This window comes from Zosterops lateralis, assembly GCF_965231275.1.
Source record: "Zosterops lateralis genome assembly, contig: HAP1_HAP1_SCAFFOLD_52, whole genome shotgun sequence".
NCBI lineage: Eukaryota > Metazoa > Chordata > Aves > Passeriformes > Zosteropidae > Zosterops > Zosterops lateralis.
The window spans coordinates 147,695-219,312 of record NW_028154612.1 but is presented as its reverse complement, the minus strand read 5'-3'; the positions used below and the strand labels follow the sequence as shown (position 1 = coordinate 219,312).

At 45.3% G+C, this 71,618-nt stretch overlaps 2 protein-coding genes and 1 pseudogene across 3 annotated transcripts; 2 read left to right on the top strand and 1 right to left on the bottom strand.

The window, feature by feature from the left end:
- Window positions 1-19,726: 19,726 nt before the first annotated feature.
- Window positions 19,727-36,865, bottom strand: LOC310923409 (uncharacterized protein; the record flags this gene model as incomplete). The annotated part of the gene is given in 17 exon segments (XM_083885426.1): window positions 19,727-19,780; window positions 20,125-20,322; window positions 20,641-21,534; window positions 22,687-22,798; window positions 24,753-24,847; window positions 25,169-25,292; window positions 27,173-27,348; window positions 27,708-27,869; window positions 28,853-29,137; window positions 29,309-29,389; window positions 29,391-29,616; window positions 30,232-30,417; window positions 31,089-31,223; window positions 33,041-33,159; window positions 34,584-34,648; window positions 34,760-34,865; window positions 36,779-36,865. Coding segments are annotated over 17 exon segments (3,105 nt in total).
- A 306-nt stretch (window positions 36,866-37,171) lies between these two features.
- Window positions 37,172-41,628, top strand: LOC310923432 (beta-sarcoglycan-like; annotated as a pseudogene). The gene is made up of 6 exons: window positions 37,172-37,204; window positions 38,431-38,640; window positions 39,421-39,606; window positions 39,708-39,870; window positions 40,383-40,514; window positions 41,354-41,628. The product of its transcript is annotated as a beta-sarcoglycan-like (transcript).
- A 2,788-nt stretch (window positions 41,629-44,416) lies between these two features.
- On the top strand, window positions 44,417-53,019 carry LOC310923408 (uncharacterized protein). Its single transcript, XM_083885425.1, has 5 exons — window positions 44,417-45,090; window positions 47,406-47,575; window positions 48,103-48,430; window positions 49,503-50,180; window positions 50,224-53,019. Exons 1-5 carry the CDS (start codon window positions 44,595-44,597, stop codon window positions 51,996-51,998), a joined length of 3,447 nt encoding a protein of 1,148 aa, XP_083741551.1. The 5' UTR covers window positions 44,417-44,594; the 3' UTR covers window positions 51,999-53,019.
- The last annotated feature ends 18,599 nt before the right edge of the window (window positions 53,020-71,618 follow it).

The window sequence follows — 71,618 nt, the reverse complement described above, 5'->3', positions numbered from 1 at the left end:
CACTGTGTTGAAATGCTGCCACCTCTCAGTACTGGTCAGCATTTATAGCTGTGGTCCAAAGGCATGGCAAGGACACCAGGATGCTGGCAATGTCTTCTCTGCAGCAAAGAGCAGCACCCAGCAGATGTCCTGTCCCTCAAGCATGTTGCACCTGTTTGCTACTTTTCTTAGGAGAAACCATTTTTGCTTGTCTCAGAAGAATACAGAATACGTGGGAATGAAAGGAGGAAAGACTTCATGGCCTCTAAGGTCAAGTTAGCAGCTGAGAGCTGTCAGGGAACAGCTCTCAATAACATTTCTTTCCTGTATTTTGTGGAGAACAAGATTCAGTGCTCAGGATGACCACCACCAAGTCTAGAAGCCAAAAGAAGAAATGAAAGAAGCACCTCTCCTTTGTAGCTGAGGTGGCAAAAGCCAAAGCTTCAGGGGAATGCCCAGTGCCAATGCACTCCAGAGGAAAAGGCAGCATTCTGCCTGATGGCAGGCGCCTCGTGGATCCTGTGGGGTTTAGGCCTTTCCTGCAAAGAATCCCCCAAGTGATTCCCTTTTAAAAGCCAGCACTGCTGACTGTAAATGGGATTTATTTGCAACATTTCCTCTGCGAGGAGCCAAACGTACAAGAACCCAGTGGAAAAGTAGAGTCCTTCCTGTGTCTGGTGCCCCGAAGAGAAGCAGCTGCCAACGGCTCTGGATCCAGAAGGCAGCTGTCTAAGGATCCTCTGGTTTGAGTCCTTCTCCATTTGTGTGTGCAACAACAGAAGCCTTTGCCTGCTCTGGCTGTGGCTGCAGCTGTGGCTGGAGACTACTTTCCTTGCCAGCTGGAGAAAGGATCTGTGTCCTGAGGCTTTCAGAAAGAGAAAACAGAGAAAGGAGCCGGACCAGAATGTGTTGTGTTCCATTTGCTGTTTACCCCAGGACTTTTTTTCCCCTTGCACCCCGGTGTCTTGCACTTGCAGGGTCTAAAGAACTCCTTTCTCTGCTGCTGTTTTGTTTCCAGGGGTTTCGGCACAGTGTGCCTGGCAGTGGAGACTGCCACGGGAGAAGAGGTAAGTGTCGAGCAATGCTGCAGCTTCTGCAGCTCTCGAGAGCCCTCCCCTCTGCTGTGAGCTGTGGCTGAGCTTTGGGTCGACAGTAGAGCTTTCCTGCAAAGGCAAATGAAGTGCAGAGCAGTGTCTGCCTGCCAAATGCAGTGGGGACAGATTTGATCCTTCTCAACTGGCCCAAGGAATGCAAGGAGGCCAAGCGGTGTGTTTCAGAGGAGCACACACTAGCTGGGTCTTAGTGGTGTCTTAGAGCCAAGGTGGTGTCTTAGAGCACGGCCCTGCTCTTTGGGGCTGCGGCTCAGGCTTCCTGAGTTCTCGTTTCTGGCCGTTAGCAAATACATGGGAATGGTGCTGGTAGTGCCTTAGTCACCTGCAGTGCTGCCCTTGGGAGCTGTGCTTAGAGAGAGACATCTGTGAGGAGTCTCTCAAGGGCCTGAGCCCTGCTCAGAGCCTGGCGTGTATCGCTAGAGGATCAAGGTGTGGGTTATTTCTTTTTACAGTCAGGCAGTAATTGCCAGCGTCAATGGTGTGAAGGAAAAGTGTTTTAGCGGAGCAAAATGAAAATTCCTGAAGTGAGGAAGTGCTAGGATAGTGTTTTTTGGAGGTGTTCTTAATGATGTTTTCATCATCACGGCAGTTTTTCCATAATGTATGTACTTGTAGGGGTAACCCTCAGGATGTTTTTAGGATGCCATTTTATCCTTCATGTCTGTACGTTTGCTTTGTTGTTGTGCAATGGAGAATGCCAGCGGCTGCTGGAGTAATGATGAGACCCCCTAGAATTCCAGTGCCAAAGGTTTCCCAGCAGTTTTGCTCCATTTTCCCTGGCACAAGATGGCTTCCTGCTTGCAAGAAGTGTGTGAATGAAAATGGGCATGATGAAATAAAGCCCTGGGGAAAGACCGGGGGCACAGCGAGTGTTGTTTGAGCTTTGAGGTGGAGAGTTTAGACTGTGTTTCTCCAAGATTTACAAGGCAGAGGATCTCTGGCTCCGTGTCCTGGGACTGGCGCCCAAGCAAGTGGTGTAAGAGGCTCTTGCAAGCTCAGCTTTTGAGTTCCTCTGATGTCCAGTCACAAGGCAGTTTAGCCCAGCCCAGCTCTGTCATCCCAAAATCACTGTCTCCATGTTCCCCTTGCGGTCTTGTGCCACAGACTTCTTTGGTTCATGGCTTTCCATGTTGTTTTAGGTGGCCATGAAGAAAATTAGTCTCCTGCAAGAGAGCAGCGACGAAGCGTGCCTGAATGAAATCCAGGTCATGCGCAACATCCAGAACGCCAACCTTGTGAGCTATGTCGACAGGTGAGTGGTCCTGCTGCTCTGCTGGGAAGGGCCATTCACATCCTGCAAGCCACAGGTTCAATCACTGCTTTGGCCACTGGCAGAGGATGGAGCTGTTCACTCCTGTTTCTGGACTGATCTACAGCATCTTGGGAGGAGATTGCATTGGGACTGCATTCATCTTTCCTGGCGTACCTAGTTTGAAGTGCATTTGCAAAGACCTGCATTTGCCCCTGTCTTACTGAGCCAACAGCCTCCAAGTCCCTGCCCTCTCTCCTTGTTGTTTTGTTGGGTTTAGGGTTTGATTTTTTCCCATGGGTCTTTTGTGCTGACAAAGCACTGTAGATCATATTTCCCTTGGCCTGTTCCCAGGGTTTTGCATTGGTGTGGATAGCAAGCAGTCTTTTAGACTGCACAAAGTTCAAGGCCTGTAGAGCCCAGTGAGGGACTCTTCACTTCCTCCTGTCTTCCTCTGAGATAGACACGGAAAGAAGAATCCATCAGGTCATGGAAATGCGGGCGTTCATCTCCACGCTGTTGTTTGCTCCTTTCAGCTACCTGGTGGATGACAAAGTCTGGCTGGTGATGGAATACATGGACGGAGGTTCTCTATACGATGTCATCAGGGAGATTCGTATGATGGAAGGAGAGATAGCAGCTGTCTCTAGGGAGGTGAGGGATGGCGCTTGTGCTTCCCGTGGCTTTTATGGGATGGTCCTTCCCAACGGGTAGCCAGGAGAGGAGTGATTTCAGCTTCTGAGCTTCCTTTCTGCCTTTCTCTTATGACCGGCACTAGCAAGAGCATCTGAATTGCCTGCCAGTGTGCCTGCCCTTCTTCTAGTGGGTTTGTTTGTGTTGGCCTCTCTAAAGGCTTGCCTGAAGCCTGTGTGTGCTGCATTCCTTCCCCATAAGAGCAAAGGCACTGGTGGCAGATTCTGAAACTGGTGGCAAAGACAAAGAGATACTCGTGGGACTCTCACAGAGCTCAGCCTCAAAGGAGAGCCTTGCACCCCAAATGCAAAAGCATCTGCTGTCATCCGGCTGGAGAGAGCACAGCCACTGCAGCAGTGCTCCTTCAGTCTGTGTTTGCAGGGCACTGGCCAGAGGAACAGCAGCCCTTTCTCTTTCAAAAGTGAATACACCCTCGCTTAGGAAGGCACTGCTGTCCTCATGTTGGAGCAGCAAGCTCCTGCCCCTGCCAGCAGCCTGTCCTGCCATGGCTCACCATCCCCCAGCAAGGCAGTCGTGCAGATGGGCCACTTCCCTGCTTGTGGGATGAAATCAGACGAGGAACTCTTAGGCTGCTGTTTCTTTTTCCTCTCTCAGTGTCTGCAAGGCCTGTATTTCCTTCACTCCAAGCAAGTGATCCACCGAGACATCAAAAGCCACAACATTCTCCTGGGCTTGGACGGATCTGTCAAGTTGGGTGGGTGTTGTCAGCCAGGCCCAGCCGGGGCAGGCTGCGGTGTGGGGCTGCCTTTGGGTGACTGCCAGTTCCCCGAGAGTGGTGCCTGTGGCAGAGCACATCTGCCAGGTGCAGGGGGGTGTGGCTGGGAAGAAGGTCTCAGGAGTGGCTTTGGGTTGTGTGTGTCCCTTCCCAAGAAAGGCACTTCCGGTCTAAAGCTTCAGGGACTAAAAGGCACTGTCTGAAAGTGGGGGCTTTTGGCAAGTGGCCCATTCCGTAGTTCCTTGGCTGTAGGCCTGAGTGATGCCTGCATGGGTGCTTTTGCAGCTGGATTCCACACTGCCTTCTTGGACATTGGTACGGTGGGGAATTCTTTGTTTTGCTTTCCTAATTCACGCTGGCTTGATCCCAGTAGTTTTTTCTCCTCAGCTGATTTTGGCCTTGCTGCTCAGCTCACTGCTGAGCAGAGCAAACGGAGATCAGCTGTAGGAACGACTTACTGGATGGCGCCAGAAATTTTCACCAGGAAGCCCTATGGTCCCAAAGTTGACATCTGGTCGCTTGGCATCGTGGGGATCGAGATGGTGGAAGGAGAGCCTCCTCACCTGATGAAATCTTCCCGCACGGTACGCTGCAACTGCTCTCAGATCCTACTGTCACTCTAACAAAACCTGCCCCCATTCTTCTGCCCAGGAAGCTTGTTAACACCTGAAGATGATGCGTTCCAGGCTGGGTAGTCTCTCGTGCTCCTTGTCTATTTCCTCATGAACAACATGAAAATATTGTCGTGCTTTTTGCTAGATGGAAGCTTTGCTTAAGGGAGCAGTGAGCAGTGCCAAGCTGCATTTTATGGAATAATCTTTGGGAATAGTAGAGGTAGACTGAAGTCCCTCTTCCAAATCGCCGTGGAGCTGGTGTCAGTCGTCAGAGAAGCAAAGTGTGCTTTTGCTGATGGAGCTGCTCCTCATTTCATCAGCCAGTGAAATCAGGGGTCAAAGCAAGAGCCCGTGCACATTGGAGTGGCTGTGGCTGTCTGAGGGTTTGGGTTCTTTTGGCTGGGGTAGGAATGTCCCACCCTCTGGCAGGGAGGCAAGTGCCGCTGGAGAATGGAGCTTGTCCAGTGGGTGTGCGTGAGCAGTTTGGGGTGCGAGGAGCCAGGTAGAGTGCGGCGTTTCCTTCTTCTCTAGGTCCAACAGCTGATCAGCACCGGGGGCACCCCGAAGCTGCAGAATCCCAGGCAGCAGTCGGCTTGGTTGCGAGACTTTCTGCACTGCTGCCTGGAGACGGACGAGGACAGGCGCTGGTCTGCCCAGGAACTTCTGCAGGTAAAAGGCAAAGCGGCTGCAGCGTGCGCCTGCTGCTGCCCACTGCCAGGGGCTCCTTGTCTGCTCCCGTGCAAGGCATCAGATGGGCCCCTCTCCTAATAATCTCCAGGGTGGGCAGTTCTCCAAGGAAAATGGGGGAGAATCCTGGCCTGGGATGGGTTGGTTGAAAGGAGCCTTTCAAGGTCACCTAGACTAAATCTCCTTGAGCCGAAGACATCTGGATTAGTGGGCTTGTGGGATTGTAGGCATGTTTGCCTCACATAGCAAGGAGATAGAGGTGCACAGAGCACCCTCATTTCTGCATCTTTCTGGTAGCCAGAGAAAGCCTCTTTCAGACTGTGAGGAAAGTAGAAGTTCATTTCTTCTTTTTCTCTCTGGCAGCATCCGTTTGTGACCTTGGCCAAGCCGACCTCCAGCCTCACGCCTCTGATCATGGCAGCGCAGCAGTTCATGGCCGACAGGAGATACTAGCCCTGGAGAGAGGCCATCGTTGTTTTTCGTAGTTTGTAGTTTCTAGTGGATAGTTTGTAGTTTGTAGTTGTTTAGATTGATAGTCAAAATAAATACTGTGTTGGAAGCTTCCCTTTGTTCTCACCCTGTGAATAAGCTCTAAATTTGCTTTGGAATGGTGAGTCGAGTGTTTCTAAAGCATGGCAAGACCCATGGATGGGGTTTGTGGCATGGCTGGGAAGTGGGCAAAGGTCTTCTTCCTGCACTGTCTCTTGGCCACCACCTGTTGTGGAGCTAGAGGCTTGCAGCTGTGAATAGAGGAGCAGAGTAGAGCAAAACAGAGCAGAGCAGTGGTGTCACTGCTGGGAAGGCTGCCGTGGCCACGCTTGTGTTGCAGTTCCTGGGAAAGGTTGGGAGTGCCTGTGTTACTCTGGGCAGAGGGGGAGGGAGCCGGGCTTCTCCACAGGCTCAGGCGCAGGCAAGTGTCCAGCAGGAAGGTGAGTTCTGCCACAGGAACTAAGGCCAATGTGAGGGAGTGAAAACTTGTGCAGTTTGGATCTTCATGAGCCACGGCCTCTCTCAGCTCAGCACCCACCATGACTGAGGCAACTGCCCAGAGACTGAGCTGCATGAGAGGCTGGGAGGAGACACAGCCAGGACAGGTGACCCGAACTGGCCAAAGGAATATTTCAGACCATGCATCATCCTGCTCGGTATTTCAAGGTGTGTGTAAGAAGGAGGCAGGAGGGGACATTTGGAGTGATGGCATTTGTCTTGCCAAGTCACTGTGAGGCGTCAGGGGGTCCTGCTGTCCTGGAGATGGGAAACACCTGCCTGCCTGTGGGAAATGGTGAATGAGTGCTTTGGGGTTTTCTGCTTGTGTGTGTGTGTCTTCTGCATTCCGTGTGCAACTGAATTGTTCTCCATCTGTGAGTTTTCCAGCTTTCCAGTTGTCTGCCCAGCCCATCCTGCTGATGGGACAGTGGGCAAGAATGGCTGTGTGTAAGTGCTTGATTGCTGGCTGGAGTTAAACCTCACCTGAGAAATAGAGAAAAAGTGGTTTAAAAGTGAGAGGCAGAGGAATGAAGCTTCCAAACTTTGGAATGGTGGTGGTTTTTCTGTTTTCCTAAGGCTGCCTTCCTGTAGCCTGTCCAGCACCTGACCTATTTGGTCTCCGCCTCACAACTTCTAGTTTTGCAGGGACTGGCACATTTGGGCCCACTGCTTTCCTCCTACCAGCACTTTGTGCATTGTCCCACAGCGTGTTGCAACTTGGTTTTCTTTCTTTCTTTAGGTCCAAGGCAGGCAGCTCCCTCTGGTGTGTGGATGTGCCCAGGGAAACTCCCAGAGGTGCATCTCAGATGGGCAAGGTTCCTTGGAAATGCCACAGCAGCGCAGCAGCGGGATGATGTATACGCAGTGGACGTGTTGCTTGGCTTTCCATGTTTTCATCAATCCTACCCTTTGAAGGCCCATGTCCCACTTTGTTCTGTGGTGAACATTTGAGAAGCTCTATGAATGGGTTTTTTGAGGTTGGGGATGCAGCAAGGTTGATGTGGTGTTTTCAGTCCTTAGCCATATTACTTGCTTGCTGATGTTAATTTTGATGTAAACAGAGAAATGACAGGCTTTCTAATACAGGGAATTACACTGGATATTGAAAGCAATTATTTCTGCAATAGGATTTCAGTACAGCACTGCAGCTTCTCAGTGTTTGGATCAATTTTCTAATGCCTCTCGCTCTCACAGTTCATGCAAGAGTTCATCCAAGGCTTTAGCACTCCCACCCTTTTTTTCCTGGTCTATTGTGTCACAACAGATCCAAAAGGGTGTGCAATGTTCCTTACAAGTTCTTTTCAGGTTGAACAAAGATATCAGGTCACAGACACCAGATCACATTTCAGGGAACTGTTACTTCTTCAGGGAACTGTTATTTACCAGGAAATGAGGAGAACAAAGAGAGCGCAACAGACAAAAGGAGAGAGAGGTGGGGCTCATCCACTTCCTTTTATAGTTTTCCTGGTGCACATCTCTTATGTAAAACAGATTTTTGCCACTGTCTTGGGAATGTGCAGTGAGGCCTTTGGTGCTCTCCAGGGAGTTGGCAGTTTACACATCAGCACTGAGCACAAGTCTCAAGACAGAAGAAGAAGTTGGCTCAGCTCAGTGCATTTCCGTCTTTGCAGCACTCTCTCTTCCAGTCACAGCTTTTCTGTTGCAACAGTCAGAATGCTTGAGATAAAACATTTTTATGCCTGGTACTCCACAACAGGTGATTATCTTGTTATTATCTTGTTAGCACAACACTAGTGGTTTATTATTCTAGTAAAAAAATACTTGAAAGCATGGAGCTCTATAGTATGTTGTGAGATTTTGAAAGAGGAATGTAGTTTTTATGTCTCTTGAAGAACTGCTGGCCTGGAGCGTAGAACATGCAGTAAATAGCACAAGTCACCAATATGAGGAAAGCTACTTGGTTTACCTGAAATTATAGGCTACAGAATTATAGAATTCTTCAAAGCCTTCACAGAATGCTTTGAAATCTCAGGGATACTAAAGACCATCTGGTTTCAACTCCTGTGCCAGGGACAGGGCCACCTTCCACTAGATCTGGTAGTCCAAGCCCAATCCAACCTGGCCTTGAACACGCCTAGGGAAGGACAGCTTCTTCGGGCAGCTTATGCTAGTGCTTCAGCACCCTAACAATCAAGATTTTCTTCCTAACATCTAATCTAACCCTGTTTTCTCTCAGTTTGAAGCCATTTCCCCTTCTATCACTACATGTCTTTGTGGTGTCCCTCTCCAGCTCTCTTGTAGCTCCTTCAGGTAATGGAAAGGGTTGTAAGGTCTCCCAGAGCCTTATCTTCTCGAGACTGAACAAGTCCAGTTCTCTCACCTGTCCCTCATAGCATGGGTGCTCCATCCCTCTGATCATCTTGGTGGCCTCCTCGGCACTTGCTTTAACAGTGGGGAGCCCAGAGCTGGACGCAGTGTTCTGGGTGGGGTCTCACCAGAGCAGAGTGAAGATGCACACCCACTGACCTGCTGCCCATGCTGCTGGTGATGCAGCCCAGGGACACAGTCAGCTTTCTGGGCTATAATCCCAGTTTTGTTGAAGCTGATGAGGTTCCCATGGTGTCAGAGTCTGTCCAAGGATGTGTTGTGCCTCACAACTGTCTCCAATGGCTGAAGACCAAGACCCTCGAAGAGACTGGAGAGAGCCCCTGGCCTGGCTGAGGTGGGGCGCCTGCCGAGGACTGATACGCATCTCCACGAGAACGGAATGCAAGAACAATAGCAGCTCGTTACAGTGGACTGAGCTGACTATACTGACCGCGCTAGAAGGGTACAGCTTGCTGCTTGTTCCTGAGCACCCAACTTTGACGCAGGTGTCTGCCTTGGCCCAGTGCCCTCTTTAGCTCCGTTCCACTCGCCTTGGTCCTCTTCCTGACTAACCTATAAAGACTCTGCAGATCCCGCACACCCTTTGTGATCACCCCACTGGAGAAGATCGCGTCTATGGGCATCTCTACGTCTTGAGGACCACCGACTCTCCACGTTGGTAGCTGTAACCACCTCTTTCTCTATCTTTCTCACTATTCTCTATTTTCTTTCCCTACTATCGCATTGTGGGTACTAAATAAAAGTGCATTTTTTGTTTAAGCAAACTGGTTTGTCCCCTGTTGTGTCTTTTGCGCTTTGAGATCTCCAAAACGAACCATCAGGTTCCCCGCATATGTTTGCGGACCCCGACATTAAATTGGCGTCACGGACAGGATCTTGATAGATTGTGGAGTTGCGGGTTTTATATAGTTTGTAGAAGGGGAAGGACCCTCGTCTCAGCCGCACCCAGCACGCCACTTCGGTGAGCGCTGTTAGAAAGCAAGGGGGGCGAGGGAAAATTCCCGCAAACTGTATACACCCAGGCGAATAAGCACTCCCTGTCATCAGGATATTTCAGAAACGATCTCACTGTGCAAAAGATGGGACTCTGTGTTTTAAGCTGCTTGGTGTAGTTGAGGAGACAACAGATTTTTTTTTTGTGAAGAAGTGCCTCCCAAGCAGCTGGGTCTCCTCTCCCATTCCAGGGAAGCGAAGGGAAACACAGTATTAGCTGTGCCATTGTTTGTAACTTTAAGAATACCTCCCTGAGAGTGGTTTTTGTCCCTTCACAAAAAAATGAGTGAAAATTCTAGTACAAAAGATAAGGATATTCTTTTTGCTTTGCTAACAAAGCATGGTGCTAGACCTTCTCCAGCCGGAGAAGAGTGGGCACAAGATAATTGGTTTAAGTGTGAAAACATTGTAGATAGAATATATTCTTTGCAACATGATGCTAAGTATAAACTGGGCAGAAATAAAACCATTCTTTGCTCAGTTTTGGGGGCCTGCCTTTCGGCAGCCATAGAAACCCATTTTAAACGGGTAAGTGAAGAGAGAGCAGAAATAGAATCCCTGCAAAAACAATTGGAACATGAAAAAAATCGAGAGGGAGAAGTAATAGAATCCCTGCAAGATTTGGTAGAAGCTTTGCAAAAACAATTAGAACAGGAAAGAAGTCGGATTTATTTGCTTGAGATTTCCCTTGCAGAAGAGCGGAGCAAAAATTCAAAACTTGTAGATTCACCAAAGGAAACAGGAGGAAAGGAGACATACAGCATTAAACAAATATACCCTCAGAAAGAATTAGCACACATGCAAAATTGTGGGGAACTCTGTTGCTCCAACTTGAGACCTCTTGTCAAAACAGAATTTAACTATATAAATGCAGAGGATAATGACCCCCACATAACCACCAAAGAAATACCATACACAGCCACTGAATTAGCTAAATTAAAGAAAGAATACTCCAGACTACCTAGCGAATCAGAGACGGAGTATGTCTTTAGAGTTTCACTTACTGGGGGTGACCAAATTAAATTAAGTGAACAAGAAGCAAGTGGCTATTGGGGACATGGAGTTTTCTTAACAACAGGGAATACACGTGCCCCATGGTCCCTGACACAGTGTGCAGCTTACTGGGCAGGGGGACTAAGCCCCCTTGAAAGGGGCGACCCTCTGGCAATAGTCGGCACCCTGGACCAACTCCTAGAAAACATACACAAAGCTGCATGCTTGCAAATGATACATGAAAGAAAATTGATTTATGGCTATGAGTCACCCATGCAACTACCTGTCAAACCTGAAATAATGACCCCTCTAATTCGAGGTTTGCCAGAATCTCTTAAACCAACAGCAATTCTTCTTCAAAAAACAATAGCGTCTATCTCTCCGGTAGATAGGCTTGAAAGGCTTCTTGGACACACAGGTGACCAAACTGGGTCCACTGACATCACCGACTCTTCACCTTTTGCAACTCCTAGCACATCAATTAGCAATAGTCATAAAGTTTGGACACGGAGTGAGGTGGCAGAGGAGTTAATAAGTTACAATAGAAAATATGGACCAGTAAAATACTCAGAGGACAAATCTGAAAGACCCAAAGGGGTCAGACACATTGTTTCCCCAAATGAGAAGCCAGAGAAGGGAAAACAAATCACTGCCCGACAACAGTTGTGGCTGTTAGGACTGAAAAAGGGGGTCCCACGAGAAGTAATGAATAATTTGCCCTATGATAAACTGGCCAAGATAATCTCAAATTGGCCCTATCCCAAACCTGTTACATTGAAATCACCCAACCGACAACCCAGTGCACCCCCTTTACCACAAACTCTGGGCAAGGAGCCACAACGTTCCTCAACACTGGCTCCAAACAATGAGACGCAGCAAGCTCTCTCCCCACTTCAGGGAAATGAAAAACATAATTTTCCTTTAAACTAGAAACTCCGTTTCTTGATAGTGAGCGAAGAAACGGAGACTGGATGTTTTTGAGAAAGCTCACAAGGGACCCAAAAACAGGAGACTTAATGATCACAGCAATAGTTGGTCCCAATCGAGTGTTAATAATCTCTGTTGTGGACACAGGGGCCCAGATCAGTGCACTGACAATCGCACATGCTCAGAAGTGTGGAGTTGTTCCCAGCAAAAAACAATGCTGTGTTTTAAATGCCCTAGGAACTACAGAGCCTATGAAAATTGCTCTAGTAAAACTCATACTGCCTGGGGAAGACAACTCAGTAACTGTCCAAATGGTCATTGGAGATATTCCCGACAGTTTGTTAGGAATGGATGTACTTGTCGGGAGACAATGGGAAGACTCAGAGGGCTCTCTGTGGTCTTTTGGAGCACCCTGTCTTAATGTCAGGCTGCTTAAAACAGCTCCTTCTCTACCATTCAGCAAAATCACTTCTGTGAAACAATACCCCTTACCTTCGGGTGCTAAAGATGGTATTAAACCAGTTATTCAAGATTTAAAAGATCAAGGAGTGATTGTTAACACTCACAGCCCTTTTAACTCACCAATCTGGCCAGTTAAAAAACCTAATGGAACATGGAGATTTACAGTTGATTACAGACGGCTTAATGCCAACACAGATCCTCTTACAGCAGCGGTCCCAAATATAGCTGAATTAATAATATCAATTCAGGAAAAAGCTCACTCTTTCATGGCGACCATAGATGTTAAAGACATGTTTTTCATGATACCCATACAACAAGAAGACATGGACCGTTCTGCTTTTACATGGGAGGGACAGCAATACACCTTCACACGCTTACCCCAAGGGTACCGACACTCTCCCACTTTAGCCCACCATGCTTTAGCTCAAGAGCTAGAAGAGATACCTAAACCTGACAACATAAATGTCTATCAGTACATTGATGATATATTGGTGGGAGGAGATGAAAAAGAAGTAGTGGGGGATGTTCAACAGAAAATAATTTCCCACTTAGAAAATCTTGGTCTGCAGATCCCCTCAGAGAAAATACAAAAACCCTCCCAGGAAGTGAAATTTTTAGGAATCTGGTGGAAAGGAGGTATGACATGTATCCCACCAGACACCTTAACTTCTTTAGATCAAATCAAAATGCCTGAATCTAGAAAAGAACTCCAACAAGCTTTAGGACTACTGGTATTTTGGAGAAAACACATTCCAGATTTTTCAATCATAGCTAGACCTCTCTATGATTTGTTGAGAAAGGGAGTAAAATGGGATTGGAGCCCTTCTCAGGAAGAAGCATTACAATTGTTGATTTTTGAAGCAACTGCCCACCAAGCCCTTGGCCCTATTCATCCTACAGATCCTTTTCAGGTAGAATGGGGATTTGCCATCTCAGGATTGTCAGTACACATATGGCAAAGGGGGCCCGAAGGCCTGATCAGACCAGTCAGCTTTTACTCCCGTGGCTTTAAAGATGCTGAAAAGAGGTACACAACTTGGGAGAAAGGCTTATTTGTTGTTACCCAAGCTCTCATAGAAGTAGAAAAAATCACCCGGAAACAACCAATTGTGTTAAGGGGTCCTTTCAAAGTAATTAAGATAGTAATTACAGGGACTCCTCCTCCTGAAGGCGTAGCACAACGAGCCTCAGTAAGAAAATGGTATGCACAGATAGAGCACTATAATAACATCTTCTCAATCACTGAAGGTGCTGTAAAAAATTTACCAATACAAGATACAGAAAATCTGAATAACAACCAAGACAAACCTGCCTCAGTGATTAATATAGCCCCTCCCTTTTCCCCTGAGCAAACACCACATTCATGGTTCACTGATGCCTCAGCTAAGCGTGAGGGGAAAGTGTGGAAATACCGAGCTGTAGCCTTGCACACTTCTTCTGGTGAACAGATTATTACAGAGGGGGAGGGCAGTGCTCAAATTGGGGAACTCATAGCTGTTTGGAGTGTTTTCCAGAGGGAAGCACAAAACACTTCTCTTGTTTGTATTTACACTGATTCCTATGCTGTATATAAAGGCTGCACTGAGTGGCTGCCCTTCTGGCAACAGAATGATTGGGAAGTGAACAGAATTCCAGTGTGGCAAAAAGAGAAGTGGCAAGAAATTTTACAAATTGCAAGCCAAGGAAATTTTGCTGTAGGGTGGGTAGCTTCTCACCAAACAGATGATAGTCCAGCAGGAGAATGGAATAACAGAGCTGATGAACTAGCAAGATTAAGTCCTCTAAAAAGGGACGAAATCACTGAAGATTGGGAACGCCTGTTAGAATGGTTGCATGTAAAAAGACAACACACAGGTACAAAAGATCTATATAAAGAGGCTCACACCCGAGGTTGGCCCGTTACCAAAGAAATGTGTAAAACCTGTATTTCAGCCTGCGAGCAGTGCCGCAAACTCTCGGGGTTTAATCCGGTTGTTTCCTCACCCGAGATTCCAAGGCTGGCTGGTGGTTCGTGTGGGCACGAAGGGAGTGATTTTCCCTCTTGACCTCTGAAGGATTTAGGGTCTGCTGTCTGACTCTGTGTCTCTGTGTTCTGTGCTGAGCTCGGTGCTCGGTGTTCGGCGCGAGAATGATGAGGAGTCTCAAGGTCTTGCTTTTCTGGTTTCTCGCGTTGTTTATTAGTTCTTATCTTACAATTCTCTGTGTCCGGCCATGGTGTTCTCAGCAGCTCGGACACAAGGCGACTCCCCTTCCCCTGTGTCCGGCCATGGTGTTCACAGCAGCTCGGACACAAGGCGACTCCCCCCGTGATGGGAGGTCGCTACCTCTTATACAGATAACTACCTACCCATTGTTTACAATTCTATGCCAATGTCTATCACCTATACTAACAGGGTCATTTCTACTTTGATCCAATCCACTGAAACTACTTTGTGCCCACGTCACTGCAGAAGATGGATGCCAAGGGAGAAGAAGAAGAACCCAGGGCACCGCCCTAAAATCACCATCTTGTCCCTTTGCATCTACATTCTAAAAATCCATAACTACAAAATCTTCTGCACAGTGATAACTACACTACTCTCTGTCACACATTTGTGACTTGCAATTCTTCTCTCTGTTGGATGTTTTTCTCATGGACCAAAATCAAAGCCTGTGTCTTCCTGGGCTCTGTGCCAGGCAAATCCCCCTGCACAGACCCCAGACCCTCTTTTTTGGGTCCCAGGCCTCTCTACCGAGGTCTGTGACTTCCCAGGGCGCCCAGAGGGATGCCCTGGACTCCAACAGCAAACGACTAGAAAGACATCCTTTAGAGGATGACCCACTACACTTGAGAACAGGTAAAGGCTTATGGGATGCCTGGCAGGTCGATTACATCGGCCCCTTTAAGCAGTCAGGAGGCAAACACTTTGTGTTAGTGGGAGTCGAGATAACATCGGGATTAGTTCAAGCCGAGGCCTTTAAAAGAGCTACAGGAGAAAACACCGTCAAGGCATTGCAAATTTGGTTTGGAACCTTCCCAAAACCGAAGGAAATCCAGTCTGATAATGGGTCACACTTCACTGCTAAAGTGGTACAGGAATGGGCGAAAAGTGAAGGAATAAAATGGACTTTTCACACTCCCTATTACCCTCAGGCAAACGGAATTGTAGAGAGAACCAATGGTCTTTTAAAACGACTTCTGAAACCACAGGAGGGAGGCTGGGATGGCCGCTTGCATAAAGCTGTGCAAAGTGTAAATGAAAGATGGGGGGTGAATGGGTGTCCAAAGATTACCGCTTTTTGCCCAAATTCTCTGAGCCTAGTTTCCTCACGGACAGGATCTAATGATCCCAAAAACCCAGCTCATTACCCGGGACAACCTGTGTTAGTAGATCTCCCCACGGTGGGAGAGGTACCACTTGTGCTGAAAACCTCTCTGAATAAATTTACATGGATAGCATCTGATGCCTCGGGAAAGGAGCATCGGATAAATACCCGCTGGATAATTCCATCATTTTAATATCCTGCCCATAGGTGGCAGATTATACTGTGTTTGCTATTACAGGAGAACTCCGAGGGACACTTCAAGTGACATAAGCCATGTTACTATTATCAGTACTTTTCTGCATCCTGTCATCCTCCCATGGCCAAAATTTGACTGAGTGGCCGTGGTCTGAAGCTATCATCAGGTACACCAGTGCCCAAGGATCCTACCCCAGAGACCGTCACCCAAACCTAGCAACTGTGGTACAGCATGACTTAGAGGTATATCGTTGGGATGAGTGGGGTTGGGACCAAACGGACTGGGCCAGAATGTTGACTGGGACAATTGGTGAAGAAATTGAGGTAAGATGCAGAAAGATAGAAGGATCTTCCCATGAGAAAGCTACTTCCATCGTAATAACTGGAAACCTTTTAGAACCAAACATAACAAGCAGTTTGCACCCCAGCATTACAGCAGAACTTTGCCCCACTACAGCGTGGAACTGCAAAAAACATGCCCCTCTTAAACTGTGTTGTCGCCAGAAGGATGTTGGAAAGCATACACTTGACCCCAGCACCAACAACGTTGAGATCACAAAACTCTGTAAGGATGAACCCACTGACTGCGGGTATAATTTCACTTTAACCAGATCAACCTATGTGACATGTAACTGGCAAAATGACCCGGCAGATCAGTCAGGTCTAAAAGGTTTAGTTTATAAGTTTAAAATCAATGCTGTGGAAAGACCTGTGTTAAGAGTAGTGATCATACAACCTGGTATGCAAACTCCCCTAGTGTTAAACAGCAAGGACAATATTTTTCCTCCCTTTACAATGATACAAGGTGGTGATATTGCAATTCGATGTGAATTAATTGTTGAATCCCTTGCTGAACCCATACATAGCTCTGCCATAGGCTCTCATGCCCGTGTTTCATATTGTAAATTTCGAAACCTAAGTTGTTGGTTGAATTTGACTAATGTACAATTTTCCCACAAAGTGGTATGTGGTGATAACTATACTAAGCATTGGGGGAAACTTGATGTAAATGTGGTAAAGCCCACTACCCCACCACCGGTCATGCTAACGCCACAGATTTATGAAATTGGACCATACATAATTAGGAAAACTGGACAACAACAAATATTGTTTAATCCTGAATGGTCCCTAAAAAAGGTCAAATTACTGATGCAGAATAATGTTTCAGAAATTCAACCAAATTGTTCACCTTTTTTACAAACTTCCTTTCAGGGATGGGATACCTGGCTGCGAAAACGGAATCCTTCTAAGACAAGAGTGGCAAGAGACATAACCGGTGTTATGGGCACAGGATTGGGAATCCTAAATAGCATTGACTCTGAGGTATTGTTAAATAAATTAGCTGCCACCACGACAGATTTGGCACAATTACAACAACCCCTACAGTCCTCTTTGTCCGCCTTGGGGACACAACAGTGGTTGTTATCCAACATATTACCAAATTGGGAGAAGGTAAATGTGAAAGATCACAAAATGATAATTGAAGCACTAGATGTTGCTCAAAACAACATCTCTTTGGCCCTTAGTTGCATCCAGGCACAATTATGGATGCAGACAGTTGTTGCCTCAATCATAAGAGAAGGTGAGGAAGGCATATTTCCTACCGAAATTCGGAAAATAGTTTGGGACAACGCAAATGATTTTGAAAGAGAATTCCAATCCTGGTGGAAATTAGTGAACTTTACCTACAACCCCAATACTAACACAGTTACAGCCTTTGTGTTAACAATAGGTAATGCTTCAGTACATTTGATATTCCCTATCATTGCATTAGGTATAAATCATGATGGAGCTATTCTCTATCCTTCCGAGCATAGAGAATGGGCCCGTCAAACTGGGGAGAAATGGCAAACTGTTAATTTAGAATCTTGTGTTGTTAGGGAGCAGCAAGGTTTCATTTGTGAAAGTAATGCAATCATAGCTCAGGATATTTGTTTAGACACAGAGCAAAATATTTGTCATTTTGAAGTGCATCCTAACGAAGCTCCTGGAACAGTGCTCGTGTATATAGGTAATGGGTGTGCATGCTTTAGGACTGTCTGTGATGTTGTAGTTGTAGAAAATGTAATGGTAGATACTAAAAATCACTCTAATTTTTGTGTCTGTAATTTTACCACAATTACAGGATGTGACTTCTCTTATAAAGCCCCAGTCACGTCCTACCATCTTTTACAATCCAATTTCACACTGATTCACCAGATAATGCCTGTCCCCATTGGAATGAACCTGACCCTAGTTAAGCAATTGTTGCTTCACCAGGACTTAATAAAAATTTTGAAAAAGATCAAGGAAAATGGACAGAAAACTTTGGTAACAGTCCATCATGATGTGAAGGAAATACATCGTGTTATGGAAAGGGTAAAAAAGGATGCTGAATACAGGTGGTGGGATACCCTTTTTGGGTGGTCACCTACTGCTACAGGTATCCTGAACAAAGTGTGTCATCCTATTGTTGTCCTTCTGATTTTGGTTTTGATTGGCCTTGTTTTATCAATCATTTTATACATCCTAAATTGGAAAATGATGAAGCAGTTGACACATTTGGCATCTATAATGAGAACATATGGTTTAGTTAACATCCCCTTTGCAAAAGACACTCCTAAAGTTATTGACGTAAAATGCACTACCCAGACAGCGAAAGTTAAGCCTGTAACAGCAGTTTGATTTGATTAATGTTGCTTTGTCTTAGTCATGTTAATTAAAAATTAAGGTTTGTTTTGTTTTCTTTTCTTTTTGTTTTTGTTTGTTTAGAAATTATTATCATTAAAAAAAAATTAAAGAATTTTGTGAAAGAAAATTGTTTTAAATTAAGTATTTGATTGAAAATTGTAATTGTTGATTTTAATTGATGGTATTATATTAATTATTTAGTAATTTGAGTTAATATTTTGAAAAATTGTTATATTAATTATTTGGTAATTTATGTTGATTACTTTGGAAAAATTGTTAAAAATTGTTAAATCAATTTTTTTTTAAATTTTTGTTTCATTTATTGCTTCTATTCCCTTTCCGTATTTTTCCCTCTTTCTGTCTCTGTCTCTGTCTCTCTCTCTGTCTCTCTCTCTCTCTCTCTCTCTCTCTCCTACACCCTCTCTCTTGTTTCTGTTTTTCTGGGATATGCTGCCAATGTGGATGAGTCCTGAAGACTTCACGAGACTACAGAACCTGCTGATGGAAGAACACCTTCGTCGTCAGTCGTGAGTCACGGGGTGGTGTCAGAGTCTGTCCGAGGATGTGTTATGCCTCACAACTGCCTCCGATGGTTGAAGACCAAGACCCCCGGAGAGACTGGGGAGAGCCCCTGGCCTGGCTGAGGTGGGGCGCCTGCCGAGGACTGATACGCATCTCCACGAGAATGGAATGCAAGAACAATAGCAGCTTGTTACAGTGGACTGAGCTGGTTATACTGACCGTGCTAGAAGGGTACAGCTTGCTGCTTGTTCCTGAGCACCCAACTTTGACGCAGGTGTCTGCCTTGGCCCAGTGCCCTCTTTGGCTCCGTTCCACTCGCCTTGGTCCTTTTCCTGACCAGCCTATAAAGACTCTGCGGATCCCGTGCACCCTTTGTGATCACCCCACTGGAGAAGATCGCGTCTATGGGCATCTCTACGTCTTGAGGACCTCCGACTCTCCACGTGGTAGCTATAATCCCCCTTCCCCTCTTTCTCTATCTTTCTCACTATTCTCTATTTTCTCTCCCTACTATCGCATTGTGGGCACTAAATAAAAGTGCATTTTTTTTGTTTAAGCAAACTGGTTTGTCCCCTGTTGTGTCTTTTGCGCTTTGAGATCTCCAAAACGAACCATCAGGTTCCCCGCATATGTTTGCGGACCCTGACACACGTCATACCACATCTTATCACTGTTAAATCTCTTCAGGTGTCTCAAATTTTTACACTTAAAGTGCAATAAATGCCCACACTAACTAGACAGGATTTTTTCAACTGTATTTACAACAGTTACTGATCTATCAATATGGTATGAAAGCCTATTAAGTGTGACACCAAAGAGGCCTCAATCAAATCTTTTAATCCTACAAATACTCACTGGCACACTTTCAAAATACTGCTAATCTCAAACTACAATTTTTTATTACAATCATTTCTAAGTAAGAATGTATTTAAACAGGGACTATTACTGCCTTGCTAAAGGATACGTGTGCATTCATCCATAAATGTCAATCAAGCCCAGAGGATTGCTGTAGTATTGGCAGTTTATGACTGTTCTGTGCAACTTCTACACTGTAGTTAGAAAATTCAGTTGATCACAAGGATATATTTAAAAGGCTGCTGTGTGAGACTGGCACATCCTATGATTATAGCTATTTTCTAAAATCGTAAATAAGCACCAGTTAATTACATTGCTTTCAAGTAACAGCTAAGCTCAACATTCTGCAACATTCACCATTAAGGTTCTATTAAGCATCCTATCAAGATAAATTGCATCATTTGGAATCTGTGGAAGGCAAACGTTCTAGATGCAGTAATTCTATCTCCACCTGCAAGATTACATCATGGGTTCCTGAGAGCTTTGCAAATTTTGCCAAATGATCCTGTACTGCATGAACTTTTTTCTTTTCTTTATATCAAAATAGTTTAGTTTCTAAAATTATAAATAAGCCTTCTATAATTCTAAAAAACACACTGAACACAAACTCTGTTTGACAATTGTCATGCACATTATTGAAAGATTTGAGGTGCTTCTGAAGAGAAAAGGCATCAGGAAAGTTGTTGGTGTCCTTGGTGTTTTCTGCTCTTCTTTTTGTGAAGCAGCGGCAACTCTCGGGGCATTAGGTTTCCTCGGCAGGGTCCGAGTCTTTGCAGCAGCAACCCTGGCGCTGACGGCTTTAAGCATTTCATCTAGGGTGGGCTGTTCGCCAGGCGCCTTCGGAATCCGGAGGATGGCCTCCCGGCACTCCTCGTTGGCATTCTTCAATGCCATCTCCTCCAAGATGTCCTCTCTGGCGCCCACCCTGTTGACCTGCTGGTCAATTGCTGCCGTCAGCCGCTCGACGAACGCTACAAAGGATTCTGCTGGACCCTGCAAAATCTCAGAATAGGATGGCAAAGGCCAAATGATCCTGTACTGCGTGAACTTTTTTCTTTTCTTTATATCAAAATAGTTTAGTTTCTAAAATTACAAATAAGCCTTCTATAATTCTAAAAAACACACTGAACACAAACTCTGTTTGACAATTGTCATGCACATTATTGAAAGATTTGAGGTGCTTCTGAAGAGAAAAGGCATCAGGAAAGTTGTTGGTGTCCTTGGTGTTTTCTGCTCTTCTTTTTGTGAAACAGCGGCAACTCTCGGGGCATTAGGTTTCCTCGGCAGGGTCCGAGTCTTTGCAGCAGCAACCCTGGCGCTGACGGCTTTAAGCATTTCATCTAGGGTGGGCTGTTCGCCAGGCGCCTTCGGAATCCGGAGGATGGCCTCCCGGCACTCCTCGTTGGCATTCTTCAATGCCATCTCCTCCAAGATGTCCTCTCTGGCGCCCACCCTGTTGACCTGCTGGTCAATTGCTGCCGTCAGCCGCTCGACGAACGCTACAAAGGATTCTGCTGGACCCTGCAAAATCTCAGAATAGGATGGCAAAGGCCCCGCGGGCCGCATTTCACAAAACGCTTGTACAGCCTTTTCTCTGATTATTGTCAACACCCCTTCCGGTATGTTCTCCGCCTGGTCTGAAGCGGATTTCCAATCACCCTCCCCCATCAGGTGATCGAGTGTGATGGGGTCCCCACCGTTGTCCGTGGCAGTGATCGGATCACGTAACAGGCTAGGGAGTGATCGTCCAAGCAGGTCTTTCCAAGTGCCTTGCCAGAGCTTATACTCTGTCTTGTTATTCAGGCACCGAAAGAGCTGCTTAAGGTCGTATGGGACGACCACATGCCCTGCAAGTGTAGATTCTAACATTCCCTGGAAGTACGGACTCTCTCGTCCGTACTCCTTCAGGGTCTTCATTAGATCCTTTATCGCTGCCTGCGGAAACGGTCTCCAAGTGGCTGCCCCACCGCGGCCGCGATATGTGACAGGGGCGACCGTGGGAAGACCACTTGGTTCGGGGCTTCCGGTTTCCAGGTCTTCCCCTTCCGGGCTCCAACCGTGGGAACCGGAAGGGTAGGCGTGGGAACCGGAAGAGGGGCGGGACCAGGCGGTGGGTGGCGCAGAGGGAAGGGGCGTGTCTTCTGTGGGCGGGGAGTAGGCGGAGTAGGAAGGCGGGGGAAGGGGAGGAGAAAGAGGAGGGAACTCCTTATGGGAAAGGGGAGGAGTATCCAAAAAGGGGTTGGTATTCTTTGACGACGCCCTGAGGGCGGGGGAACGGGGATGGGAAGGGAAAAAAGAGGAAAGGGACGACGAACGGGCAAGGCGCCCGCCGCCATTTTGTGTGAAGGGGTTCGGGGCGCCATTTTGAATACCAGGGGAATCGGGTTCGGCAAAGGAAAATCTAACACGGGGTTTACAACCAGGGGACATTTGGGGAAGGAAAGATCTCATCACAGGCGGGGTACACCTGCTCTGAGAATCCTGAGCTGTCTGGCCGGGACGGCTCAGGCGGGGGGATTTGCCGTCCCTCAAGGGGCCGGGGCTAAAAGACCCTTTGAGGATTCCTGGCCGGGGAGAGGGAGGACGGGCAGGAGGGTTAGGACGGGGAGAACACAAACTTGAAAGCGAACCTCGGGAGCTCCCTTTCTGCATTCCCTCTAGATTCAAACACACAGCTCGTAGCTGACGGGCCCAATAAAGAAATTTCAACGCATTCTTGTCGCCCGATTTGGCCAGATTAGCAAATTTTACGTACACCGCCGCCCAAAACACAGCAGTGTCCACAGATCGGGCAACCGTTTTAGGGAAATGCAGGAAGAGAAACCATATAAATTTATTCAAATCTCCCTTAGAAAACTTAAAGTTCACAACAATTAACAAACCCTTAACCTTTGAACGCACTTCTCTTTGCGGAACACTTAGCCTCGCACCCATGGCTGTTAGATGTTAAGATGTGTCCGCAAGCACCCGACAAGCCTCAAACACAAACAACACAAAACCGATTCCAACCGCACAAAAAAACCGGCCAGGCCACAAACCTCGGAACCGGGGCAGGACCAACGAAAAACCAAAGTCACAACGCAACACAACAAAACCACAAAAATCCAACCGAAAAACGAAGAACCCTTAGAAACCAAACCCGAGAGCGGCAAAGAAAAGAACCCAAAACAAGCGGGCTCCCCCCTCACCCCCCCCAGGGGCTGCGCAGCCTAGGAATCCCAGGTGTGACCCCGAGACTCCCTCCCCTGTGTGGAAAGGGCTTCCTCCCTCGTGGAGGCGGTTTCCTTCCCTCTCTCGGGTAAGCTCCCCCCCGAAACCCCCTCCCACCTGGAGCGCAGGGTTTTCGGGTATACTTACCCGTCCCAGGGTCTTCGAAACAAAGAGGCTTGAAGGTAAATCGGCTTCGAAGAAGACTCTCTGGTGCGGAGAGCTACCTTCTTCGTCCTTCCGGAGCGCCCTGCCAAGGCAGCTGCTCAACGGAAGGCACGCAGACCGTGAACAGCCAAAAACTGTATTCCACAGCAAACTCGATAGTTTGCTCGCCGCGTCCTGCGCCGCTGCAGGTATCAAGTGCAGACGCTGAGGGGCCCCACGTTGGGCGCCACCCCTGCCGCCGTGCGCTTGCCCTAATTGGCTAGCCCGGAGCGCACGTGACAGTACACCCGCAGATTGTGGTCCTCCACCTAGGTCTGCACTGTGGGCTGCAGCAAGGAAGCCGATGCCAAAGAAGAGAAGGACTCTCTAGGAGGTGGGTTAGGAAGAGTTTATTCCTGCCCGGGCACTCCAGAGAGAGCCCCGAGCAGCCAAATGCACCGGCTTAAGTATGAAACTTGGTGGGTGTGGGGAAGGCGCAGGACAACCAATAGGAAGGAACCAGGGAGTGGCAAGGGTATGGGGTGATCCACTCAGGAATGACCAGGGAAAAGGCGGGAAGGGACCCAGCCAATCCCTAGGCCCAGGCCTCAGGGAGATTGGCATGGGGGGGTAAGGTTGATGGACAGGGCCTGTGGCGGGAAGGACGGGCCAATCAGGGACTGTCTCTGGGGAGGGTAGGCAGAGGGTTATATAACTTAGGGAGTAAACAACAAAATGGAGACTGGGAAACAATGCCAGGGAAGCCATCTTGGGGTAAATCAAACTGGGGTACATTAAACCAAAATGTACATAAAACATTAACAAACCCCAACACCTCACTTCACTGTCACCACTTAGCCATCTCCTTGGAATTTGAAAGGCAGGAAGCCAGCAGCTGTGCAGCAGCAAACTGTCTCTTGTGTAGGGAAGGAAGCAAGTTTTACTACTACAGCACTGGCCACAGTGAAGACAACCACCAGAGAGAAACCATGACGGTGGTCCAAGTAGAGTGAAAAAACAAATCAATCTCCAGGTCAGAAATCTTAGCCTTTTTCTACATATAAAAAAGGGCTACCCAATTTAAAACTAAGACTTGGGCAAGTATTTTAGAATCAAGGACGTTCAACATGTTATTTTGTTCCTTTGTTCAATCATTCAAGGGCTTAATGTGAATATCATGAGTCCCTAGGAACCAAGTTACCAACTTACACAAAGGTTTGAACCGCACTGTTGAATGACTACGGCTTCGAGTCATCTGCAAGATGAAGAGAAAAGGAAAATCAGGTGTGCTAAAGAACTGTACCCAAGAAAGCCATCTGGGGACCCATCAACATTCAGAAAATCTGCATGTATCTATCAGTGCAGCTCTACTGTTACAAAGTTCAACAACTTTCTAGGGTTTTTTTCACAGCCTGCACACACACAAAAAATTGGGCCCTACCCAAAGCCTCTCACATTTCCAATATTCACATTTTAAGTTGAGGGCACCTATCTCCATTTAATAAGATGGGAAAAGAACTAGAAAAATATACACATTTTTTACAGAAATAATTAAAAATGTTGTGTAACCATACCATATGCAGAACTTGCTAAAGTTTCATATAGCTTAGTTGTACCACCTTCCCTTCCTGCTCACCCTACACTTATTTTCCACTCCTTTGATGCATTTAGAAAATTAGGAGTAAATTTAGGTGACTAATTCTAGGAGGTAGGACCTATGTGTTGTATATGTACTCCAAAATGACTGAAATACTTCTAGATGATCCAATTATTTATTCAGAAGGGCACTAAAACAAGGGGAGTAGGCAGAAACCATTCCAAGATACACAGTTGATACTTTTGAGAATTTAACTATGATCTGCTTCTCATACAGTATCTCTACTGATCATTATACCAGGCAATAACTATCTGTAAGTTCAGCTTCACCTCATTCAAGACCATCGAGCAAAGGCATTTATTCCCAGTGTTGAAATGAATATGTGGCATACCAGCATTTTGAACAGGTTGCCTATATTCCTCGTAAAAATACTTGATGCTGTTAACACTACAAACATTCAGCTGAGGCTTACTTGACCAGGCACAAGACGACGGCCACAGCTGCAGCTTCTGCTTCTAAATTTGCTTCTGCGATAACACTACAAGAGAAGAGTTTGAAAAACCTCTTCTGAGAGAGAAGGCTTAATAAAGACAGACTCTGCAAGCAGACTTGCCATGCTGGAGACAAAGTTTGAGGAAAGAGAGGAAACACAGTAAGCTTTCTCCTTAGAACAGGCTCTGACAACAACCATACATCTGCATAATTAATACACTAGGGAAAATGGAACTATTCATCCTATGTACAGGATAAGGCACTAAAACCTAATTGATATTTGATATACTACTCCACCCATATAGGGAACAGTTAAAAACTTATATTTTTAAATTTTAAAAACAGTGTTGAAATCCACTGACTTCCCTTAACGTATTCCTTTAACAAAATACATACCTGAACCATTTTTCTAGTGACTACTTCTCCCTTCACAAGTACAGTACCATTTTCCATCAGAGCAGGCCAGACGTGATAGGCCACAAAGGGAGCTGTGAAATCTGAGTCACAACTACGATAGTACCTGTTGAAACAAACAGTACAACATATGTCTGCATACAAGTGCCAAAAGACAAGTACGTTTCAAATCATCAGTGCTGATAAAAAGCAGCTACAGTGCTAGTGTCTTTTCACATCACAAAAATACGTATTCTTTATGTGATCCTGTAAAAGAAATGGACTTGGAAGACAGACTTAGCAGAACATACTATTTACTTATACTGACAGACATTCTAATAAAGCCATCTCACACTTCAGAAGGCCACTAGACCTTACTTTTTGCATAAGCCTCACACAAACCAGGGCCTCTCTGTCCACTGACAGATTACACCTTCTGAGCAGCAATTTGGCAGACAGAGTCATCCCCTCTTCCTGTAATACCTTGCTAAAACAAGCTCCCTATAAAGGACATTGCAGAAATACTCAACTATAAAGTTACTTCCTAGTATCTTATGAGACATGAGGCAACTTGATTAGCAAGATCCTCATATATTGATAATGAAACGGTGACATTTTAGCTATGAAAAATTAATTCCAGACTTTCTAAGTCTGGAATATTGGCTAAATAACACATCTGGCTTTATGGATTCAAACTCAGAACAAATACCAAATAGCAATTTTAAAAAAAAGTTAAAAGCCGTGCATCTATACTTTAGTAATGTATTACAATAGCAAGTTATATAAAACAATGTTGTACCCTGAGGCATGAAGCAAGGCATAGGGTACAATGATGTTTACCTGGCCCTTTATAGAATGCTATCACACAATAAACAGAGATATTTTAATTTCTACAAGTTTTGCTCCATCTCTGTGTGCCATATATACATGCTATACATGTAAACATACACATATGCCACATTTATCTAGATAGATAGACAGAAAGATGGGAGTATGTGTCTCCCACAGCAGCACACAAAAACATATTAGATGTGTTTTTTTAAGGCCATACACACCAAATAGGTGGAGAAGACATCCCAAGACTATACCACAGTGTTGGTGCTTTTTAATCAGGCCAATAGCTTTGAGTGTCAAAAGCTAACTTTCCCATATTTGAATAGGATCTTTGAGTAGTCCTGTATGACTTTGCACTCTCCTATCAAGAGTCTACTTTCATCTTCTCTCTTTCTCTCCTTGACTTCTCAAGCTCTTCACCACCTGGGTCCCATTCTATTCTAAATTGTATTACTGGAAACCTCCTTAGTGATGTAAGGTTTTTTGCTTTTGAGAGCCATTTTTTATGACTTATCAATCCCATGAATTTTCTAGACAATATGGAAGCACCCTGTTCTCTGCCTGCTAAAAAAGCAGCTTGATCCAACAGAAAAAAAAAAACAACAAAAAACAAACCAAACCTATGCCATGGTGTGAATTTTTTTAAAACAAAATTCACATTTTTAAAAGGCAGATTTGGTTTTGCTCAGCTCTTAACCAGAAGAGGTGGGACCATATTAATACTTGTATGTTATACAGCAGCTGCAGCCGGGAGGTTGCGGCAAACATGTTGATCCCAGTAACATCAACTGCCAGATCTCAGTAAATATGACTTTTACAGAACAGGCCAGTAAGGAGGAACAAAGATGCAAACATCTTTAAAAAGGCAGATAGAGACTAAACAGGGAAATCTGATGATCATTATCTTCTTAAATGATAAATTAAATATGCTCTTGAGACTGAAGTTTATCCAGAAAATTGCTCTGCTGTTCACTAAAAAAATTGTTAACACTTGTGTACATGCTGGCATTTATACACTATCCTAAACCTTAAAGATATACCAAATTCACTACAGGCCAGGGGTTTTTGCCCAAATTAATGTTTAGAAATCTTAAATTTTTATATTAATTAGGAAACAAGTAGGCTACACAACATTTAATGGTAAGAGTCTGACTGAATATAAAGATTTCTTACATTCTCCTGTTGAAAAGTTCTCTATCAACACCGGAGGCAACATCCAGAGGAGGACAGAGTGTCTGCATTTGAAAAGCCAAACAGGACAACGCTCGAATGAAACAGCTGATCACATTGAAATCAACGTTTTCTGGACGTGGAAGCTTTGGGTTCACGTTCATGCAGCAAATAACTTCCTGAAAATAAAAATACAGGGGTAATTTGCACTTGCTAACAATTTTATTCACAAGCAAGTATAGAAATCACCCCTAAGTATGCCTCTCAGCTTTCTACATTTAAAAATCGGTACAAAAAGCTCATGTTGCCCTAGATTATTCCAGAAAACAATAACTTCAGAAAGAATGTGCTGCTACAAACAAACGAGCTTTTACTAAGTCACACATACACTAGTCCTAGCAATGTTGTTCTGGAAAGTAAACTGCTACAAGACAAAGTCTATACAGTAACTTTTTTCTCCTTCAGTTTACATATTCTGAATTTACTAGCTCCTGAAAGAGATCACCACACCACTTTCCCACCACTGCCCTTGACTTACCTGGACACTGCAACAAACATCATACAGCTCCTTGTGGGAAGCTATATAATGCAGGGCAGAAATTTCAAGTGCTGCAGGTCCCCGGCACTGATCTACAGCCAAAGTCTCTTTTACACGTATTTTGATCTTCCAGAAGGCTTTCTTTGCTGCACGGAAAGATTCCTGCAAATATAAAGAACATCTAGTTAAACACAGGAGGCCTAGATTAATTTTTATCAGTTATCTGCAAAAATTAATTTAACCCACTGTCATCATAATAAGGAGGAATATAATAAACTGCTGTAAAGGAGAAAGTTAACTCATTGGGAATGAATTCTTTGATTGACTGCAATTTATTTGCAGAAGGTACGATTGAAAATCTTCCCACCTAACTTTCTATATTTGCACAGGATTCCATCACACACCCATGATCAATGCAATCACATTCAAAGATATCATGAGTAACAGCATTTTATGTCCCACAGCCCTACATGTAAGACAGGAACACCTCATTTTTTGGGAAAAGAGGATGAATTGGAGCGTATAAACTGAATGACTGTTGAAAGAAAAAATCTTCAATAAGTTAAATGTGCTTGGGATCACACACATTAAGATATGCTGCCTCTCTAACACATGTGTTACATCATTTTTATAGAAAAGAAGATTAAATACAGAAAAAATGAAAACAATTTTCTTCAAACTGAGTTCATGGTAAATGTGGGGTATCTAGGTGGTTTCAAGGGACCCAATTAAATTAAAACAGCACATAGCTACAAGCATAAGGAACGCATGATATGGGAAGATTTTTAGCTTTGTAGTGTTGTAGTATTTAATGCAGCATTCCCAAAAGAATTTTTCTAAGGCAATGTTGATCACTGCAGGCAGCATCTACTTTTCAGACCAAATTGGTCTTCTTTTAGCACCTGTATAATAAATCACTGACCCTGTTCCAATCTCGGAACACGTCAGGTAGGACACTACATTGAGAGTTCAAAGTAGAAGTGTGAGGGGGAGAAAGAAAAATCAAAATAAAAAAAAGGAAGAAAGCTTTTCCTCTCTGGGCTTGACAGAAATGCTAATTTACCCACCATTTAACCCAATGCAGACATAGTGTTTTACAATACACCCTCCAGCCTGTAAAATAAGAAATACTATTTCTTCCTCACCAGAGCTGCAACATATATTATCCTCTGCACCATCTCTATGTCACAGATATATTTCTTCAACAAGATCTCTGCATCCAGGCGATCTTTAGCATAAATGAAGTTAAAGCGATCTATGAGGCAGGCACGACGAGAAGCATTGGCCCGCCTGCACTGGGCAGGTGAACAGATCTTGACAGGAAGACTGCAGGGGCTGCAGGGTTTGCAAGGATTGCAGGGATCACAGGGATCACAAGGATTGCAAGGATCACAGGGAATGCACGGATTGCAGGGATCACAGGGGTCACAGGGAATGCAGGGTTTGCAGGGATTGCAGGGGTTGCAGGGGTCACAGGGAATGCAGGGTTTGCAGGGGCTGCAGGGATTGCAGGGATCACAGGGGTCACAGGGAATGCAGGGTTTGCAGGGATTGCAGGGGTCGCAGGGGTCACAGGGATTGCAGGGTTTGCAGGGTTTGCAGGGACTGCAGGGATTGCAGGGGTTGCAGGGAATGCAGGGTTTGCAGGGATTGCAGGGGCTGCAGGGATTGCAGGGATCACGGGTCGCAGGGAATGCAGGGTTTGCAGGGATTGCAGGGATCACAGGGGTCGCAGGGAATGCAGGGTTTGCAGGGATTGCAGGGGTTGCAGGGGTCACAGGGAATGCAGGGTTTGCAGGGGCTGCAGGGATTGCAGGGATCACAGGGGTCACAGGGAATGCAGGGTTTGCAGGGATTGCAGGGGTCGCAGGGGTCACAGGGAATGCAGGGTTTGCAGGGTTTGCAGGGACTGCAGGGATTGCAGGGGTTGCAGGGAATGCAGGGTTTGCAGGGACTGCAGGGGATTGCAGGGGTTGCAGGGGTTGCAGGGAATGCAGGGTTTGCAGGGACTGCAGGGATCACAGGGGTCGCAGGGAATGCAGGGTTTGCAGGGACTGCAGGGATTGCAGGGGATGCAGGGGATGCAGGGTTTGCAGGGACTGCAGGGGTTTGCAGGGACTGCAGGGGCTGCAGGGACTGCAGGGATTGCAGGGTTTGCAGGGACTGCAGGGTTTGCAGGGACTGCAGGGGCTTGCAGGGACTGCAGGGATTGCAGGGATCACAGGGGTTGCAGGGAATGCAGGGTTTGCAGGGACTGCAGGGATTGCAGGGATCACAGGGGTCGCAGGGAATGCAGGGTTTGCAGGGTTTGCAGGGTTTGCAGGGACTGCAGGGATCACAGGGGTCGCAGGGAATGCAGGGTTTGCAAGGACTGCAGGGATTGCAGGGGATGCAGGGATTGCAGGGACTGCAGGGGCTGCAGGGATTGCAGGGGTCACAGGGAATGCAGGGTTTGCAGGGTTTGCAAGGACTGCAGGGATCGCAGGGGTCGCAGGGAATGCAGGGTTTGCAGGGTTTGCAGGGACTGCAGGGATCGCAGGGGTCGCAGGGAATGCAGGGTTTGCAGGGTTTGCAGGGACTGCAGGGATCGCAGGGATCACAGGGAATGCAGGGTTTGCAGGGATTGCAAGGATCACAGGGGTCGCAGGGCCTGCAGGGTTTGCAGGACTTGCTCACACAGCACCGCCGAGGAGTGCAGTTCCGTGCAAGCCTACAACACACATGCAAAGAAGTTTCTTGTCAGTTTACCATCCTCAGATGTTTTTCCCTAAGGCAGATTATTTTGTCAATTTAATTTTTATAAGAGTAGGGTGGGATTTTAAACCAACATAATTAAAGAAGCTGCAGCTGGTTAGTCTAATATGAAGACATTCTCATCAATATGTTTTATGGGCTTTATTTAAGAATAAACAAATAATCTTTATTTAAGAATAAATGGTAAAAGTAAAGTAATTCCTAAAGCATGTGTAGCCAAGCAATTTTTTCCTAGGAAACACACTTTTAACGAGTAATATTTTGCAGATTTGCTCCTCTTTCAGTACCACAGAAGAGTACTGTGAAGCAAACAAGTGAAAACTGAACACTGTACAATTACAGGGCAGAACTCATCGACTAAAAAATTCTCTTTTTATTCCATACAGTTGCTCTCTATGTATTTTGTAAAACTGCATTATTTGCTCTTTTGTCTAAAACTTAACATAGTTGCTTTAAAATAAAATATTTGGGCACCAGAAGAAATCATCCAAACAGTTTTTGTTCCCTCATAACAAAGTAAAAAGCTTAGCTTTTGTTTATACTTCAATTTCAAATGAGAAGGAAATGCATGCTACCTAACATGACTGATTTCTATGATTCAGGGACTTCTCTGAGTAAGGCCTCTACCTGCACTGGAGAGCAGACCTTTGGCAATCCGGGAAAGAAATCTCATCCTGCAATAGTTGAAGCTGCTGCTCGTAGTCATTCAGTTGCTTTGACTTCTTCAAGGTTTTGCACTCTTGAAAACGGGAAGCCTTCAGACTTAATCACACAGAACAGTCAGTCACAAGGTATCCTATCAATGTAAACTATCTATCAATTAATCCTTATCATCATACAACAGGAGCAGATTAAAGTGGAAAATTATTGAGCAAGCTCCTTATGCTAGCTGAATAATTTCAGTATGCTTTCCTTATCCTGAAATACAGGAAAAATCAAGAGTTTAAAAACAAATTAAACAAAGCAGACCCTTGATCTTACTTCAAATTGCATAAGTGTATTGTGGCAGGAGGATGGATATAGCACTCCATGCTATAGGAAAAATCACTGGTTAACATTTGGTGTCCTTATACTAGCTCAGATGATCAGGTCTAAAAGACTAATTTCTTTCTCATATTTAAGATGTTAACTAAACCAGCTCAGTTTTCTTTCCTACAGATTAAGAACCTAGGTATTTTCTTCTATCAGGTTCTTGGGCTCCTTTCTTTGCTGCAATGTATTACTCAGCCAAAGGATATCACAGGTATTATTCAAGTAATACCAAAGCTAACAATTCCTCTCCTGCTGTCCCCAAAAGGAGTGTTTCTTAAAGGTTGGCAGACAACCAGTGAAGCAAGTTTATCTTTTGTCCTTTACTCTTACTTCATATTAAAAACTATCCCAACATCTCTGTTTTCCCGTCAAACACTGGTATTACTGTTGCTTTCCTCTTACCAAAAGTGGGAGGAAAAAATTAAAAAATATGTTTTCTATTTATTTTGAAGGTATTCACTCTGTCCTTTCTTCTCTTTACTGAAGGACCCTGGTGAGATTTTTGAGGATCTGAACCAACAAAAGCTCTAACACTTATCAATTGACAAGATTCTTGTTCCACCTTTTTAAGGAGCAGGCTGACTGAGATGACCACAGGTAATAAGGCCAGCAACATCTGCTAAGAGAAAAGACTGCCCAGTTCCATCCTTAGTCAGCTCCTTCAGGGAAGACTTCTAGCAGGAACAGTAGGGCTAAAGAGGACTAAAGAATTCTACTAGAAAGGACAACTGGGAAAGAAAATTAGATTTGGGAAAATGAGTTCTAGAAATAGGCACAGGGAAAATCCAAACTGATATTCTTGGAATCACTTAATAAGGGCGTGAACTTATATCACTTAATGTACTGACCCAAGACTTGTGAATAATCATTGTTCTCATGCTAATAGGATGCATGATAATGTGTCTGCCACTTGGAGCTACCTCTTAAATGGCCCTGGAACTGGTAATAACTGCACGAATTTGTATCTGAAGCAATTTAGTTATTTTTATATTATAGTGCTCCACAAAATATGTTTTATGCAACTAAGCAAAAGCTGTTCGGGTCTAGTCACTTATTTGGAAATCCAACCCTCTGCCTCCATCTTATGACAGTGGCTTTTATCTTCTCGGATATTTACATACCAATTACATTGCATAATTAATTGTGACATGTTGTAGGTCCTTCAATAAATGTTACACTATAGCTACTCAACTGATTTTTTATTTAGGGTTTATTCAGCATGCAACATTTCATAGACTGTAGCTCCACATGGGATTGTCATGGACTATACAAATCCTTTTTATGTAGAATACTGGAATGTTTTTCAACACCTCTGCCAGAAGCAAAACCTACCAAGTCAATTTATGAATGTGGGTGTGACAGTATCATTTGTACCCCTCATTGGATACATACACATGATATAGAGCTTAGATGCATTTTGAAACTCTGGTTTTAGGCCAGGAATGAAACATTTTATAAATCTCCATCAATATTTAGATGTCAAGAGAAAAACATGGCTTGCTGAAAAACAAAAAGCAAACAGAAAGAACTGCAGTTGATTTCCCTACTCTTTTTCCATCTCGCAGAGCTCTACACGAGTTTCAGCTAGTTTTCCTTCCAGGTCTCGCAGTCGACATTTCAGTTCGCAGGCCAAATCTTTCAGCTGTAGCTCTCCTCCATCTGGATCCTACCAGGAAATGAAGTCACACTGCTTGAATGTTCTACCTTATAGATTCTCTCAGCAAAATACTATAGCATTATGGGCAGATGTATTTCTAAATATTTCATCAACTACCATTTCTAAAGAAACTGAGAACAAAAACAATTGCATTCTCTCTGAGACATAAGAAATACTTTTCAAGCACAGCAAACAAAGACTCAGTTATATAAAGAAATATATTCACTTATTTTATACCTCATGGTAGAAATTATGGAAGGTCTGCATATGCAGATTTACTGCCTGAGTCATCAGAACAAAGCACTTTGCAGATGTATTGCACAGTTGGTTTTTTCCAGTTAGTCAACTTCTGATTGACTACATCACCAACTCAAATAAACTTTTTGAGAATTCATGTACACAAAACAACAGAAAAAGTTATTAGAACACAGGAGACAAGTATTATCATTCCAGAAAGCACACTACTTACTATACATGCAGCTGCCTTTTACAACCCATAGTATGGCCTACTAGAACTGGAATTAAATAAGTAACTGAGCAACAGGGTTTTCTTTAAATTTTGAATGTCACGTGCAATGACAAATCTGTAATTGGTGTGCCTGGTGTACTGTCATTTAATTACATTGTTATTTTGTGTTTTGGGGGCGTTTTGGCAGAACCCTTCTACTGCATTATACTAGACTCTGACTCTTAAAGGATATCACTTTTTATTCATCCTATTTTAATTGTGAAAGGTTTTGACAGAGCAGGTGTAAAAATGAGAAACCAAAGAACCTGGAGACATCACTCTCAAATCTCAGGATCTTGAAGATCCTCCCCTAGCCTGAATTAGCCAACTCTCTTATTTTTTTCAAAGCAGAAAGCCACAACAGATCTGTCTTTTCTGCCAAACTGTTAGTATTACAACCCCTTCAGTAAACACCAAATACATACGAACTCCAAATATCATGGCAGGAGCACGATGGTATTACAACACACATGAACACTTCTCTTTTTTTAACACTTCAGGAAATAATATAGTGTTAAGATAATCTTAGAGGTTTTTTTCTTTAAAAAAGAAAATAAAAGGAGCTCACAAATTAATGCATAGAGTTTATGCACACCTTCAGTTTACACATGTATTTCCACAGTGTCATTTTTTCTAAAAGAGATATGGCACAAATATCTCATAAACATTTTAAAAATGGCATTTTTATGATGTCTCTGCAAATGTAAATGTAAATGTAAATATCAAATCTTTACCTAGGAGAGGAAAGCAGTATAATAACACAGACTTCTTCTCATACAAAGCAAATTCCTCCTGAAGCAACTAAGGATATATTTCATTAAGTAAAATCTGAGAGAGAGGCTAATATTAACAGAAAGTCATTAAAGATCTTCTGCTGGTATCAATTCATGTAGTTCTATTCCCTTAAAATAAGTTTCTTACACACCTGACCTCCTGAAGCAGAACAGCATACTTTTGGCAGGAGACAGCTTTTTACTGCTGGACAGTCTTCTAAAAAAACACACACATTAAGAAATGGTGAGAACACTTACAGAAAGAGCCAGAGCTGGAAAAAATGCCATATGTGAAACATGTTCGTAATTAGACAAGGCACTGATTTACCTTCTTGAGATGTTTCATTGAGAATTGAGAAGAGCTGCTTTTGAATAGCAGTGTTCAGTTCTAATAATTTACAGCATCGGGTCAGATTTTCACCACTGGAAATCAACTGTAAATGAATGTGCATTACTACATCTGTGTGGGCTTTCTTACTTAAAGCTACAATCACGACGTTTTCCCCCCTGTAATTACATCTTTCCAACCTTTCCTTACTGAATGCATTAGAATACTCATTTTTTAAGGTTCACATTTTTAATAGGCAAATGAACAATGCATCAGGACTTCTATCACTCAGATAATTCACTACTTGAGAAAACATACTCCTTTTCAATTATAAAGATGCTGCAACCACAAGTATCTCTAAAAGAAGAATCATAGAAATTATGAATCTGGGTTAAAATCTTTCAACAGTTATTAAAATAATAATCTAGCAGATTGTCGGATTAAAAGAAAAAAAACAAAATCTGGTTTTCCATATTAGCTGAAATAACACATACAAGGAAAAGGCTCTTATCTTGCTTTGTCAGCAGTCACATGAAGTCTCCACGCAATTTCACCTGATTTTTAAGAGTTACAAACTGAAACATATACTACTGAAGGAGCAAAACCCAGAACTATGCCTAGGAAACAACAAAACTACATCACGTTCAGCAAATGCAGTTTTGAAAATTTTGCAATTTAAACTACACCTGCCAGAAGAATACACACTTTTTTACTTCCTTCCTTAATCTTTATCTGTAACCTGTGTATCACCTTCCACATAGATCACTCTCTAGGTCTTCAGGTTTTAATGACTCCGTATGGTTTTTACAAGCTTCCAAAAGAGCTGAAAATCCCACCCATGTGCCCATCAGCTTGTGTTTTGATCGCTGCAATATGCTTTCCTCGGGCCTTGGGGAGCACTGTCAACCTGCTCACCTTCACAAGAACACAGCTACAAAAGTGCATTTTTCCAGCTCATTACAGCAACATAACACAGTGTTTCCATCTGCCAGCTCCTCTTTTCCTGCAACAGCAGCCTGAAACTGTTCATCTTCATTTTCCAAGACCTGAAAGACTATTCCCAACCAACTCATGATGGAGGGGTCAGCCCCCACTGCTGCTCAGCCCTCCTAAGGTCTACCTCACCATCCATTTGCAAGATTTTGAAATGCACGGCACTGTTCCTCCTCTGTGGTAGCTTTACCAGCTACTCTCAAACTCCCTAAAATTGTCCTTTGTCATGAATCCTGCAGAGAGTTACACTGGCTATGTAACTGTAACTCCTATCCAACCATAAAGTAAAAGAAAATAGCTGATTTTCCCTGGAAACGCTGCATCTCTTTCCTCACCAAGCACAGCACACAGCAGGTGGTTACAGGCTCCTGACCTGAGCACAAGCCCCATCTACATCCTGAAGGTACAGAAACCTGGGGATGCAGGAGTGAAAACTCTGTCACGATTTTCCACTGAGCAAAGTCACACCTGACAAGTTTCATGTTCATCCGCCTCATCTTTCCCTAATTTCACACCTTCTCTATTTCTTCCACTGTTTCACCTCCTCAGTTTCCTGTCACTCCCTGGATTCCACTACATTCCCTCTGCAGCCGAAACTCTTCCCTCAGTCCCGTTCTGACCCCTCGGGGCCGTGTGGCCTTGCAGCAGCCTCTTTCCCCTCCCAGAAGGGCTGGGGTGCTGGATAGCCCGTTCTCCGCCTCAGCACCTCTTTCCCCCCCGTTCTCCTGCCCGTTTCTGGCCCACGGCCGGTTTCTCCTGAGCACAAGCCCGCCCCGGGTCCTTTTCACCTGCTGCTCTTTTACTCCAACGCTCTCTCCTGTTTAGAGCCAGTGTGCCTCAAACCTCACTTTCAACCTCCGGCCCTTGTTTTCAGGGAGCCTCGCCATGGGCAAAGAGGCAAAAAAGCCGGGGCTGGCACTCAGAGGTGTGTGAGGGGCGCCAACCGCAGGGGCGCGGGACGGGGCCCAAACCGGCCACTGCAACGCCCGGCGCCGGCCGCCCCGGCCCGGGAGCGCCAGCACCCACCTCGTACTCCTGATGCCAGTTCTCCAGCTTCTCCTGCAGCTCCCGGGCGCTCCCCGCGCCCACCAAACTCTTTAAGTCTCTGGCCATGGCAGGATGTTAGCTCGCTCTTGGGGGTGTTGCGTTGGCTCGATGTCGCTCCGGGAGCGCTCCTCGGGCGGCGCGGGTCTACCAGCGATGGTACAGCCGGCCCGGTGCCCCTGCCCCGGGCCCGTACGGCCGCGATGGTGATGTACGGCCGGCGGCGGCGGCGGTGCCACGGTAACGGAGAGGGGCAGCGAGGAGCGGGTACGGCCCGCGGCCGCCAGGTGACGCTGCCGGGTAACGGCAGCGGGCGCGGGGACCCGCCGCGCGGAGCGGCACCAGGGGGCGCCCGCGGGCCCCGCGCGGCGGCGGCGGGGCAAGATGGCGGCGGCCGGCCCCGAGCAGGTCCGTACGCGGCGGGACACGGGCACGGGAGGGCGGCGGCGCCGTCCCCGCCGGGGTCAGGGGGGACCGGGCCCGCGGTGAGCGGGCGGGACCCGCTCGGCTGGGGAGGGGAGAGGCGGCCCGAGGCTGCTGTCCGGGCGGGGCGGGGCGGGGCGGCCCGCAGCGGCGCCGTGCTGCCCGAGGCGTGGGTGTGCCACAGACGGCAATGGTGCGTGCCCGGCACTGCACTGAGGCGCAGGGTTCTGGCCGGGGCGGGAGGCGGCGGGTGCCCCGGGGCCTGCAGGTCGTGTGTGCTCTGCAGGGCCACACGGGGCCCGAACATCTCCATAAACTTGTCAGGTCAAGCACCTTTCTCAGTACTATCTCTTAGCTCTTCAGCAGCAGAAGAAAACACGGTGTTGCTACTTCAGCGTAGACGTGCAAGTGCAGTCACTTAAGTGTAGCTTTAGGATTCAAGTGAACAAACTTAATTCCGTCCAAAAGATCAAGCTTCTTCTTTGAACATGTGAATCCCTAAATAACAAACCGTTCCGTTTTGGACAGCTACAAAAATACATTAAAGATTTATTTTCACTACGAATATGTACAAGAGTTTCCTCTATTAATTTGTTACATTGAGAGGAAATCCCTTACAATGTCATAACTTCAGATTATTACACGAAAGCCACTCCGGCCAAGTTCCCCATGCCAGGTGTGAAGCCTCACAGTATCTTTCTCGATGCTGCATGCAAGCAACAGGAGTTGAATGCAAACTCTGTACTGTCAAACTAATTTAAAAACTGTATCCACCATGCTCTTCTTGAATAGTCACTGAGAGTCTACCACATATGAGCACGGAGGGAACTAAAATCCTGTGTACTGGCAGATGACGTGCAGGATTATGTCCTGTATCATCTCTGAGAGGTAAAAACTTGATGAATTTCTTGGTAGCTGGTTTTAGGTTTTTAACTGTAACAATATAATTAATAATTCCCATCTGCCATGATAAATATTAAAGTCATATATTGTCTGAAAGTATCTGGATTTTAAATTTAGTCATTATGTTAGCAGAGGTTGCTGTGGTTCTAAGTGTGTATTCTGACAGCAGGGTGGCAGACGGAAAAATTATTCTCAACATAATATCCAGTATATTCCACTAGTCAGTTTACATTGTTTGCATACATATGTGTGTGTCATTGTAGCTAATTTACGTGCCTTTTGAAGCTAACCCATGCCCTGTGTTACAGCAAAGCTCTAACGGCCCGGTGAAGAAGTCTATGCGAGAGAAGGCTGTGGAACGCAGGAACGTTAATAAGGAGCACAACAGCAACTTCAAAGCAGGATACATTCCAATTGATGAAGACCGTCTCCATAGGACAGGGTTACGTGGCAGGAAAGGCAACTTGGCCATATGTGTGATTGTTGTTCTTTTTATTTTGGCCGTCATCAATCTGATTGTGAGTATAATAGCTATAGCGTAAGTAACATTAGGTCGTGTTTCATTCTGACAGTTCACTAAAAAAATAAAACTTCCAGGATGGCCAAGGACTTATAATGTACTGAAGGAGATTCCCACTTTTCTCCTTTCTTTTTAGTTCTTTTGTAGTCTGAGCAAGATTAGATGCAAGAATGGTGTAAATTCAGGCATGGTTATTTCGGTTATCATGGTCACCCCATGAGAAGTGTTACTAGTACATATGAATTCAGGATATATGGCATATAAAATATGGTTATATTTTACATTACAGAGCTGTATGTGAACATTTAGAATTAACTAGGTACTGCACTTTAAAACTTCATTGTTCTAGTAACCACATTTTTATTGCTTGGTCAATGAGAAATAATAAATTATTTTTTGTAATTGCACATCCGAGGATGCATTCTTGCAGTTCAACGTTAAGTATATACCAAGCTGAACTGTTCAGGAAATCTGTTTAGTCAGTGGTTACCCTTAAACAAAAGAAAGATGTAACTGTGGATGCAATTTAACATTTTATATATATAGAAATAATTTTAGCTACTGTTTCTAATAAGTCTAAAAATAATTTTAAATGCTTTTCATAATTAAATGTGTTATGATGTTTTCAATAGGAACAGACTACAGTAAACTCATACTTAAACCTCACTTAAACATTGACATTAATAATTGTTCAAATAAAACATCTAATTAATACAATAATTGTGGTAGGAAGATCCGAACAATCAACATGATGATTGAAAATGTGTTTCTCTTTCAGATTACCCTGGTTATCTGGGCAGTGGTAAGAATTGGTCCCAATGGTTGTGACAGTATGGAATTCCATGAGAGTGGCTTACTGCGGTTTAAGCAAGTGTCTGACATGGGTGTTATACATCCCTTATATAAAAGCACTGTAGGAGGGAGACGGAATGAAGACTTGGTGATCACTGGGAATAATCAGCCTGTAAGTTATAACATGAATTGAAAGTTTGTGAGCAACACTAGAGAATTACACTCACATTGCTAATTTGAAACATCATTAAGTTCATGACTTTGTTTCTGAAGATTGTATTTCAGCAAGGAACAACCAAGCTTAGCGTGGAAAAAGACAAAACTTCTATTACCAGCGATATTGGCATGGAATTTGTTGAGCCACGAACAAACCCATGAATTTCATCTGCCAAATGGAGTTAAAATATTGAATGTACAAAAGGCCTCTACAGAGAGGGTATGTCTCTTATCTTTTGTAAGTAATAAGAATACAGCCCATTGTTTGTTTGTGTAAAAGTAGAGTTGGGTTAGTGGTTTTATAGAGGGTTGAGTGTGCCTTTGGAAACACTGAGCAATCGTGTTGCAGAAAAACCACTCACAACTATGAATACACAGGAGGAACAGGTTAAGTGAAAATGAGGGGTAAATTTACATCATCTGTCTTAACAGGAAGCCTGTATTTGGTACAAGTGTTAGCTGTGTATCTCATAAAATTGTCATATAAATTTGGTTTTTTTTATACAAGAAAAATTAATTTCACATACCTTCCAAAATTCACTGATCTTGTTTTGAAACTGAACGTGGGAAATAACAAATATGCAGAAGCTAATGGCAGAAGGGCAAAAAGTACATTCAAGGTTTTTATTACATTGCACAGCACTACTCTTAAGGTAATTAAAGTTACTCAGACAAATGCAAGTAGCACATTTTCATTAAGGTGTAATACAGCTTTTTTGGTTATGTTCTTAGATTACCAGCAATGCAACCAGCGATCTAAACATAAAGGTTGATGGTCGTGCCATTGTCCGGGGAAATGAAGGTGTTTTCATCACAGGCAAGACAATTGAGTTTCGAATGGGTGGAAACATGGAACTTAAAGCAGTAAGTATTTCAAATTAAAGCAATTCTTCTAACAGCTTAGTTTCAAATCTAGGCTGATAGTAAACTGATGTAGCTTTATGTCATTTCAAATTTTATAAAATTACTCATGCACAGAAGTCATTTGGATTTAAATAGATGGTTTATTACTTTGCAGTTAAGTAGTGGTTGAATAGTTCCAGGTAATATTGATTTACCGCTATTAAGACACCAAAAACCTACAATGCAGTTAAAGCTAATATATTGGCCTCTGTACTGGCATGAATACCAAAGGAAGTTAATCTCCTCTGAAAGCTTAACCAGGGATGGCAATGTTTGCCAGAAGAGCAGAGCATATAGTTTGGAGCATTCTGTGCTGCTGCTCTAAGATTCACTGGCATTTCTTTAAGATTTTTGGAGATTAAGATGGTAGTATATATAGAACGATGGAAAAAAAGGATAAAAATAAAGGTATATGCACTTTCAAATGTGAATGAATTTCATGCATGAATTCAAACACTGTTTCCTGTTTCATGTCCATATTTTATATTTACTGCATTTGCTAATAAGAATGTAAAGTGGAAAGTCACCCTACTGCTGTCTTTCTCAATATCGATACACCACTGAAATAGCAAAGTACATTGCTGTATATAGTCAAGAAATCCACAGGCATTGCTGTAATTGTTATTAAAAAATTAAACATTTGCATACATACCTTTTTTTTTACTGTTGATTCTACAGCCATCCTAGACGTGTTATTTATCCATTAAACCAGCTTGTCCTTCTCAAAAACAATATGCCTTATTTACATTAGAAGTTGTAATTCTACAACTTCTTTTTTTTTTTTCCTGTCTCCTTACTAGGAAAACAGCATCATCCTGAACGGAACTGTGATGGTCAGCCCGTCACGACTGCCAAGTTCTTCTCACGGGGAACAGTTCAATAACGGCAACTGGCTGCGCTTCAAGCTGTGCATGTGTGCGGACGGGACGCTGTTCAAGGTTCAGGTGACAGGGCACAACATGGGCTGCCAGACCTCTGTCAACCCCTGTGGAGCCACGCACTGAAAGAAACTGCTGCAGGGACAGGTCTCCTCCGTGTTTACACATATTTGTATGAAGTAATTGCATGCCTTCAAGGGTTTCTTCTTTTGCAGCAGTTTATGCTAACATTTCTTACACTGTATTTTTAAGGAAAGGCTGTTACAGTCAGCAGTATTAGGCCATCATCCTGTTAGCTGCAGTACTGCCACTGAATCTATAAGCTTTCAGTGTACGTGCATACTGAAGTACCTTCTCGAATTGGGATCAGTAGAATATATGTAAAAGAACATGATCTTGGCAACACCTCTACTGCCTACAGTAGTCTCTTGAGGAGGTTTTTGTCCTGTCTCAAGACCTTGAAGACTGCTGAGAATATAACCACAGTCTGAAGTACTTCAACACGAATGTCAACTTTTTGTTGAAAATAGATTCTCCTAGGATGGCTGAAGTGGCAGACTTTTCTCTGCTTTCTTGTTGATACATTGATTTACCCCAAACTTAGGTGGTTTACCAGATGTGTACTGAGGGGTAATGCCAGATTCACTTAAAAATATCACATGATTTCTGCCATGTATTCTCATGTTATTAAAAAAACTGTGCTATCATAAATAATATTTGCAAAGTAATACTGAGTATGGAAATGTAACTTGAATTTTGAAGTAGTCTTGCAGTTATTGAAGTGTTGCTTGAACTTCCATTCTGTCTGTGCAGTTAATGCATTCTGCAGTTGTTTAATTTATGTGAAATACTTACAAAATGTGTTTATATTAGAAGTACGTTTTTAAAGATGTACTTACAACTTGCTTACTACCCAAAAATAGTGTTTTCCGAGGTGCTCTAATGTGAACAGTGTCTGAGTCCATTACTCGATAGGTAATAATCTAAGCTTAACTGTTGCAGCAGTGTCTGAGGTCAGTTCTCTCCTTCCCCATAATTTTCAGTACTGATGCATTACTGAAACATCGGAATTAAATTCTGAAGTTAAACTGCAGTTTTGTAATTCTAAACGTGGTGGGAGGACATCAGACTATGTGTATCAGAATTTGTCAACAGTGAAACTATGGTGAACTGGGGCCTGCTGCAGCCTTCCAGTGGCATTTGCAGCAGTGATGTGTTTTGAGCTAAAAATAAACCAGCTATTTATAAGATTCTTTCTTTCCCCACCCCATGTATTTCTTCAGTTTAAAATAGCTTGGTTTAGCAGTAGCGTCAAGTAATCTTAATATTGGAGGTCTCAAAAAACTGTTTGTAACAGCTTTTTGACAAGATTTTTGATAAGCACACCCTTCATTACCTTCAAGTTGCATGAGTTTTGCACATTAACTTCAGAACTGATTATTTGTTACATGAAGGTAAACCATCTACCCTTGTTTTACAGTGCTTAAAGTACGTAGGATTCCATAAAATACAAATCAGCTCCTGCTGTAACAAGAAATTCAACTCTAAGGCCCCAATTTCTGAACTTCATGGAAGGCAGTAAACGCTCATGCAGAACGTGTATGGGTGGAAGTGGTTGCTGGAGGGATATTCATAAGTCAGGCATTACAGCACATGGGGGAGGTCAGAGGAGTTGTATTTCTCTCACTGCTCAAAGGCAGATTTTGATGCTCAGTAGTTGTTGGGGGTTTGGGGCTGGTCAGCAGTGGAGCCGTTCTGACAAAATCAGAATAAGCAGAATATAATGTAGCAAAAACCACTGAGTTCTCACACTAAAGATTACGGGGAAGTACTAACATTTTGCATACTGTCTTTATGGACCTCAGACTTTTATCAGAGATAATAGTTACTAAACACTTTAACACACATTTTGCTGCTTTACACCCATCTTTGCTGCTAAGCGGTAACTCAATTTCTGTTACAGTTAAAAGGAGGAAATAAACTAACATTTTTCAAATTGTCACTCATGCTAATGGCAGCTTGTCACTTTCTGTATACAAATGGAAACACAAAATATAAAGAGCAGTATCCTCAAAGCTGACATACATCTTGAAAATGCCTTGGTCAACTAGATTACACACGTATTAAAGCTCTTCTCTGATTAATACTGACATGTCTATATGCTAGTATTGGATTCCCATAATTATCAAGAGTTCTTTTTAAAATACTGTGTGCAATGTACAGCTGAAAGATTTTGTCACAAAGGTACTCTTAAATCATGATCTGCAGAATTTTTTTTCAAGTGTGGATTTTTTTTGTCAAAATGTAGCAAAACCAGTCATAAAAATACCAAATGAAATAAATTATCAAATTTGCTAGCCACTATGTAATGTTAATATATTTTACATTTATATTACGCAGTTTGATAAACGTTGGCACCACACATGCCTTCTGTTGAGCATTTATTTATCTTCTAACTGCCTAAGGTACATTTTTCTGTATGTATTAAAAGCATAGAGTAGAACACTGTTTATTTCAGTCCCACAGATGCACTTAAGATTTTTTGTGTATAAAGTGCATTCTACATGCCTGTGTAAAATGCTATACTGGGTACGCTGAAACAACTTGCATGTGAAGAGTTCTCACCATCTCTAAGTGTGGTGGTTGTTCCAATGGGTGAAAGGCTGTAGAATTTCAAACGTTTGTTTTGAAATAATACAATAAATTTTACAATGCAGCTGCTGTTCAGAAGTGTTTATTTTAAGAATATGAAGAATGTGTAAGAACCTGGAAGTATAAAAATTGTTCCACACCCCTTTGTCATAGATTGTATGTGGTGGACTTTGCTTAGTGTAATTGTGTGCAGTACCTGAAGCAGAGTTCAAAAGTTTCCACTGTTGTTAGATCTCAAGCTCCCAAGAAGCTGTGTTTCTCGACAAAAGGCTGGAAAAGAAAAAAAGGTTCTAATTGTTTTTTGGGATAGATGGAGGGAGGGGGAGGTTACCAGTTTATTAATGTACTTTTTGAAAATAAGACTCCATTCTATTTAATGCAGAATGTTGGTAATGCTGTGGTTATTTGGTGTTGATTTTTTAAAATGTTTTTTTAAATGTCAAACTACATTTACTTTCTGTTCTTGTTGTGCTGAATTTAACCATAATTCTACATTTTAGATTTAGATACTATGGATAACCTTCACTTGCATGTCATAGCTGTGGTCCTTTACTTTAATCTTCCTGGATCAGTGGGAACCAAGTCACAGCGTATTCTTCCTGCTACACATCACCGTTCAGAGTGCCACTGGGATGGGCAGTTCTTACTGAATTGCTCTTTTACCAGAATATCTACTATTCCAGAAGATACATCAAAAACAGCAGTAACAGCTGATTTGAGTTACAGTAATATTAGAACTTTTGTGTGCTCTGATGGAAGAAATGAAGAGTGGATGCTAAAACACCTGAACCTCAGTAACAACCTGCTTTCCGAACTCACTTTAACTACTTGTACAAATTTACCCATTTTAGAAACTCTAAACCTCAATGGTAATGCCATCCACACCCTCACACTGGATATGCCTACACCTGCACACGGGTCTAAAAAGTACAGCATTGTTGATCGTCTCCTGCCTGCTTTGAAAGTACTGTCAGTTGAAAGAAATAATCTTAATACAGTTCCAAGAGGTAAGCATTTCAAAAATCTTTAAGGACTTGACTCCCAAGGGGTAGGTTGGTTTTGGATATAATTTCTATACCTTACTGAATCTAGAGTGTGACTTTCCCAATTTATTATGCTTAAGGTGAGGGAAAGTTTCACTGGCAAATATAGAGGTAGAAGTAAATCAGTTGTTTGTTTACTTTATTAGGTTTTTTAATAGTCTTAGCAACTGTACTGTGTTAATAGTAGTCAAATATAACTGGAGCAGTATTCTTGCTTGTTGTATAGAAAGGAGAATAAGGATCTTTGGAAAAACATCAGCCTCCACATTCCAGTTGTGAACCTTAAAGGTCAAAAAAATTACAGACTATGAATTTCATACTAGCCTTCAGAAGGAAATCAACACTATTAAATAAAACTTCCTGCAGTTTCAGTATTTCAGAGACAGGAAAATATATTTTGTTCATTCCAAACAATTTTGCTCAGTACCTTTAATACTCAATCACAGTGACACCTTGGTGTAACAGGAGAGGGCTGTAAGGTTTCAAGAGATTTTGAGAAAGGCTTTGCTGGTCACTGAACTATGCTGGGAGCTTAACCTTTATGCAGGGATGATTCATAGTGGCCAAATTATTTAAATGAAGCAGAAGCTACCAGATGAACAATGCTGTCCTATACAATATGTTGAATTTATTGATGTCTGATAACACCATCAGATTCATTAGAGTTTGAAAATACAGGACAAGTGATGACAAAAATACCACTTACCCCACAAAGTCACGCAAAGATGATAATGTATTTTCCCCTACACAGGGTCATAAAAGTTCTGTTCTCCTTTTATGCTGTTAAATAATTCTCTGGCACAAAGAAAACCCATATCACTTAATGATTTTGTAGTGTTTGTACAGACAAGGTATCTATATAGACAGTATAAAAACCTTACATTATAAAATACATTGATGAAGATTTGATTTGGTTTTATAGATAAATATGACTGCCCATTAAAAGATGCCTTAGAAGGTCAGTCAGATGAATCCTCTTCTATAAGAGACTCAAATTTTTTAAGTTCACATTGCTGTGCATGGTACCACCATACTTTAAGTTATACTTTAATCCTATATTCATTTAAATACATGTTCAAAACATTCTTCTTGTCCAGAATACTTCACTAAAATTCTGAGGTTTAAGCTCTGGAAAGAAAACACAAACAGCAGTTCTACAGCAGAGGTTTCCCACAGAGAAACCCTTCTCCCAGCTCCCCAGGAGTGAGGCTGCTGCCATACCAGTGTATATTTTTGGCACAAGCTTAAATTCAGGGAAGTAGCCACAGTACAATTCCTCACACAGGTGCAGTGATGAATTTATGAACTTACAGAACTTCTGTATGCCTTTCCTATCACCCACCTCTAGTTTTATACCAGGAATGAATCATTCCCTCTGCTTTTCACAATAAACCCGAAGATCAATTACTCTGCAAACAGAGCTGCTGGCTGAGAAAAGCTAGTTCTGGTAAACAAGGTGACACCAAGGGCAAAATTGTTAAGAAGTAGCAGCTTCTCAACAATGCCCAAAAATCACTTCAGCGTGACACTGTGGTGCTGAACACTCATCATCAGTGGGAATGCTGAGTGTTCAAACGTCTGCCTCTCCCTTGGGCCTTGCAGGCTGGAGCTTCAGGGCTGCCTTCGCAGCACCTCAAAAAAATGAGGTGTCTCCAGCTATCAAGTGTTCTGATGTAACGTGGATGTTATTGTAACTAGGATACACTGAAGATTATACTGCCATGCTTCATAATTCACAGGCAGACGGGCACAAGCAACAACATGGTTTTGTTTTCATTTCTTTTACATCCTAAGAATATAGTTCAAATAATTCCACAGATGAAAAACTCCCATGAAACCACCCATGCAAATGGATAGGAGATACTGTATCACCTTTTTCATCTTTATCTTTTACTTACAATTAACATATTAGGAACTTGTCAACTCAATATATTTTACCCTTTTCACATTCCTTTCCTACCTCTAGTTCTCCAGAGAAGCTTGTGCAAAGTACGGAGATCAAAATAATTTTGATAGCACAAAGAAATGCTAGTGCTTTTATGAAAGTGTCAGTTTTTAAGACATTCATTAACGGAATATTTTAATGTGCTAGCTGTTGATTCTATGCAGCTTTTAGAATGGGACAACCACTGATCAGGAAAGGCATAACACAAAGGCTGCAGCTACTCATTGCAATAGTGGAATGGAAGGAATTTTGTTGCAAAGCATTTTATAAAGACACTTGATGCAGTTGGGAAAACAAGACTATAAAATGTAAAATAGGGTTTTTTTCTTCCTAGGACTAGGCCTCCTGCAGTCTTTACAAACTGTCCATATGTCATCCAATGCCATACAACATATTGACCCAAAAGATTTTCAAAACTGTTCACAGCTGAAGGACATTGACCTGCGAAACAACAAGATAACTAAAATTCATCCAGATGCCTTCAGAGATCTCAACAAATTACAGGTTGTAAAGCAATACAACTGTTAGAATATTTTATTTTAATCATTAAAGATATTATTTACCAACTATTAAGCATGATTATATGATTCTTATTATAATACTAGTGTATAAATAAAAAACTAGAGCAAATGGTGAAAATATTTTTTTATATTTGCTTTTTACATGTAGGAAAACACATGCTAAAATGTACAAGATACAACCATAAATTCACAATTTCTCTATGCCACAAACCAATCTATAACTGCCTTAAACACATACATGTCCCCTTCTACCTCCATCCCTTCCATGGCAAGAGCCCTGCAGCTCCCTATTCACACAAAGGTAAGTCTACAATGGGAGAATTCTAAACACCACAATTTAAACTTTTCATCTGCATTAAAAAGCTTAGATCAACATTATTGAAATCCTAAGCAGATGTATTGTTCATAGAACTACAGAAGTGCTTGTACACTAAAACACTGTTGTAAGATGTTGGAATAAGGATTCCATTGTGAGCCTTATCAAATTAATTCTGAATTATTTCCAAATAGGTTTTGGATCTCCGTGGAAATGCTCTGACAATCCCTCTACCACAGATACTACTCAGTTTGAACTTTTTTCAACTTGAAGTGTATTTGTCAAAGAATGCCTGGATATTTAACTGCAGGCTAAATGCTTTTAAACATTTATTTCATTTTGTCTTTGACTCCACAAGGAAAAAATGGAGCCTTTCATACAATAAGTCTGCCAACAACTCCCAGAAACCTCTGCTGTATCTTTCAAGTTTCCATTTAAACTGCAGGGACAAAGTTTTGGTCAAAAGGGCCACAGTCCCAAAAGGGACATCAGTGCTGACCTGTAACTTGGACAACATAAGAGGTATGTATATCAGGCACTCCATCCAAATGCTGCTAAAATCCAAATGAATGCAGAATAGTCAAATAAATCTGGTTTTTAAAAGTATGTTTCTAAAGACACTGTTTAAAAATTACTAAGTAACAGTTTAACATGCAAAAATATTTCATAAGAAAGTAGTATTCTGCTTAGAATATTTTAAAGTTAGGTTTACTGACTCTTGATCTCCTTCCTTACATCAAAGGAGGAAGTGATGCCAATTAATATACAAGTAAGTTTCAGTAAGTAATGCATTGCAAACGTATTGGTTCATTTTGGACTGAACAAAGGGCCAAATAATGGGATGGCACTTCTGAAGCATGTAGAAAACCAAGAAGGATGCAACAGTTTTCAGTGTTCAGCTAGAGCAAAATAAAATGAAAGTTTATTTGCAGAGAAAAAAGATTTCTATTTCTTCTAAAAACATACAGCTACCGTAGCACACACTTCGCTTACATTTAAAATTAATAGAGATCATTGAGGGTATAAGTAACAAAACCTATAGAGCCAAGATTTACCACACAGATTGAAAACTAAGACCAAACTTAGACCAGAAGGTGTATTTGTCACGAGCCATAAGGCAAAATGGTTTAACTTTAAAGGGCTAATAGCACTTGGAGGTGGTAAGGCTTTCCCCTGGGAATACTTCATCCCCAAAAGAAAATATCAGAAATGCCACCTGCTTTGTCTGCTTACAAAAAGAGTCACAAAAACCTGGATAAACATCAGCACACTGGACTGCAGCAAAACTTAGCTGGGAACAAAAGCTGTTCCAAAGACAAAGCCAAAAATACAAATTGTAAAGTCTGCAATTAAGACCCCGTATGTAGTGTGTTTTTAGATGGCAGGCAGTGGGCACAGGCCCGCGATATGGTTTAACAGGCTTTGTACCATGTCAAATTATTCGGGATGGATAAAAGGAAAATGGGGTTTATAATAAACGGTTAAAATTATGAGAGATAGTCCAGTGTACATTCTTAAAAACATCACTGGACCCTGCAAACCAAGTACACTATGCTTTTAACAAAGACTGAGTTTGTATTTTCTTTCATTTCAGGCAATGGAATCTCTTGGTGGACACCTAAGGGCAGAATTTCAAAAAATCAGAGTCTTCCTCATATGACACTGGATAAAATGAATAATTTAGTGATACACAATGCTGAGAAAACTGCTGAAGGATTATATTTGTGTCTTTTCAATACAAGAAAAGAGAAGTATCTCATTTACAGTATAGAGGTGAACAAAGAAGTTTCAGCATTGTTGGTTAGAAAAGCCAGGGACACTAACACTGGTTTTAGGCAGAACGAAACACAGCCAAACTTTGCACTGGCTGTCTCCCTCTCTGTGGTCATTACATTTCTTTGTGCTTTTTGTCTGGGTGCTTTTGCTAGACCCTACCTGGAAAGACTTTGGAGACTCATGAGCAGGAACAAAAATTCAGGTTCAGAACAGACATATTCTAATCAGGCTTTTTCAGATGAAACCTTGAGCAGAGAGCCTTCTGCAAGCAAGCCAACAAATACACAGCATAATACATTGTTTTGTGATGAGCGTTCTTTAAGAAACACACAGATTTTTCCTACAGAAACTTCTACTGTGTATCAAAATTTTTCTGGCAATGGTGTACATTCACCAAATCCCAAAGCAGAGTACCAGAAACCAAGCAATACTGAGATCAACATGAAGAAAATACCAGTGTTTCCAAAAGTCCAAACTAGTATAGACAGTAATGAAAGTACAGATATTTATGATACTGGACTATTTTTTTTTAAGGACAGATTACCGGAACAGCAATGCACAAACACCAAACAGGAAAGTAAGAAACAACTCTGGTCTGCTGCAGTCTGAGATCACAAAAGCTACACCAAGTGCTCCAGAAAGAAAAGGTATTGTTTCACATAATGAACCCAGGCACACGAGAAAATTTAGGCAGGGAATGCAAAGCCGTGAAGAACAACTTGGTCTAAATGGCAACAAAAGTATACCTAGTGATATTGTACATTTTATTTCACCCAGTAGCTCCAGAAGAGATGCAGATATTGAGAATTTAAGCATCTATGAAATAATAGAAAACTCTCCCCTTACAAAGCATGACTGTAAAACGATATATTCAGATGAAAAAAATGCTTCAGCTGATGTATTTGGTGACAGCTCTTCAGCTGAAGGGATTCCATTCACAATGAGTGACTGTAGTTCTTTAGCAGACTTTGAACTGGAACAGCCTGATGTTAGTGACAACCTGCCAGTCTATCAGTCATCACTAGATGAAACGAATACAGACAGTGGAACTGAGAAGTTCGCAACACCGCCAGAGTCTCCAACCATTACTGCTGAACTTCAGCAGATTTGGAAAAATCAAGAAGAGAACAGTGCCTATTATTTTGAAACCACTATTAATTATGGATCAGACACCACCATGTATGAAACAGCATCCCCTCATTCTGATAAAGGCAGTGGTCACATAAGTGTGTCAGATCCAGATACAGTCAGTTCTTCAAGTCAAGAAATTCCAGATACATTTGATTATTTTACTAATGCAGAGTCAACAGCACAAAACTCTATTTCTGATTCTCTCTACTGTCAAAGTACAGATTTTGGTAACACGGTACTTAAGTTAAAACATTTTCCCACATATGACACAGAGAAAACTTCTGAAGAGGATGGACTGCAGCTGTCTCTGCTTCCCAGAGAACCACAGCATTCCCTCAGCTTCAGTCACATGGAACAGAAAGACAATGCACCAGCAGGAAGTACAGAAGACAATGCACCAGCAGGAAGTACAGATGAGGACATAGCCAGGAAGTCCCCTGAAAAGAATGATGGCGAAGCAGACATTACATTAAGAAGAAACATGAGTACATCTGAGGACAGTGGCTTTATTTTTGCTCCTATTGATACTGGCTTGAATGAAGTTGTAAAAGAACCATCACCGCTACATTCCAGCAAAGAATCATCTCTTCAATTGCTACCTGAACACACATTTGAAAAACATTTCATGTTTGTTACAAAGCAAGATGACTTGCTACCACAGGTGAAGCAGGCTTGTGCAGATAAAATGCAAGGAGGTTCTGATGAGAAAAATTCTGATGGATTCACAGAATTACAGGATACCAGCAGCTGCAGTCTGCCTGATGAAATGCAGACTTGTAATCCTACGGCAGATCTGCTTCATCTTTGTAATTCTTCAGAATTCACAACAGATGATCACTTCCAACTGGATCAGAGTGATGATGAGGATACATATTCGTTCACAATCCCACAAGGTGTCTTCAATGAAAGTACACCATACAGTTCATGTTCCTTCCCACAAAAGCCTACAGGAAATACAATCTCTGAAAGCACTGATTCCAGCAAGATGAAGGATCATACTACTTTGACAGAACTGGAGAACCATTCTGATACAACTGTAGAACACATCCAAAATTCCAGTGAAAATCTCAACCAAAGAAGTCAGACAGATTCAGGACAGGAACAGTTTTTTGTTAAGAAGAAAAGAGCATTTGATGGATTTGCTAATATTTTGCAAAGCAGAAGAACAAACTTCAATAGTTGAAACACAAAATGGTAATACTAAGCTCCCACAGTGTTTATGTCATTACAGCAGGTGCAAACATTATTTTGTTTTAAAGTGAAATTACTTCTGTTTAGAAGGGTACTCGTAAAAAACCCAATAACAGACTTTATAAAAAGCTACTCTAGAATATTAATAAAGCTGTTGCTGAATTATATTTACTTTCTCATTATTGGTAGTTGATACTAATATATCACTTCCCTTGGAATTTTCTTCAGATACTCACTCTTTTGTCCTTTTGTCTAAAATAAATGCAAATGGAAATATACATTATATACTATTGTGTTTTCTTATGGGACTCAACCTATACAGTGAAATGGTACATACTACTGTCTCCTGCTTTTTGAGACAGATTTGTGGATTGTCTCTGAATTCCCAGTGTTGCAAAGATAAATAAAGTCCAATAAGTATTCAATTACATTTCAAAAATTTCTTTTTAATCTGGCAGAAGAGAGAAAACCACCTTTCTCAAAGAAACAGAATAGAATTCAATTCTTGCAGAAACATCAGTTATAGAAATGTAGCTATAATGAGACATCACCCAAAGTTTGCAGATGTGGTGACATAGGCAGGGTAATTTAAAAAAAAAAAGACAAAGGATCCTATACCCACTTGAGAATTTTACTTAAGAGAGGAAAATCAAGAGCAGTTCAAAACTGCTATTTTAGAACATCAGTAGCCAAAAGATAGCAAATGTAAGGTAAAATTATCTCTGTATATAGCCCAAGGCCCTTTCAACAGACTCAGTACCACTGATGCAGTCCTTGAAGGGAAATGTCATCATGAAAGGGAGCAGACTCAGCTCTAGGAAAATGCAGGAAGCTGGCTACAACTCTGGGAAAACTCTCACAGAGACACAATTAACTCCTAAAACTCCAAACAAAAGGAACACATTTCAATTCCATCACAAGACGAGCAAGTCCAATGGCACACTACATCACTGAAACTACCTTTAAAGAAAAAACTAAGAACAAAGAGCCATTGCCAGCTTTCATTAAAGCTCATTATACACACTAATTCTTTGTGGTCAAAACAACTTTAAAAACGCAATGCTTGAAAAAAGCACTGACTTGGTATTTTGGTATCTATGGGTCTTCAAACACCATTAACAGTTTTCCAAGGCCTGTCACCTTTTGGCTGTTGCAGCCGCTAACATGTTAAGAAATCTAACTATACAAGTAAGGCAATTTTGTGAATCACAGGGGAAAAAAATCCACTCTAGTGCTCTATTGATATCTCATATACTGAAATGTTTTGTCATTTCCTTGTGCAACAGTCCAACAGGATTTCAAAATATATACTAGAATATTATTTTTCTCATCTTTTTCTGACCATGAGAATGCTTCAGAGGTGAGGCAGACAGTACACTACTTGTGAGAAGCTGCAGGATTTCTAAGATTCCCTTTATTCCATAAAGTTTACTTTGTCAGACAAAGTAAACTCACTCCTTTATAGTCGGATTTTAACATGTGGCAAAGTATTCATTCGTACCTGTGCCTTATCTTGCCACTGTCCTTTGCTACTCATCTCTCCATTATTACCACCACATCTTCATTCAAATCCAAACATTCCGCTGCTTCTCCTTCATATTAGTTCATTTCATTAGCAACTGCTCTTTAATACAAAACCTTTGTATTTTTTGTGACTTCCACACAGTATTCATCATACTCTGCTCCTCCCTACCCACCCCATGTTCGCATGCCCTTCTATATCAATTAGTTACACAGTCTCACACAGACGGACCCCAAGACTGTATCCTCAGTTTTCTTTCTTTACATTTCATCCACTGTATCTTGTTCACACTGAAAACTGGTTAGCTTATTTGGCCACTGAGAATTTTCTAGGACACCTATACTAGTAGGAATCCCATGATCCCACTGGTGCTACTACCCCAGTTGACTGTGGGTAAAAAGTCACAAATAAGCTCAATAAAAAAAGGTGCCTGAATGTACGCTGTATATATTTGTAAATGAAGCATGAGGAATCAGCCAAGAGGATGTTGGCAATAGTCTGAACACACCCTTCTCACAGGGCAATGGCCTGCCGAGCTCCACAATCAACAGGACACAGAATCCCTCATACGGTGAATCAGGACAGGAAAAAATACAGAAAAGCATATCAAGAACTTCAAATACAGTAATCAGAATGAAGTAAAAATCTCATTTTCAAACACATACTTATAATAGTTTGATAATCATCAAGTTACTTGCTGTAGGTACAAAGCATTTCAATCTTTCCTGAATATGCTGATAATTGGGCTGGAAAATAACCCTAAAATAAAAGGAGAAGACAGGTACATTTAACCTACACATAAACCAACAAAATAAACTTTTTTGAATAGTAGCAGTAATTTTTTTCATGGTACTGTGACTCACCCGCTCAGAAAAACAGAGATAAGCAACAGCCTTCATCAGAAACAAATGCAATGAAAAACTTCTTCAGGATCAGTTCTGCATTACAATATTCTAATTGCAATGTATATACATTCATTTGAAGTAATTTTAAGCCAAGGTTGGAAGCAGTATCTGGAGGTCACCTAGTCCAATGAGCCTGATCAAGCAGGGCCACCTAGAGCCAGTTGCTCAGGACCATGTTCAGGTGGCTTTTGAGTATCTCTAAGGATAGACTCTGTAAAAATGCATGGCAATCCTCACAGAAAAAGAGAGCAGTTCCTGATGTTCAGATGGAGCCTCCTATGTTTAGTTTATGCCCATTTGCCTCTGGTCCTGTCACTGGGCACTGACTAAAGAGTCTTTGTTTTCTTCACACCCTCCCTTCAGACAGGTAAATACTTTAGTAAGACTTTCCACAGCACCACCTCTTCTCCAGGCTAAACAGCTCTAAGCCTCTCCTCATAGGAGAGAAGTTCCCACCCCTTCATTATCTTCATGGCCCTTCACTGGACCCTCCTCCAGAATGTCACAGTGTCTCTGGTACTGGGGAGCCCAGAACTGGACACAGTACTCAGGTGTGGCCTCACCAGTGCTGTGTAGGAGGGAATAATCATCACTCAGCCTGTTGGCAATACTTTGTCTGAGGCAGTCCAGGAACGTTCTTCACAGCAAGGACTTGTTGCTGGCTCAGCTCTGACTTGGTGTCCACCAGGACCCCCAGTCCCTTTTCTGCCAAGCTGCTTTCCAGCTGGGTGACCCTCGGTGGACGCTAGTGCGCTCCAAGTGTCCCTCTGAAGGTCATCCTGGAGCCCAGGAGCCAACAGGGATCCTGAGCCAGCTCCGCTGCCTTTGGCAGCACTTTGGCCAAGGAGCTGCAGCAAGGGGGAGGCAACAGGGACTGGGACTGCTGCAGGCTGGGCAGGGAGGAAGGGCCAGGGACGCTTGTGCTGACATGCTCCACAATCCACAGGGATGGGGGACAACTGGGAAGCAACAAGTTCTCCCAGGCACGACAGGGATGGAAGCCCTTGGGGTGGAGTTCCCTGCAGGAACTGCCAGGGGAGTTGCTGCTGGGATCAGCAGCAGCAGAAGGCAGCAGGATCTGCTCCTTTTCCTGGCTCTGTGTGCAGGGCACAGGCTGTGCTGGCCCTGCTCCCACAAAGCCCTTGCCCATGGAGGCTGCAGGCTCAAAGCAATCCCAGTGCAGAGAGAGGCTTTGCAGCTGAACTCCACTGCCCTTGTCTTTGGGGCTGGAATGGCTCTCATGCCAAAGCACAGCAGGGAACCAGGGCTTGGGGAGGCAGAGCCTGTAGAGGGAAAGAGAGATCAGGCACTCACATGCCTCCAACTCCTTCAGCTCTCTTCTTTTGGAGAATGAGAAAGAAGCAAGCTGGGGAGGGGCACCTGCAGTGCTTTGAAAAAACATGGTGTCTGACAAGTCCTGTGGGAGAAGAAAAAGAGGGAGCAACCTTGCCTTGTTTTCATAGCCTGTGTCTTCTGCAGAGGAGACAATGGGATGTGCAGGAAGGGAGGGGAGGAATAACTGTGATGACCCAGTCTGCCTTGCTGTGCACTGATACACTTTGCAGCAGTGACCATTAGAGGTAATGCCAGATTCTTATTTAGCATCATGACACGCTGCTGCTTCATTGCAAAACTGCCTCAGTGTGGAGAAAATCAGCCTAATTTCTTGTTAGTTTAAGTAGATGTGGTGAGAAACACACATTAAAACAGACTTAAAACAGAAACACAGATTAAAACAGGTTTTCTAACCTCATCATCCAGAGGGAATTTTGTGTTGTCTTTTCTTCATTGTATGCACAACATTGTTGAGTTCTTCTGTATCCTTCAGGGAGCTATTCACTAGTGACTGAAAAAAGAAAAGGAGGATTATGGCATTCATTCTCTTTTAACACACACTTGCACTAAGCTGTAGCTTCAACTTAGGAAGGAAAAGGAGAGATTTCCTTTACTCATCCACTGTGGAATAAATGGTGTAGGAACGGCCACAATCCCAGCTGTAAGAACAACGTGTTCTGGGTCTTAACAGGACATTGTGGACAAGAAAGCACCACAATCTTCATGATTCACCTCTTAGGTCAAACCAGAATGGTTCCTGGTGTCAAAGCAGCAGGTGATGGGAATAACAAATGTCCCTCGGCTGAGGCAGAAGCCTGGGAGTCAAAGGCTTGGGAAAAGAGAGCTGGCAAAGGCAGGCCGAGGTGCAGGCAGGCATTTGGCTGAAGGCAAGAGGCAGCTGGTGCTGCCAGCACGGGAAGGGACTCCAGGCACAGGAGCTGCCGGCGGCAGGAGCAGCTCCTGCTGTCACTGCCAGGGAAGGACTGGCAGCAGGCAGGAGCAGCGGGCACATTGCTGATGGACAGCTGGCAAGTTGGAGCGGCCAGCCCAGGAACAAGAGAGGTGCTGCTGCTTGGAAAAGTAGTTTATGGCATGGCTGGATCAGCCTCACCAAGGTCAGGCTGTTACAGTCCGGGCCATCATGCAAAATGCCTTCCAGCACAGAGTCCCCATGGCCCAAGCAGAAGCAGCAGCAGCAGCCCCGATACAATGAATTCTATTCCTAAATCATCCAACCAGCCACAAACACGATGCTGTTCCTGTCTTTTTGCACCTCTCGTGGTCTAACACAGTTGTGTGACAATGGGAATCATTTCTTACACAAGGCCTGTGCCTACAGCCTGTCTATTCTTTCTGACAATGTCAGCAATACTCTGTTAGGTTTATATTATATCTAGGACTTTATTTTGTAAAAGGTATTGCTGCTGAACTTTAAACTGGACTTTAGGGCTTTTCTATCAATTAATACGGTCTCTTATTTGCTTAAGGCACTTAAGGCATATCTTTACTCACCTAAAACTAAAACTCACATTCTCACTTCATGTCTGTGTGACTTTATGGATCTCAGTTTCCCTGAGGGTTTCAAAGCAGCCCCTGCATTCTTTTCTGCCTCTAAGCCTGTGTGCACGGGGTCCTGGGAGATTTCTATCTGCTTTCCACCAGGGCTGGGACACGACTCCATGGGTCCCTTCTCTCCTCCTTCCCAGGTCTCCACAGGGTGCAGGTGGTTTCCAGCTGTGACCTCCTGTCCAACGGAGAATCCATCCCCATCACCATCATCAGCATCACCTGGGACCCCCAAACCCTCCCGGGACCCCCAAACCCTCCCGGGACCCCCAAATCCCCCCTGGGACCCCCAGCCCCCCCCGGGGCTCCGCTGCCGGAATCACCGGGAGTGGTGTTGCCCTTTGAACGGGAGTTTTCCTGGGAACCCAAAACAGGCGCCTCTTCAAGCAGCCATGGCAGAGAGAATCCCAAAAATCCACCCCGGGGGGCGGGGGGGGCAAAACATCCCCCAGAGGGGCTTGGAACGGGGGTCCCCTATAAAATGTCACCTGACGCGGGTGATGAGGTGCTCCCAGCACAGCCCAGTCACTGCCAGTCCTGGCATCCCCCTGGGCCCTCTCTGCCTTCCGACCTTTCCCGGCTCCATCCCCGCTCGTCCCGCGGGCTGCGAGGGGTTCGGGAACGGGGCAGGAGGAGGAGGGAGGGAGGAAGAGGCGGAGCGGCCGCGGGAAGCGGGAGGAAGAAGAGCAGAGGAGGGAGCGGGCGGCTCCAGCGCTCCCTGAAGCCGCAGCAGCCCCGGGACCATCGGCCCCATCCCGCAGGTGCCCGGGGAGGGGGAGCTCGCCCCAAATATCCCGGGTTTGGGCTCCCTGGGCTTGGGGTTTTTGGGGGGATGTTTGGAGCTGGCAGGGCTCCAAAGGCGAGGCGCAGATGGCCCTTGGGGGGACATGGGGGGGTCCCCGGGAGGTGGTTTTGTTTGGTTGGTTTTGGTTTTGGTTTTGGTTTTGTTTTGGGGTTTTTTTGGGTTTGTTTGTTTGTTTGTGTTGGGTTGCTTTTTTTGCGGGGGAGGGAGGTGTGGGGGTGCTGGAATAGTATCATAAGTTTCTTAGTTGTAGGTTTGATGTGATTTGGACTTTAACCCTAGCCAGGTAAAGTTACTGTCTTGGAATGTGCTTATCAGAGGTTGATAAGAGTTGCCAAGACAACTCTAATCCTCTGCCCTGGGTTTCGATCGTCCTATTGTGTTTTCCCCCATCCCATTGTACTTCTCCCCCACATGTCCACCATCCCCCAGACCCCAGACCTTCAGGAGAGGTGTCTGACAGGGATTGGTGAGCCTCCCAGGGCCACATCCCAAATCCACCTGATTTGTTAATGTTGTGTATTGCATTTTGACCTTACCCACCTGGTTTTGTGTGATTGGTCTCTGTAACTGGTGTCCACCCCTGAGATTTGGGGGAACAAAAACCCCCTGTAACCGAGGCCCAGGGTCACTCCCCAGAGGCTCAGGCCTGGAACCAGGGACTTCCCCTGAGTTACCCGAATAAAACCTTTTCTCCCTGAGCCTGGAGTGTCCCCTCTTTCTAACCACGGCCGAGACAGCTAAGGCAAAGGGACTGCGGAACCAAAAACCCACGCGAAGGTACTGTTGGGTGTATCACATCTAGCAGGGCGGCCCAGCTGGCGCTGAGCTGACCTGAGAGACAGATACGCGAAGCAACAGATTGGCGCCCAACGTGGGGCCTGCAGACGCCTTTTGACCCGCTGTGCCGTGGGAGCTGACACGGAGGCCTGAGGAAGACTCGGACCCTGTGACCCAGAGACCTTCTGAGAGGACGTCGCCTTGTCGTGTCCCGAGGTCTTCAGCATTTCACGGAGCCACTGGGGTTGCTAAAAAAGCACCCCTGGTGGGAGAAGGGAACAGCTCCTGCCCAGAGGAGTCCCTTCCGGCGTGTGGTTGCCCCAGCAACGTCTCCAGTGTCCCGAGGGCTTGGTGAGTATATTTCCTCTAAGGGAGGGGAGGATACTCACCACAGAGGCTTGGGAAGCCTCAGGGAACCCTAGGAGGGACGGGACAGGGGGGGACCGGGGGTCCACCCGAAGGAAGCCCTTACCCCTAGGAAAGGACGCCCACAGGGATTTGGGGGGTGGTTTTGCTGGGAAGGGGTGGTGGAAAAGGATAACAGCTAGTCGGAATGGGAAACGGACTAAACACCACCCAGAAAGAGGTTTTTAAAAGTTTAATTGGAGTTTTAATTGTTGCCAAAGTTAAATACTCAAAAAAGGAACTGAAAAAGTTTATTAGGTATTTGTTTTTGCATTTTCCGAATGTTAATTCGGACCAAGTGAACAGCATTTGGTTCTGGGAAAATGCTTCTAAAAAGTTGGAAAAATTAGGGAAGTCAGGAGACGTCCTGGCTGCAAAATTTGCATTCTGGCCGTGGCAAATAAAAGCTGCCTTAGAAGAGATCACAGGAATGCAAGATAACAAAGTTGCATTCTCTCAGAGCGTTCTCTCAGTCCCTTCCCCCCATCCTCCTCCCCCTGCCTCTCCCAAGTCCCCCCAGCCCCCCCGGTCCCATCCCCCTGCCTCCCCGAAATCTCCTAAACCCCCCAGGTCTCCCCTTCTCCCCTCCCCGAAATCACCCAAGCCCCCCAAGTCTCCTAAAACCCCCAAAACCCCCCCAGGTATTTTAAAAAATGCTCCGGCCCCCCGGGGATCCCCCTCTCCGAGCATTTTGAGAATTCCTGGGTCCCCCGCGCCCCGCAGCCACGGCCGGGCTGTTCGGGGCTCCCGGGGCAGTCTGGCTGGCCAGAACGCCCAAACCCCCCCCACTACCCCCCCGATTTCCCCAGCCAACAAACCCAGAGTCCGTTTCTCATTCGCCGAGGAAAACCGCCAGTCTCCAAATACCCCGGGTGGGTCCGGCAGCGAAAACGGCTGTGAGAAACCCCCGAAGGGAGACCCGGAGACCCCCCCCTCCCCAGAGAACAAAGGAAAAGGCCTCCATAATGGCGACAGCCACGAGGTGCAGCCTCTTGGTGCCCTTCCCCCTTCTTGTTCCCAGAATCCCTTTCAGCCCCCTCCTACTGGCCCCTCCCTGTACCCGCCCCCTTTTTCCTCACAAGGCCTTCCCCCGCCCCTTCCCCCGCCCCTTCCCCCGCCCCTTCCCACGCCCCCGCAGAGCCAGGGGTGGGGTTTACCCCACTCCTACTGTGAGGGCACCGCCCCAACTCCGCCCAGAACCTTCCCCCTGCCCGCCCCGCCCCCGGAGTGGGCGGTTCCTTCCTCCGGGAAGACTCCTTATCCACCCCACCCCCTTTTTCCTCAGCCTGCTTTTCCGGAACCGATTTATCCCGAGCCTTGTGGTCCCGAAAAAGCCCTGCACCCCCCACCTCCCCCACCCCTGCCCCTGGGACCGGGAGGGGATCAGGGCAAAACCCCAACAGCGTGGAGCTCGCCGCTGCCCCCGGGGCTGTCGGCTGCCCCTCCTCCCCTGCCCGGGCTGCCGGCGCCCTTCCCGGAAACGCAGCCGCCCGCTCCCCTCCCCCCACCGAATGCCGGCACTGCAACCGCTTTTGCCGGGTTCCCGGGACAGTGGCTGAAAAGACCGGACTCCGTGGCCCCCCCTCCCTTTCTCCCCCCACCGCAGCAGCACCCCACAGCGCCGTGGAGCCCCTTCCCTCCCCCCCACGGCACGAGCGAGGCGCCGCCCCTGCCCCAGCCCGCCCCCCCGCAGCCACCTCCCACAGGGGGAGCCCCACCGGCACCGCCCCCGCCCTACCCCCCACTCGGGAACACGGTGTCCCCAACAGCACCTCCTTTGGGGAATGCTTTTCCAAGCTTTCAACGGCCACAGCCACCCGTGCCACAGGCAGGCTGGGAGCAACCCCCAGCTTACAACTGGGAACCTGAGGCAGTGGCTGGAGTCCGAGAGAGAGAGAAGCAGGAGCTCGGGGATGCCAATGCAGATGGGGTACCCACAGTTACTCCGGTGACATACCGAAGAAGCAGGGGGCAAGGAACCACGGTAGCCACCTGGAAAGCGTTGTCACAGACGCTTGTTAAAGACCTCATGAAGGCATTAAAGGAGTATGGCAGACATAGTCCTTATTTCGAAGGCTTGTTATTTACTTCTTTTGGTGGAATCACAGTTGTACCTTTTGATTTGAAGCAGATTTTCAAGTGCCTCTCAAGCAAAATGGAATTTGAGCTATGGGAGGTCACTTGGAGAAAACTGCTGAAAGCTGCATTGCCAGGTTTGCTAGAGGACCCAACCACAGCAACTGATAATGCAGGCAATCCTATTACCCTAAACCACCTGTTAGGGGAAGGGGATTGGAAAGCAGCCGCAGACCAGGCTACCAACATTCCCCAAAATGTCCTTGAGTTTGTAGCTAATCAAGCATGCAAAGCCTTTCTGAAAATGCGGCCCGATGGCCCCTCACAATATTACTTAGACATTTTTCAGGAACCACAAGAACCCTATGTCAAATTTGTGGAGCGACTTGCTTCAGCTGTGGAACAGCAATTTAATGGAGAGGAGGCACAGAAACAAGTGATTCAGCAGTTGGCTTTCTCTCATGCGAACGAGGAGTGCACTGCTGCAATAAATCTGATACCCAGAGAACCAGGCTCGACACCTCCTCTCAAGGAGATGCTACAAGCCGTCAGTGCCGTCGTCCCACGCTGCAGGAAACCATCCCTCAGAGAGGGGAAAACGCGCCATAAAATCACCGCTGCGGCTGTGGAAACACCTAAAACACCAGAACCACACAAGAAGAACGCTCCTGCACGTGCTAACAGCCAGTGTTTTCTGTGTGGAAAAAGCGGGCACTGGATCAATCAGTGTCCATTGAAGGGACAATTTGACAATTTCTTAAAACAGGAAAGGGAACATGAGGGGAGGGAGAACAAAAAGAACACCAGGGTGTCAAAAAACTGATTCGAGAGCGCGGAACTGCCCAGCGTGACGATCCCAATCGGGCAGCCCAAACAACCCAAAAAGAAAAAAGGTCACCTAAATCAGATATGTCTCTCTCTTCACAGGACCTGACAAAACAAGGGAAACCGAGGCACATAGTATTGCCTGAGCCATCAGGATCCTTGACAACAGCGGATAGGTATGAGCCATTTAAGCTCCAGTTGGCTGAGCCTCTTCACCTGCGGGACAGTCAGTGGCAAACAGCCATGGTCTCAAAGGAACCCGGCACGTGGCACATGGTGGAGACAAAATTTGTGGTCATTGGGGACTGTAAGTTCACCCCCTCAGACATACAGATCGCCCCTGGGACAATCACAACTGACCCAGAGCGATTTGTTGTGTGGCTCCGCAGTGAAAACCCACCCACCTTCCTACCAAAAGGGCAAATTATTGCCCAGGCCATCCCTGCAGTGCAAGGACTTGCAGTAAAAGCAAGTCCAGAGGAAAGTGCCACAGAGAGTGGCAAAGGAGAAAGCGACAAAGACACCACTGTCGCTGTGGTAAAAAAGATAGGCTCAAACAGGCCAAAAGATTTCTGTAAGCTTTCTATGAGTGGGGAATCCAAACTCCTTAAAGGAGCTTGGGACACAGCTGCTGATGTGACGGTCGTCCCAGAAAGGATGTGGCCATCACATTGGGAACTGCAGGACATTGCCAAACATGTAAATGGTATTGGAGGCTTGCAACTAGCCAAGCAGTCAAAAAAGGCAGTGACAATTGAAGGGCCAAACGGGCAAATAGCCACGCTACGCCCATTTGTTTTGGATTTTGATGAACCTCTGTGGGGAAGAGATTTGATGTCCCAATGGGGAGTCACGATTAACATTCCTGACCCTCCAAAGGTTTTTCAGGCAGTGGTCACTGAGGAGCGCCCTATACAGAAACTGAATTGGCTGTCAGATGAACCAATCTGGATAGAGCAGTGGCCACTTTCTAAACAAAAGTTAAAGGCGCTCAATGAGCTTGTGGAAGAACAGCTGAAAAAGGGCCACATTGAAGAGACCACTTCACCGTGGAACTCTCCAGTGTTTGTCATTCAGAAAGCAGATAAGACCAGGTGGAGGCTCCTCCATGACCTCCGCAAAATTAATGAGGTAATTGAGGACATGGGATCCCTACAACCAGGGATGCCTGCCCCAAGCATGCTCCCCGAAAACTGGAGTTTAACTGTAATTGACATAAAGGACTGTTTCTTTCACATTCCCCTCCATCCTGATGATGCCCCAAGGTTTGCATTCTCAGTGCCCACCTTGAACCGAGAAGCTCCACGAAAGAGGTATCAGTGGAGAGTCCTTCCGCAGGGTCTAAAAGTTTCGCCAGTGATCTGTCAAAGGTATGTTGCTTCCCTGCTTGCACCTGTGCGTGCAGCGGTGCCCCAAGTGATAATCCAACATTACTTCGATGACGTGTTGATCTCTGCACCAACAGATGACCTGTTGGCACATGCCCTTGACCTCACCGTGGCTGCACTAGTTGGTGCAGGTTTTGAACTACAGGAATCCAAAATTCAAAAGATGCCACCCTGGAAATACCTAGGGCTGGAAATTGGGAAGAGGACTATTGTTCCTCAAAAATTGGAAATCAAAACCCAAATTCAGACCCTTGCAGATGTCCATCAGCTGTGTGGAGCTCTGAATTGGGTGAGACCTTGGCTAGGTCTCTCTACCGAAGACCTGGCCCCCCTTTTCAATTTGTTAAAAGGGGGAGCTGAACTGAGTTCACCCAGGGCCCTCACCCCAGAGGCAAAAATTGCACTGGATAACATTCAACATGCATTGTCCACCAGACAGGCCAACAGATGCAAACCTGACCTGCCTTTTCGTTTCATCATCTTAGGAAAGCTGCCACATCTCCATGGGATGATTTTTCAGTGGAACAACAAAACCCTCAAAAAATCAAGGGAGGTCCAAAGCAAAGAAGATCCTCTCTCTATTATAGAGTGGGTCTTTCTGAGCCACCACAGGACCAAAAGAATGACAAAGCCACAAGAATTGATGGCTGACCTGATTAGGAAAGCCAGAATGCGCCTTAGGGAACTGGCTGGTTGTGACTTTGAGTGCATTCACATGCCAATCAAATTGAAATCTGGTCAAATTACAAAAGCTATGCTAGAGCATCTGCTTCAAGAGAACAAAGCGCTGCAGTTTGCCCTAGATAACTACCCTGGTCAAATTTCTATTCATCGGCCTGCCCACAAAATTTTCAATTCGGATGCCCAATTTCGATTGGAATTAAAAAGTGTCCAAAGCAAGGAGCCTCTTAAGGCTCTAACCGTCTTCACTGACGCGTCCGGAAAGTCCCACAAATCAGTTATGACTTGGCGGGACCCCCTCACCCAGAGGTGGGAATCAGAGGTGATTGAGGTGGAAGGATCACCTCAGGTTGCCGAGCTGGCCGCAGTCGTTAGAGCATTTGAGACGTTCCCTGGACCTTTCAATTTGGTAACAGATTCAAGTTATGTTGCAGGGATAGTTTCTAGAGCAGAACATTCTGTGCTGCAGGAAGTTTCCAATGTCACTCTATTTAAGTTGCTTTCCAAGCTAGTCAAACTGATTTCCCACAGAAAGCAACCCTTTTATGTGATGCACACCAGGTCGCATACAGAGCTCCCAGGTTTCATAGCAGAGGGGAACAGAAGAGCCGATGCTCTCGCTGCCCCTGTGGAGGTAGCCCCTCTGCCAAACCGTTTTGAGCAAGCCAGAATCAGTCATCAGCTTCACCATCAAAACGCGCCAGGTCTGGTCAGGCAGTTTAACTTAACCCGTGACCAGGCCAAAGCGATTGTGACTGGCTGTCCGCAATGTCACAGGTATGCCATCCCATCCATGCCCACAGGCGTGAATCCCCGTGGTTTGTCCAGTTGTGAAGTGTGGCAGGCAGACGTCACGCACTTTGCCCCCTTTGGGAGGCAGAAATACGTGCACGTCTCTGTGGACACATTCTCAGGAGCGGTTTTTGCTTCTGCCCACACAGGGGAGAAGGCTGGGGATGCTATCAAGCATCTCATCCAGGCTTTCTCTGTCCTGGGCATCCCAAAGTCCCTGAAAACAGACAATGGTCCAGCATACAGGTCCAAAGAATTCTGCAGTTTTCTGCAACAATGGGGAGTGGAACACAAAACTGGGATCCCCCACTCTCCGACAGGCCAGGCGATTGTAGAAAGGACTCACCAGAACCTCAAAAGAGTCCTCAGCCAACAGCAACCGATTCTCAAGATTGAGCCACCGTCTGTAAGATTAGCCCGTGCCTCGTTCACGTTGAACTTTCTTAACTGTTCCTTTGAAACCATGAACCCGCCGGTGACAAGGCATTTCCGTGGGAGCTCACAGTTGGAGCCCCGGGAAAGGCCAAAGGTCCTTGTCAAGGATCCAGAGACCTTGAGGATACAGGGTCCCCATGATTTAGTAACCTGGGGACGTGGATACGCCTGCGTCTCCACTCCCACCGGTTTGCGGTGGATCCCCTCCAGAAATGTGAGACCCTATGTTCCCAAGGCTTCGGAAATGAAAGTACCCCAGGTCACTGTGGCCTCCTGGAGAAGGAGGAAAAAGGAGGAGGAGGATGCGGGCCCAGAGGCAAGTCCTCCCAGCCCAATTACTCTTCCCTCCTGGGTTTTCTGTCATGAAGGGGAAGCAGAAGAGCTGTTTCCCCCAGAGGAGTGTTTTCAATGGTTGTTTAACTAACCCTTTTTTGCTGAGTTTTATCATCTAAGGCTGAGATCATCAAAACATCAATCCAGCAGCTGCGAGGAATGGTCGAGTCCATCAAACAAGAAACAGGGGACTGGTTTGATAACCTCTTCAAAGGTGTTGGACTCTCTAACATCGCCAGCTCGTGGATCAAAACCGGACTGTTGTTTCTGTTCATCATCTTAATTGTAGCCATTGCTTCTGGTTTGGTCAAAAGCCTGATCATGAATGCAATTTTCCCCACTACTGCCCCTTCAGTGCATTCAGTGACACCTGCCATCGAATTCCCACCGGACTCTGACTCCAGCAGCGAGTGCGATTCGGATTTATACACTCCAGACCAGTGACACAATTAAAAGAAAAAGGGGGAGGTGTGGGGGTGCTGGAATAGTATCATAAGTTTCTTAGTTGTAGGTTTGATGTGATTTGGACTTTAACCCTAGCCAGGTAAAGTTACTGTCTTGGAATGTGCTTATCAGAGGTTGATAAGAGTTGCCAAGACAACTCTAATCCTCTGCCCTGGGTTTCGATCGTCCTATTGTGTTTTCCCCCATCCCATTGTACTTCTCCCCCACATGTCCACCATCCCCCAGACCCCAGACCTTCAGGAGAGGTGTCTGACAGGGATTGGTGAGCCTCCCAGGGCCACATCCCAAATCCACCTGATTTGTTAATGTTGTGTATTGCATTTTGACCTTACCCACCTGGTTTTGTGTGATTGGTCTCTGTAACTGGTGTCCACCCCTGAGATTTGGGGGAACAAAAACCCCCTGTAACCGAGGCCCAGGGTCACTCCCCAGAGGCTCAGGCCTGGAACCAGGGACTTCCCCTGAGTTACCCGAATAAAACCTTTTCTCCCTGAGCCTGGAGTGTCCCCTCTTTCTAACCACGGCCGAGACAGCTAAGGCAAAGGGACTGCGGAACCAAAAACCCACGCGAAGGTACTGTTGGGTGTATCACATCTAGCAGGGCGGCCCAGCTGGCGCTGAGCTGACCTGAGAGACAGATACGCGAAGCAACAGGAGGTTTATTAGTAACCACACACCCCCGTGTGGTTCCAGTTTCCTTGGCACTCCCAGTATGAGCCAAGTCATTCCCAATTATTCCCCAGTATGGTACAATTTTCCCCCAGCAGGGTCCCAGTTGCTCCCAGTTCCTCCTTCTTTTGTCTGCTGTGTTCCCAGTTCTCCCAGTTACCCCTAGAAAACCCCCATCACTCCCAGTATGATGCCAGTCTCTCCCAGCAGGGCCCCAGTCACTCACAATTGGTCCCAGTTCCCACCAGCACATTCCCAGTGGCTCCCAGTGTGATCCCAGTCACAACCTGCATGGTCTCAGGTACTCCCAGTATATCCCAGTTGCCCTTGTAGTCATTGCCAGGCACTCCCAGTTCCCTCAGCATGGTTCAGTTGCCCCCAGTTTTATCCCAGTCCCTGCCAGTACCTCCCAGTTGTCACCAGTATGCATCCTGTCATTCCCAGTTTTTCCCAGTTCCTCCCAGTGTGTGCACAGCTGGTTTCCTGTGTGGCTCTGGTGGCTCCCAGTAACCCCAGTCAGGGTCCCATCACAGAATCACAGAATGTGTAGGTTGGAAGAGACCTTCAAGATCATCGAGTCCAACCCAGCCCCGACACCTCAACTGGATCAGGGCATCGAGTGCCACATCCAGTCTCTTCTTAAACACATCCAGGGATGGTGACTCCACCACCTCCCCAGGCAGACTATTCCACTATTTAATCACTCTTTCCGTGAAAAACTTCTTCCTACTATCCAACCCATATTTCCCTTGTCACAGCTGAAGACTGTGTCCTGTCCTTCTGTCAGTTGCTGCCTGGACAAAGAGACCAACCCCCAGCTGTCTGCAACCCCCCTTGAGGAAGTTGTAGAGAGTGATAAGGTCACCTCTGAGTCTCCTTTTCTCCAGGCTAAACACCCCCAGCTCCCTCAGTCGTTCTTCATCTGGCTTGTTTTCCAAGCCCCTCACCAGCCTCCTTGCCTCCTCTGGACACGTTCCAGCGTCTCAAGGTCCTTCCTAAACTGAGGGGCCAGAACTGGACACAGCACTCAAGGTGTGGCCTCACCAGTGCTGAGTCCAGGGGAAGAATGAGCTCCCTGCTCCTGCTGGCCACACCATTCCTGATCCAGGCCAGGGGCCATTGGCCCTCTTGGCCACCTGGGCACAACTGCAGGCTCATGTTCAGCTGCTGCTGACCAGAACCCCCAGGTCCCTTTCTGCCTGGGCACTGTCCAGCCACACCATCCCCAGCCCAGAGCACTGCAGGGGTTATTGTGGCCAAAGTGCAGGACTTGGCACTTGGACTCATTAAACTCCATCTTGTTGCACTCTGCCCACCCATCCAACCATTCCAGGTCTCTCTGCAGAGCCCTCCCACCTGCCAACAGATCAACAAATGTTCCCAGCTTAGTGTCATCTACAAATTTACTAATGAAAGACTCAATACCCTCATCCATGTCGTCAATACAAATACTGAACAGAGCTGGCCCCAGCACAGACCCCTGAGGAACACCACTGGTGACTGTCCCCGGCTGGATGCAGCACCATTCGCCACCACTCTCTGGGCCTGGCCATGCAGCCAGTTCCTAACCCAGCAAAGAGTGCTCCTGTCCAAGCCCCGGGCTGCCAGCTTATCCAGGAGTGTGCTGTGGGAGACAGTGCCAAAGGCCTTGCTGAAGTCCAAACAGACATCCACAGCCCTTCCTGCATCCACCAGGCAGGTCACCTGGTCATCAAAGGAGACCAGGTTGGTCGAACACGACCCACCCCTCCAGTCAGAGCTGGCTGGCTCTGACACCCTGGCCATCCTGTAGGTGCTGTGTGATGACACTCAATATAAACTGCTCCATTACCTTTACCAGGTACTGAGGTCAGGCTGACTGGGCTATAATTACTGGGATCCTCCTTCCCACCCTTCTTGTGAATGGGTGTCACATTGGCAGCTTCGAATCACTTGGAACCTCAGCAGTGAGCCAGGACTGTTGGTAGTTGATGGAGAGTGGCTTCACAAGCTCATCTGCCAGCTCCCTCCTCACCCTGGGGTGGATCCCATCTGGGCCCAGAGACTGATGAATATCCAAGTGGCTCAGCAGTTCTCTGACTGCCTCCTCCTGGATAACAGGGGCACCATTCTGCTCCCTGACACCATCTACCAGCCCAGGAGGGCAGTTGTCCTGAGGACAAGTCATCTTCCCACTGAAAACTGAGGCAAAGAAGGCTTTAAGGACTTCTGCCTTCTCCTCATCTGCAGTTACTAAGTTCCCTCCCTTATCCAATATAGAACAAAAGATGGCCTTGCCTTTCCTTTTACCATTAATGTATTTATAGAAACCTTTTGTATTGTCCTTTACATAAGTTGCCATTTTGAGTTCAAATTGTCCTTTGGCCTCCCTATTTTTTTCCTACATTCTCTAGCAGCCCCCTTAAATACTTCCTGAGAGACCTGGCCCTCCTTCCAAAAATGATATTTTATTTATTCCTGAGTTCATCCAAAGCCTCATTGCCCATCCAGGCTGGGCATTTGCCTCGTTGACTCATCTTTTGGCACACAGGGACAGTCTGTTCCTGTGCCCCCAAAACCTCTGTTTTGAAGAACACCCAGCTTTCCTGGACTCCTTTGTTTTTAAGGGTTGCTTCCCAAAGAACTCTCTGAATAAGTCTCCTATATAGGCCAGTCTTCCCTCTGGAAGTCCAATGTAAGAGTCCTATTGATGTACCTCCTGATTTCACCAAATATCAGGAATTCTGTAATTTCATGATCACTCTGCCCCAGTCGTCCTCCAACCACCACATCTCCCACCAGCCCATCTCTATTTGTGAACAACAGATCCAACATAGTCTCTCCCCTGGTGGGCTCACCTACCAGCTGTGAGAAAAAGTTATCACCCATGCACTCTAAAAATTCCCTGGACTGCCTCATTTCTGCTGTATTAAGTTCCCAGCAGATGTCTGGCAGGTTGAAGTCACCTACAAGAACAAGGGCTGATGATCCTGAAACATTCTCCAGCTGCTGATAGAATAAGTTGTCCAGCTCTTCCTCCTGGTTGGGTGGATGATAACAGACTCCCAGTAGGATGTCAGCCTTGTTGGCTTTCCCCTTATCTTACCCACAGCCATTCAACTGAATCTTCATTAGTTTCAATACCTATTGCATCAAAAGCCTTCTTAATATAAAGGGCCACCCTCCACCTCTTCTCCCTTTCCTGTCTCTTCTGAAGAGCCTGTAGCCATGGAGTGCAGTGCTCCAGCTGTGTGAGTCATCCCACCACATTTCTGTGATGGTGACTACATCACAGCTTTGCTGTTGCCCCATGACCTCCAGCTCCTCCTGTTTGTTACCCATGCTACGTGCATTGGTGTACATGCCCTTCAGCTGGGCTACTGATTTCAGCCCTAACTCAGGCTTAGCACCCTTGGGTCTTCTTCCCGGCAGCCCAGCTGCATCCCCTTTCCCCCTTCAAACCTAGTTTAAAGCCTTCTCAATGAGGTCAGCCAGTTCCTGAGCTAAGAACCTTCTACCCTTAACAGAGAAGGAACCATGAGGTTGAGCACTCCCTGAATTCACAGCCCCCCACCCGTGGGATCATCACCCCCCATCCCACAGGTGACCAGGGAGGGGGAGCTGGGCCCAGATATCCTGGGGGGTCCCTGGGTTGGGTTTTTTTGGGGGAGGGATGTTTGGAGAATGAAGAACTCCAAATCTGAGTGGAAAATGCCCCTTGGGGGGACATTGGGGGGTCCCAGTGGCAGCTGCTGGCAGAGGCAGCCTGGAGGAGCAGAGCCCTGTGTCCCCCAGGAGCCCAAAGTGGGGAGCCCAGAGAGGGGGGAGCGCCGCGATTGGCGGGACCCTCAACAGGCTGGAGAGGGGCAGGGGGGACTCCTTGGACCCCCTGCACCCCAAAGCAGAGAATAAGGGGAGAAGGGACCTTGGGATCCCAAAAACCTCCTGCATCCCTGTGAGGAGATGGAAAAGGGGGGAACTTCTCATATTCCTGGGACTCCCAGCAGCCGGGGGAGGGCAGTGACCGAGTAGACGGGGGACCCCCAGTTCAAGTGTGACCCTCAGGAGCTGGGACAGGGGGAACCCCCGAACACCAAAGGGGAGAGACCCGAGACAGGGGAACTGCTGGGAGGCATTTTCAGGGCTGAATGTTGATGTTTGGGAGGTTTCTCTGGACCCTAGATGGGCAGTGACCTCTAGAGATGGACTTGGGCAAAACCTTAAACTCAGCGTGCTGATCCCTTGTTTTCACCCCAAATCAGGACCTCCCATTCCAAAGCATTGGCCAAGTGGAGGAGGAGGCTGCAAGGAAGTGGAAGATGTCCCGGGACAGCCAGTCAGGTGAGGAGAAAGTCAGTGCCCCTTTCCCCCTCTCTCCTGCTCCATCTCCCAGTCCAGCACGGCCCCCGGCTGCAGGACAACCGCACTGCCAACACTGTCCTGCCGGGGATGGACTGAGGGGATCCCCTTCCCCTTCCCTCTGGCACGGAGGCAAATCCCATCCTCTCCTTGTCCTTCCTCCCCCAGACAAGAAGCTGAGAATGGAGACCAGGGAGGAAAAATTCCCACACCAGAACCTTATGGAAGAGACTGTTTTGAATGGCTCCACATCACAGGAATCCAACAGGGAGGAAAAGCCCTGGAGATCCCACAG

Coding starts and splice junctions, on each gene's coding strand:
- LOC310923408 (XM_083885425.1), top strand. CDS start 44,595: ATGGATAACCTTCACTTGCATGTCATAGCTGTGGTCCTTTACTTTAAT. Junction 47,576..48,102: donor GAGATCTCAACAAATTACAG/GTTGTAAAGCAA, acceptor ATTTCCAAATAG/GTTTTGGATCTCCGTGGAAA. Junction 50,181..50,223: donor TAGTATAGACAGTAATGAAA/GTACAGATATTT, acceptor TTTTAAGGACAG/ATTACCGGAACAGCAATGCA.